The sequence below is a fragment of the Macrobrachium nipponense genome, chromosome 47 (genome assembly GCF_015104395.2).
Source record: "Macrobrachium nipponense isolate FS-2020 chromosome 47, ASM1510439v2, whole genome shotgun sequence".
Lineage (NCBI taxonomy): Eukaryota > Metazoa > Arthropoda > Malacostraca > Decapoda > Palaemonidae > Macrobrachium > Macrobrachium nipponense.
The window spans coordinates 30,551,882-30,623,970 of NC_087222.1; the positions used below are offsets into that span (position 1 = coordinate 30,551,882).

At 38.2% G+C, this 72,089-nt stretch overlaps 2 protein-coding genes across 5 annotated transcripts in view; both read right to left on the bottom strand.

The window, feature by feature from the left end:
* The window catches only part of LOC135204828 (uncharacterized), a 63,301-nt gene extending 55,468 nt beyond the window's left edge, over positions 1–7,833 (bottom strand). For both annotated transcript variants that reach the window (XM_064235027.1, XM_064235025.1), the window contains exon 1: positions 7,295–7,833. The gene's annotated coding sequence lies outside the window, so the exon portion shown is untranslated. The remainder of the gene's footprint in view (positions 1–7,294) is intronic.
* Positions 7,834–21,932: 14,099 nt separating this feature from the next.
* LOC135204829 (hydroxymethylglutaryl-CoA lyase, mitochondrial-like) lies at positions 21,933–52,311 on the bottom strand. 3 transcript variants are annotated; one of them, XM_064235033.1, is made up of 7 exons: positions 51,716–52,263; positions 48,803–48,832; positions 45,263–45,429; positions 42,337–42,460; positions 41,194–41,406; positions 40,076–40,264; positions 21,933–27,792 (listed from the first exon to the last, which is right to left on the bottom strand). In XM_064235033.1, the coding sequence occupies exons 1-7, from the start codon at positions 52,106–52,108 to the stop codon at positions 27,565–27,567; spliced, it is 1,344 nt and encodes a 447-aa protein (XP_064091103.1). In that variant the 5' UTR covers positions 52,109–52,263; the 3' UTR covers positions 21,933–27,564. The 3 variants fall into 3 exon arrangements, with proteins under 3 accessions (XP_064091103.1, XP_064091101.1, XP_064091102.1); XM_064235032.1 differs by lacking the exon at positions 21,933–27,792 and adding an exon at positions 30,234–30,287 and having other exon boundaries at positions 51,716–52,311; XM_064235031.1 differs by lacking the exon at positions 48,803–48,832 and having other exon boundaries at positions 51,716–52,278.
* Positions 52,312–72,089: the final 19,778 nt, after the last annotated feature.

Here is a 72,089-nt window from a genome sequence, read left to right on the forward strand (position 1 = left end):
GAATGTAACTATGTAAAGCCTGGGACGCAGTGTTACCATACACAAACACCACTGGCGGATGGACAGATGGAAAAAAACCGAGTACTATAGTCAGCTATTATGAGGTCAAGTGGCCTGCTGAATTCTGTAACAATGCTTGCTGTCTTATCTTCTCCATGTACTGGTCATCAACCAGATAGGTGCACTGGAAGAATTTTTCTTTCTTCTGAGCGACTTGAAATTTTCAGTCTTCCTGCTATCAAGTGGGTGCTTCCATTGTATCATCGCGGATTGACAAATTTAAAGGCTCTGAAGCCATGCTACATTAGATTTGCATCTTAGCTTGAATAACTTGGAAAAAATAATACGGACCATGGATTCGACTAATCCTCTAAGACTACACAACAAAATAATGCCTGTAGTGAAGATTATACAAAAAGAAAGAAAATTTAAAAAAGAACTAAAGACTATCCTATTCTGCAAGAGCTACGATACTGACGAGAAAACAGTAAAAGACAATTATTAAATATAAGAAGCACCTTATTTTGATTTTAAACATACAATGGCCCACCAGAGAGGGAATCTTTCCTGTGGAGGGCTGTACATACAACCAAACAAAGTGAGCAGACTCACCACTAGCTATCATTTGATTAAGTGTAATTTGGACACACTCCCTCTAATTTTGCAGTTTCAAAAAGCTTTTTGCAATCCTTAACAAAACAGAAAAGTGTAAAAACCTAAAACTTTAACATTTCACAGATGGGGCTCTTGTCATCCAACCCTCACTGCATAAGATGTAATATTCGACTGAAAGCTTAACAAGATTACAAGCATTTTGTAAAATGCTGAGATGTTTGTATGCACACGTCTTTAGGCATGTAAGACCATAATGCATACCATCCAATTACTGTACCACCAAGATGCATACCATGCAATTACTGCACTAATGTAAAATATGAAAAGTTTTTCCTAATTTGCTGGTTTCACCTCAGTGATTCTTGAATAAGCATACAGTGCACTAGGAAGCTATGGGAAAGAGCCATTACGAAGAACCTATAAATAGTATACACGTTAAAAAGTACAGTATATGATAAGGGGACTTACACAGGACTGTCTAACATAACCTTGCCTACTCAACATTATCTTGAACCAGATAATGTAAGTGGCTGGACTTCACACTGAGGAGATAAGTTCTGGGCAGACTCAAACGCCAAAGAACCTGTCTCTCCCGTAATCACCAGCCCCTGCTTGTAAAACCTAACTTCTATAAAGTTGGGAAGAGACAGGTAACAAGAAAACACTACATTCAAGACAATATTTTTTCCTTCATGAACATGTTAGAAACAATTGTCCCTGACCCATGACTGATAGTTTAGAAATTTGCATCCACAGCCATTTGTTTTTTCTGTGAAGACTCAACGCTTATTATCACCTGATGAAGGGATGGCAAGTGTAATTTGGCTTCCCTTATGCTTTTCAATTTTCAAAAAACTTTTCGCAATCCTTTTAAAAGTCGGAGAGGTGCAAAAACCTAAAATTTTAACATTATGTACACAGCTGGTGGTCTTGTCATCCAGCCTTCACTGCATTAAGACATACTATTCAACTGAAAGCTTACCAAAGTTTACTAGCAACCTGTAAAATGCTGAGATTTACTATGTATATGCAATGCCTTTAGATATGTAAGACCTAACTGCATACAGTACCATGCAATTACTGTACAAATGTAAAATATTAAAAGCCTTACACCAGGAAGCTATGGGAGGGGGTCATTACCAAGAGCCTATAAATATACACGCTATAAAGTATATATTATAAGAGGCCTTATGGAATACTGTCTACCCTAACCTGGCCTACTCAACATTATCATGCACCAGGTAATGTAAGTGGTTAGACTTGCACTAAAGAGATCAATTATGGGCAAACCCAAGAACCTGTTTTCCCACAATCACCAGCCCCAGTTGTAAAACCTAACTTCTTTAAAGTTAGGAGGAGACAGGTATTCAGGAACAAGACAATAAAGTTTCCATGACCCGTGGCATAGAAATTTTCATGCCTATAGAGATAAAAATGGAATACAGGTGCTATTGTCTATGAATTTCATGTCATACTGTCTGACTTCAGGAAATATTTTTAGGCTGTTCATACTAGGCAGCTATTACATTGTCATGTGGCCTGAGGAATTCTGGGACAATGGTTGCTGTTTATCCTCTCCCTATACTGATACATGGGTCATCAACCAGACAGGTGCACCAAAGTTACAACGGCCCAGAAAGCTACAACGTCTTCAATTGCTCATTTGTCTCAACAATGTCAGGGGCTGGGGTAAATATAGGTTTCCTGCCTATGCACAGATTCAACCAGCTTGCTAGGCTGCACATACCCTATGTGGCAGTAGGGGCTATGGGTAGGCACCAATTCTGGGGGAAGGATAGGCACAGTACAGGGAAGAGGCAATACTGGATAGTATGTACAACAACAGGCAATTAAATGCAAAATAATGGATATATCTGTTCATGGAATCCCATTAAAAATGGTCTAAAAACAACAAGTTCCTCACCATATCCTATAACCCCCATAAATGCCCACGTAAAAAATTCACAGATTTACGGTATACGTGTTCTTGTACGCCCCATAATTTTTATAATTTTCTCATTGATGTGAACCATAGCCACAGAAGGCTCAATCACTTGATCTTTTAACACATTAAATGTCTTGTTGATCACTATAGTTGTGGTTTGCAGTAGTTTTAAATTGAACTGAACCAATCACACGTATAGGTTGACCTGTGGTATGCCCCAAGCCATATTTTTTAGCTAATAGCAGTAATTTTCTGATATGCCCATGTATTCTAGGTACACATCTTGTAAAATGCTGAGAAGATGCATGTATGTAATGCCTTTAGATGTGTAAGACCCAACTGCATACAGTACCATGCAATTATTGTACAATTGTAAAACATTTTAATTTGTTTTACACCAGGAGGCTATAGGAGAGGGCCATTACCAAGAGTCTATATCTATAGACATGCTATAAAGTATGTATCATAAGGGACCTTACAGAATACTGTCTACCCTAGCCTAGCCTACTCATCATCATCACGCACCAGGGAATGTATGTGACTGGGCTTGCACTAAAGAGATCAATTATGGGCATACCAAAGAACCTCTTTCCCACAATCTCTAGCCTTCTTGCAGAGCAGAGCACTGCATTCCAAGCCTTCTCCCTCTGCCCCTACACTCTGGAGAGGAAGAAGAAAAACCTCTCCAACATCCACACACAAGATAGACGTCCCCCAAAATGACAGCAGCAGGAGCTGTTGCAGTAGCTACATCAGCAGATTCACTGGAGAATCTTGAAGAGAAACAAAAACCAATGCAACGTTTTCTTCAAGCATTGACTCATACAAATTCTCCTACGGCCATCACAAAAAGCTCGAAGAAGGCTGGCCCAGAAAGCTACAATGCCATCAATTGCGCATTTGTTTCAACAATGTCAGGGGCTGGGGTATTGTAGGTTTCCGTACTATGTGGTAGTAGGGGTATGGGTAGACACCAGTTCTCGAAGAAGGATGGGGACACTACAGGGAAGAGGCAATACTGGTTGTATGTACAACAACAAGCAATTAAATGCAGAACAAAGGCTATATCTATTAATGGAATCCTATAAAAAAATGGTATAAAAATAAAAAGTTCCTCAACATATCCTATAACCTCTGTAAATGCCTCAATGAAATATTCACAGATTTACGGTATAAGTTATTCTTGTACGACCTATAATTTTTATGACCTATAATTTTTATAATTTTGTTACTGACGTGAACCATAGCCACAAAAGGCTCAATCACTTGATCCACATTAAATGTCTTGTTGATCCCTATAGTTGTGGTTTGCAGTCGTTTCAAACTGAACCAATCACACACATAGGTTGACCTGTGGCATGCCCCAAGCCATAATTTCAGCTAATACGAGTGTATTCTAGGTATACACTCATACCTTTCAAATTCTGTCACTAAGCAAGCTAAAGTTTGATAACCAATGCCAAGACAAACCAGTTATATTCATTTCTTGTGAACATTTTAGACTCACATGGAACCCCAGGCTGTAGGTAGCTATTTTTCTCCAAGGCTGATAATGATTTTTTTTTCTTTTTATAAAACTTTGGTCTGACTCAAATATAAATCTGTGTATTTAGGAACCACAAGAATTTGAGGACAGCAATTCCTAAAGAGACAAACACTATCTGGTTTTTCTCATGTTAATAGGCACTGTCGGGGAAAAACTCCGTAAGAGCGCGAAACAGTGTGGCACGCCTCATTCTGCCATGCACACTATAACATCTGGGAAGGCACAGCACCCTAGGCTAATATTAGGTTAGGATGTATCACAGGTGGAAAGAATCTTTAAAAATGATTCAGTGTTGACTGGGATGAAAGCCTATAAACAACATTGCTGATTGGCAGATCAAGTTTTGTTTTGAGAAAATATGGAACAAATTGTTGCACTCCATTGCATTTAAGTTAATAAACTGAATGGGAAATAGCAGTGTTGTGGAACATATTTTCTTGCACGATGACAGCATAAAAGGCGACTAAAAGGACAGCTGCGGCCTTGCAGTCTTACTTTTTTTAGTAAAACACTAGGCCCACCGTCAATAACTGTGGAAACTGCTTCCTTGCAGTCTTACTTTTAAGTAAAAGGCTAGGCTAGGCTAGGCCCATCGCCAATAACTGTGGAAACTGCCACCTTGCAGGTGGACTTTTAGTCAAAGGCGAGGCCCACCACCAATAACTGCGGTTGACGAGAGCGAGGGCATGCAGTCATAAAAACCTCTTTGCCAAATAATAAACCATGCCTTATGTTTAAAGGAAAGGCGCATCAAGCAACCAGCCCCTTAGTGCACGGATAATGGTGGGAAAGAAGAAGAATGCTAGCCTACATCATCCAGCTGAAACTAACGCTTTCTCTTATAAGTCTTACTAGACTGGGTCAAATACTAATGAAACTAACGATGTCAGTGGGTTTTGTTCCATTTCCTTTACCAAAAGATACTATGCCATTTGTCCACAAACATATCATGAAACCAGCGTTGTATTACTTTCAAAGTCACTGACAAGACCTTCACCTTCTCACCACCCTCCCCAACTGGGCAAGAGACCAAGGCACAAACACAAAGCAAGTCGAAAGACGGCCTCAACAACAGCCATGATGTAGATCACAAGAACTGGGCGGTCACGGCTAGCTGATGACAAATTTGAAAACCCTGTTACCTAGCTTCAACAACTTGGCTAACTGCACCGAAATTCTTATACATGAAAATTGTTTCTATCTCTACGGCAAAAATGTTAGGATTGGGGAATTTTGTATTAGCCTTTTGCTTTACTCTGAAGGGACGAAAGCACATAGCCTAATCCCATAAGTTACAGTATACATTCTTTCATTTTAGAAAAAGAAAATCTTGATTTTCTAAGAACACACAAAGTATCTTTTCGAGATCAGTTCTGCCCTCAACTACAGTTAAGTAGCAGGGGTCGAGATTGTTGAATCGCTTCCGGCAAGGTTAGTCAAGACATTATTTCCAGTAATTTTATTTGTAGCTCATATTTCTAATTTAATTTCTTCCATTCTTTCTCAAAATCTTGGTATTTCTACAGAAGCAGTCCGCACGGACTGCAAGGAACGTAACCGCGGATACGACATCCACTAGGGATTGGGGCGTCCAATGTATTTCGCCGTGTTTAGTACTGGACCCTTGGGGTTAATTACAGTCGTGCTAATAAATATTACTTAATATGTATTCTTGTTCAGGAAGTAAAACTGCATATAAAAACTGCAACTGCCATAGTCTAGGTCGCCGCGGATAAGTACCCTAGATCTACCAAAATCTTCAGCTGATGAATCCCCCAAGTTCACCGATTGGGTAATTCTCGGCAATAACTCCGCACGGACTGCAAGGAATGTTCCCCCGAATTCAAAAGCCGATAGGGATTGAGGCATCAAATATATTGCGCCGTGCTTACACTAGGCCCTGGTGTTAATCACAGTCGACCCCAGAAAAATAATGGGATATTTCTACAGAAGCAGTCCGCACGGACTGCAAGGAACGTAACCGCAGATACGACATCCACTAGGGATTGGGGGCCGTCCAATGTATTTCGCCGTGTTTAGTACTGGCCCCTGGGGGGTTAATTACAGTCGTCCGAATAAATGTTACTCAAAATTCTTGTTCAGTAGGTAAAACCGTATAAAAACACCGCAACTGCCATAGTCTAGGCCGCCGCAGATAAGTACCCTAGATCCACCAAGTAATGGTCAATTTTTAATAAACAACCCAAATACTATAGGAAACTATCACTTCCAAAGAAATACCTTATGCGAAGAAACTGCCTAACTCCACCGCCAAATATGCAACGCGATCCTCACCTCCTAGGCTAATCGACCTAGGTTAGGTTAGGTTGGTCGGCCAAAGTACCTTCCCTACTGTGACATATTGGCTTAAGAAAGATTATTGCGGCTTATATTATAGATTCCCTAACGGTGAGAAACCACTCCATGACCAGCTGGGTGACATTAACTTAACTTTATACGCTTAGATAAGGATAGGCTAGTACTCAAGTTTCGGTAAGAATCATCAAATGCTATCCTAGGCCTATGCAGAGTTAAATTTGCCTTCCAAAAACCTGTCGGGAAACTTTTAAAAATAAATTTAGATAATTTTAATCATTTTTCCCATTTTTTTAATGGGGTTGGGGTGAGGGGTCCAAAAACCCACTTGATCAATTGCCTAGCGTTCTCGAATGTACCCGTGACAGACGATACATGAAAATTGAATAATTAAAGAAGGAAAATGATATAACTTTATGAAACGACAAAGAAAAATGGCAGATAAATAAATATAAATAGAAAATAGGGGTAGGTCTCACTTTTATGCTGCAAGGGCTACCAACATAAACCCAAAATGACAGTCTGGAATGTAGTAATGGCGTTGAATACACGACGTAAATTGAATATTCATTTAAACGAAAATATGAACGTTAGATAAACGATTACATATATATAATAAAAATGTAGAAATTTTACGCATAAATATAAATTTTATATATAAAAATACATATATCATACGTGACGTACACGGCGAGGTTGGCAGTCCTGCTCCCCCAGATGAATCAGCTGACAGATGAACATTGTAAAATGTCTCTCACACTCACTCACTCACACTTACGCTCTCTCTCTCTTTTATACCCACCTGAGAAGTAATGTCTCTCACACTTACTCACTCACACTCACGCTCTTTCTCTCTTTTAAATACTACTCACCTACGAGATGGCAACAGCAGTAGGAGTTTTCGCGAATCCTTTTTCTACTTCATTTAGATATAAATGGAAATAATCCCAGATAAACGCGCATAGAGAAGAGAGAGAGGGAGACAGAGAGAGAGAGAGAATGATGATGATAATAATGATGATAATGATATCTCCGCTCGTCCCACTAACACCAGCAGGAGGAGGAGAAGGAGGAGGAGGAGAGGAGGAAAGAGGAATGAGGAGGAGGAGGAGGAGGCAGCAGTAGTAGCAGACAAAGAGCTACAGGACCCTCATGGTGACAATGGTGATCCTCTCCCTCTCTCTCTCTCTCTCTCTCTCTCTCTCTCCTGATTCTCCTGCGCCCTTTTTCTCTCGTGTCTCTTCTTCTCCTGCGCCCTCTCTCTCTCTTAGTCCCATCGGTAGGGCGTCTCCTCAGTCACAGACCTCATGTCCGCCTTCACTGCACTAGGGAGGAGGAGTCCTCGACGGTCCTCGGGCGGGGTTTGGGGGAAGATTTCACTGACATTTTCGTCGTCTGTTGGGGCGGGTTTGGGGCGTTTTAATCGGGGGGGGGGGGCGCAATATTATATCGAACGCAGAGGACGAGAGGACTATACTACGAAGTATACGACTACGAGTATACGACCAAAGGCTACGACGAGAAGACCACACTGGTAGGCAAGCGAGTCCGAGGAGCCCTTTACGTGTTGTGTGAGCTGCTGATGGCTGCTGCTCTCTCTCTCTCTCCCTCAGCTCAGCTGATTCCTCTGAGGGGGAGGGAGGAGGAGGCGGAGTTTCTCTCTCGTCCCCAGCTCCTCTCTCCCTCTCTTTTTCTCCCTCTTTCTCCTCCCTCCCTTCACCTCTTAGCAACTCACAAACCCCTTACCGTGTTTACTATTTGGCTGGTAGGCAGGAATGTAAGTTTGGTAGGCAAACTAGTATTAACTTTATAAAACTCTCTCTCTCTCTCTCTCTCTCTCTCTCTCTCTCTCTCTCTCAAACTCCTTGTCGTGTTTACTATTGGCTGGTAGGCAGGAATTTAAGTTTGGTAGGCAAAAAATTAACTTTGTCTCTCTCACAAACCCCTTCCCGTGTTTACTATTGGCTGGTAGGCAGGGATTTTAGTTTGGTAGGCAAAAAATTAACTTTGTCTTTCTGTCTGCGTCTCTCTCACAAACCCCTTCCCGTGTTTACTATTGGCTGGTAGGCAGGAATTGAAGTTTGGTAGACAAAAATTAACTTTAGTTTGTGATATTTTGGCGAGATTAGACTCTCTCTCTCTCTCTCTCTCTCTCTCTCTCTCTCTCTCTCTCTCTCTCTCAACTCACAAACCCCTTAACATGTTTACGATGGTAGGCAGAAATTTTCAACAATTCGCTGGTAGGCCAAAGTGTTAAACAATTCGTTGATAGGCAAAATTGTTAAATAATTCGCTGGTAGGCAAAATTGTTAAACAATTCGTTGGTAGGCAAAAAGTTTAAACTTTTCGCTGGTAGGCAAAATTTGTTTAACGATTCGCTGGTAGGCAAAAATATTAAACGATTCGCTGGTAGGCAAAATATTTTCAACAATATCCTGGTAGGCAAAACATATTTGAGTCTCGGTATTGTGTTATGGGTGTTAAGATATATATATACAACTCTAAAAGATTTAATTTAACGTCTGGGGGCCAGTTTATGCCCCCCCCCCCCCCCCCCAGTACGCTAGAACAGTGAATGTTACCACCATCAGAGCACGTAAAATGGTGAAGGTTTATGTCATCCTCCAAAATTTTTTCCTTGTAGCCCTATTCCAACACCCTCCAGCGGTCCTACTGTCCTGACACCATATATATTTATTCTTAAGAGGACTCAGGACGAAAGGGCGGCTGACGAAATTAAAAAATAAAAGTATAAAAAGAAAGTGGAGGAAGTTGTCTGCCGCTGTGAAATACAAGCAAACATTGATCACGGGCGAAAGCATGCGCCTAGCTAAGAGTTTTTCGTGTGTGTGCATGTGCGTGTGTGTGTCTGTGTGTTTGTATGTGTATATATGACTGTCTGTTATAAAACTACGTAGATGTTCACATACACTTATATACGATCATCTACCACATATATGATGGAATAAATTACTAAAAATGTACATAGTTGAGCGCTGCCTTTGGCAACATCAATGGACCGTTTTCGATGCTTGCCCTTGGCTAGAAATAAAACGGTTTCACTATCATTTTTATATTTACTTATATACTTATTTATTTAGACCGATTATTCCTTATGTGCTTACAGAACTTGCTACAGCTCTTAGGAGTCTGGGAATGGGACAGGTCCTAAAATCAAACCGCGATTGCTATTATTAAAAAAAATTGAAAGAACTAACCCTCCCACGCCCAGAGGTGTCAGTCATGTCTCTACCAAAAGGACAACTTTTTGATCGTTTTTTATTGTAAAATTCCTCAGGTATTTTCCCGCCTAATCCCACTAACAAGAGACAAACAAACGTAACACAAGGGAAACAGAAAAACAAATTCCCTTTGATGGAGATGACAAAGAAGCAGTCGAAATAATTTATTCGACACTAGGCCTATGTAAGCATTCCCTTTGAAGCCTTTTTGTATTTACAGCAGGTAGTAATGCTGGTAACAATAAAGTAAATTCCGTATTATAGAATATAATATATTATAATATATAGTATATATATATATATATATATATATATACATATAGCGTTTTTTTCCTGTTTGATAGCAGACACAAAATGTAAAATGTCGTTACGTTGGTTAAGTTCGAAACACTCTCCGAATATAATAGCTTTCTCAAGTGCCCAAAGTGCCCAGAGAGCACTTACAGTTTCAGGGAGAGAGAGAGAGAGAGCTTCTGGCATGGTCTAAAAGAGAGGAAAAGTCGGTGCTACTTTGGTTGGCTTTGTGATCTACGCTTCACTTCATCCAAGGTGTCTGCTATATATAGTACTATAAACGCACGAAAATAATAATTATCATTTATTAATATAATAATTTGTCGTCGATCACGCAACATAGAAATGGTTGTATATAATTGATCCTCTAGATTTTAATTTTGAGAGAGAGAGAGAGAGAGAGATAGTTCATATACAGAGAGTATGACACCATCTCTCGAACTGCTCTTTTTTCTTTTTTTTCTTTTTTTTTCTTTTTTTTTTACCTTTATAAAATTAGCTTTGGTATCAGAACACATAGGATGATACGTGCCAATAGCCCAGACAAAATCAAGAAAAAAGTATCACTCATTGACGTCGCAATACCACGGTACACCATAGATAGATAGATAGATAGATAGAGAGAGAGAGAGAGAGAGAGAGTCTTTTTGGGCTTTGTTAGATAATGGCTGACCGAGATGAGGAAGGTATATACATCTAAAGGAGGGAAAGATTCCTACGGAATTGATGTTAAGGATGTTTGACTGTTTGTTAAGCAGAGAAACAATTATTTGTTTATATTATATATAAGTGTCTGTACTTATGTTATATAAGTGTTTGTGTGTGTGTGTTTTTTTTAGCATTTCCTGAGAATCCAGGGTTGGGAATATACAAAGGAGAATGTGAAATTCCCACTGACCAAATCCCAGTTTATCATTTAATTCTGTAAAACCTTATCTGTCGTTGCTTGACTAACCTATAAGTAGATAATGTTAATGAACCTTGCCTGGCATTGTGTAATTAATCTAGCATTTACCTAGACTAATCAGCCTTTGTGTAATTAACCTAACATTTACCTAGACTAATCAGCCTTCCTTCAGGTGCTGTAATTAACCGATCATTACCCTAGACTAACCAATCTTCCTTCGAGGGAGAGAATTAACCTTCCTTCAATTACCCTAGGCTAATCAGCCTTACTTGATGTGCTGTAATTAACCTCTCATTACCTAGGCTAATCAGCCTTACTTGATTTTTTGTAATTAACCTCTCATTACCTATACTCTGTTTTTTTCCACCTGTCCATCCGCCTGTGGTGGTCACGCATGGTAACACTGCGTTCCGGGCTTTAAATGGTTACACTATGTGTAAGTTTTAGGTAAATAAAAGGATATCTGGGTGTACATTTGCAACTGAAAATTGTTTTGATAATTTACTGTATGCTAATTACACCGTTAATATTCGAAATAGGATATTATTTTATAGCCCGGGATGCAGTGTTACCATGTGGAAACACCACAGGCGGATGGACAGATGGAAAAAAACAGAGTACCTATAGGTAATGATCGGTTAATTACAAAAAATCATGTAAGGCTGATTAGTCTAGGTAATGATCGGTTAATTACAGAACATTAAGTAAGGCTGATAAGTCTAGGTAAATGCTAGATTAATTACACAATGCCAGGCAAGGTTCATTAACATATCTATTTCTAGGTTAGTCAAGCAACGACAGATAAGGTTTTACAGAATTCAATGATATACATTGGTGGTGGTGGTGGGGGGGGGGGGGGGGGGGAGGCATAGCATCCGCTCTCAGACCGTCTTCAAGGTCTGCCATGAAAGGTGTTTTTTCCCTAGTGTAATTGGCACTTGCCAAAGCCAGTAGTTCCCTTGGGATCCAAGGTCTAAACACACACACACAAACACTTATATAACATAAGTACAGACACTTATATATAATACAAACAAATAATTGTTGTTTCTCTGCTTAACAAATAGTCAAACATCCTTAACATCATTTCCGTAGGAATCTTTCCCTCATTTAGATGTATATATACCTTCCTCATCTCGGTCAGCCAATAAATTTCACCTCTAACAAAGCCCAAAAAGACTCTCTCTCTCTCTCTCTATCTACCTATCTCTCTTTCTCTATCTATCTATCTATGGTGTGCCGTGGTATTGAGACGTCAATGAGTGATACTTTCTTCTTGATTTTGTCTGGGCTATTGGCACGTATCATCCTATGACGTGTTCTGATACCATAGTCTCAGAGGATTATTATTATTATTATTATTATTATATTATTATTATTATTATTATTATTATTATTATTATTATGTGGCCAACGAGATATATCTTAGACCAGAAAAAGAAAACTAAAAAAACTCATCCAAGTCGTCGGAGATAAGTGATGAAAAGACCTTAAAATATACTTTTGAATAACTACAATGACTATTGTAGCTATTTGTAGGTTGTAGGGATAAGGCTTATTAAAACGATTACATAACAAAGGGAATGTTGTACCCAGAAGAGAGAGAGAGAGAGAGAGAGAGAGAGAGAGAGAGAGAGAGAGAGAGAGAGAGAGACACCAATAACTGTCATTGCGTACGAAATGTCAAAGATATATTTGTCTCTGCAACAAAGAAGAATATTTCGGACAACAAAGGACTGATGCAATAGTTAATTATACTACGAGAAGAAGAACGTAGTATTTCTGTCGCAAGAACAGACGTTTATAGAAACGGCGGACTGCGTTAGGTGACGTAAAAGAATACGACAGCGCATTCGAACGGTCGTCCAAACGGAAGGAACGCACCCGCCCGAACCTCGAGCCGTTAATGGAGATCGCCCTCTCTGAAGTCTCCAGTCATTAAGAGAATGTCTTTTACCGTAACACAAAGGTGTAATATGAAGATTAAAATGTCCATAAAACGACATTTGAGCATTGAAATAATATATTTTGATATTTTTCCGTCATTTGTCTTTGTTAGCCTAAAGAGGTTTAAGACTAATGCTACCTTAGGGTACGTTTTCTATATTCTTCTTCTTTGTTTCAGAAAGATATTTTCTTCTTCTTAATTCTGGAACAATAACAAGCTACCATTGATGGTATACGAATCGCAGGGTTTATTAAATTAATTTGGAGAGAGAGAGAGAGAGAGAGAGAGAGAGAGAGAGAGAGAGAGAGAGAGAGAGAGAGAGAGAGAGAGAACAATGGGAAACTTAGACCTATAAAGAGAATTACGATGAACTCGAATCACATATGTTGTGATAAATACGCAAAGCGAAACCGTATGTTTTGTAGCTTACTGCGTACATTGGCAGGCGAACTGTAGATGATGCTGCGTGTTTTTTACATTATACTCCTTCTTTTAATAATAATAATAATAATAATAATAATAATAATAATAATAATAATAATAATAAAACCAACTCCTTTTTATAGGTCAGACATTCTTACCGCGACGCAAACTCCCTATATACTATATATAGATACCTCATACAGGCTATCAGCTGCCCTATTTTCAGAGGGGGGGGATGGTGTGAGCCCAAGGGGCGTCCGTATGTGTATAGGTACGTACCCAACCCAGCACGCTTCCGGGAGGTACGCACGGTACGTTTATATAGCATCATCTGAGGTCTGGGAACACGTGCCACGCGTAAAGAAGATATTCGGATACATTCACGAAGCGAGGGAGGACGCCATTGTTTATAGGGAGCTGGATATGCGACACCACCGTGAGACACAACGTGACACGGTGTGACACACATACACACACACGCACACACAGACAGACAGAGGTACTCGGAGGTACGTGATGGTGCATCTGGCGTTTTGGATCGAGCTGGAACGGTGCCAAGTTGGGTCCAGAGGGACGAGATGGCTAATAACGGTCACGAATTGAAACGAATGATAATGGTAACGATAAAGACGAAGAAGGAATAATAAGATAATAATAATAATAAATTCTATCACGTGACCAACCTCTCTCTCTCTCTCTGCTAATCTATAGGCACTTCTGGGAGACAAAATTTTAGGCTGATAATTATTATACGAATCGAGCATCCGTTCTAGAGGAATAACTCGAGAATTGAGACTTCCAAAATCTGGAATTCTTGCTAAGGAGGTTGGAATTGGAACTGGAATGCAGAATTGAGGCCACAGGCCAAGCGCTGGGACCTATGAGGTATTCCCTCAATATTTCACATGTGATCAAAACATCTCGCTAAAGTATTTGATCGATAATGTTATCTGGAACTGAACATCTCGTTCAAAAATGTGATTTCATCATCTTCACGTCACCTATAATGGTTCATTCTAGTCTATAACATATGCATTGATTGATTGATTTAAGGCTCTCTAGCGCCGTGGAACTAATCAGAAATACACATTAGCGTTTAAAAAGCTAATATTTATATATATATTATATCTTATATATATATATTATATATATTATATATATAATATTATAAATTATAATATATATACATATAAAGACCTGTGTACTAGGTTCAATTATATATCTCTCTCAATAAAAGCACAGCAAGGTTCTACATATTCATATGCATACATATGTACCTATACATATCTATATACATGTTCACCAGACGCATTACAGTAAGTGTTAAATACAAATCAAACAATAATCTCTGTGCTAACGGATCTTGACGATCTCTTGCAGATACTATATTCTGTTTTACACATAGCAACGAAACTCTTACCTTCTTTTTGCGATGCCATAAGGGATCTAAATAACTCTCTCAGCAACCAGTCACTCTCCTGTCTATATCATATATATATATATTTATATATAGATATAATATAATATATATATATATATATATATATATATATGTAAAGCCATCAGGACCTACGAGACAAGTATAGTAGGTTTAAGCCAACATAAGTGACATTATATATCTTAGGACTAAGTAAACCATCCCAAGGTCATACGACTTTGTCCATTCCTGAATAGAGGAGATAAGAAGAAGAGGAGGAGGAGGAGGAGGAGGAAAAGTGGGTGAGGAGGAGGAAGAGGAGGAGGAGGAGAAAGACCCAACCTCACAGAATCCCTCTCACGTCTATAGATGTTATCGAGCACCATTCAATCACAGCCAGAAATGGTTGTCATTTTCCTTTTTCTTCTTCTTTGCTTCTTCTTCTTCTTCAGATAAAAGCAAAAGGCCTATCTATATAAACCTAGTTATGTATACCCCCTCCTCCTCCTCCTCCATTGGGGGCGACTTACCAAAAGACTGAGTCCTGATTGGACGAATTTTTGAGAGGTTGGCTGACATGGCGGAATTTTTCTACGAGATTTATATCCATGTCTGTCACAGGATGCTCTAGAGACATGTTGCTTGTCAGTGGCGTGACTTGTTTTGTCCTTTGTTTTTTTCTGTAATAATAATAATAATAATAATAATAATAATAATAATATATCCGCCAAGACAAAGATTTCCTCTGAACTTGATTATAGTACTAATTATGGTACTAAACTATATATAGTACTATAGTTTATTTAGGATAAAAACGAGTTGTTATAACTGAAACTTTCTATATTTATTAAGTTTTTACGTCATTCCAACAGATCTCGTCATTATATTTCACAAAAGGGATGTTAATTCTAACAAATTCTTTTTTACTTCTTCAAAAAGCACACCATTGAGTCATTTTTTTTCTATGTTTGCAAGATTCCAATGCATGTTTAGTTATTTATTTATTTTTTACTTTAAGCCTGTTTAGTTTACTTCAAACTCGTTCTAAATACACACACACACACACAACTCGCTCCTGTTGAAAAATTAGAAAAATAAATAATTGCTATTTAGACCTATATATCTCCTTCTCAGAAAAAAAATAAACAAGAAAGATTTAGTTGATATAAAATAGTTTATCTTTTGTAACTTATCTACGCCCGTAGCAATTACCGCTTACAACAGACCTCCTGCGACGTACTGTAGACACTAATCATTATTATCTAAGCTGTTCAATATTTCGAACATCGTTCCAGCTGACACACCATTTTATTCTATTTCTAAAGGAAGACATAAAGTAGGACTAGGGATCACCATTGCGTAATGGTGGTGGTAGCACAGGGTGTCCATAAAGTCCCAGTAACATTCTGAGCAACAAATACTCGTAATGGTACTGGGACTTTATGGACACCCTGTACCACTTTTTGAAAATGTGCGTCTCATCTGTTGCGTGTTTTAAGCAACACAGAAGGACTAAACCCCCTTTTTTTTCTCTATTACATATGAGTTTGGGCGATGCACATTTGCGTAAGAGTCCTACGCAGTTCACACTCATACGCAGACGGTATATATGGTGATTCACAAATAAAAATGGAAGGATTTACTTTAATTTTAGTTTGCGCCATGATGCCTTAGATCAGATCAAAGCCAAAACCAAATAAAAAGTATGGCTCGTTTGCATACGACCATAGACTGTCAATAATGTGCTACGCAGTAGACAGACGAGAGAGAGAGAGAGAGAGAGAGAGAGAGAGAGAGAGAGAGAGAGAGAGAGAGAGAGAGAGAGAGAGAGACCTCCTTTTTGGCGAAGTGGAACGTGTATCTTTAGGCCTATTTTATGCCTCGATCCTATATAACTCCAGGAAATGCAGACGTGGGAAAAGGTGTGTCATGTCGACACACAGACGCATCATTGGTGACATGACACCGAGCGACACTGCGCCCAATATACGCAACATTTATTATTCCCAGCCATTGAACGGTGAAGGGAGAGGAGGAGGAATAGTCCAATGGAAAAGGCAACATTGCCACCTGTCGAGACCAGCTTGGGACGAGAGTGATTATCAGCTGGCCTGCCCAAACATTTACCCCCCTCCGCCCCCGTTCCCCGTCGCCCCCTAGGGCCCGATACCAGCCCCCCCCTGCCTCAAGGGGGGTCCCAATGACCCCCCGGACAACAGGCCCTCGGGATAGTATGTCAATGACGTGAACGTTCGATATAGAAAACGGGTTTCATCGTAGGACGAACTTTAGAAAAACGCTTCACATCCTTATTTTACCAATTGTATACACCCTTAAAAATGCATTCAGCGATCCCCAGCCGCGTCATTAACACCCGTAAACGTTACATGAATAACTAATTGTCGTTAAGATGAAAAAAGTGGCCGTCATATTCAGAGAGATAAGATAATACACCCCACTATCTGGGCACGTTCCTAGTCGCATGGCCGTGATCTTGTTTGTCCAACGATATACCCTGACACACTCATCGTTAAATCGGTAACTTCTCGAGAATTTTGAGTGTCTGTACAGCTGCTACTTGTCAGCCGTTGGTATATTAAATGACAATTAGTTGGCTAGAGGCTTTCATCCTCTCCCCCCACAAAAAAAAAAAAAAAAAAAAAAAAAAAAAAAAAAAAAAACGATGTAAGGGACATTAAAACTAGATATAACAGCATTCGTACGTTATTTTACCCTTATCTCCAATATCTCTCAAGGAAATCTCAAACGACAATAGATGCTTGCAAGGTCTGGCACATATAATGCAAGGTAATAGTACGCTCCGAGGTTCAAGAGTCTCGTCTATTGATTATTTGCAGAGTATGACCCCAATTTGATACGATGTACTACAGGTTAGCGTGCCTTTATAGGCAAGATCTAGAGAGTATACTCTCTAGACCTTGTATTTTAAATGCTTTGTCTTTCCTTCAAGCGTGGGTGTCAAAGGCAGTTTGTGGTCCCTGTTTTACAGGAAAATGAATTTTCAAGTTGTCAGATGATTCTGGGAGAAGTTTTCATTCTCATATTTGTATGTGAAGTCTATTATATACAACAAAATACCGCCTGAAGTGAAGATCATACAAGGAGGCAAATTTGAAAAAAAAAAAAAAATTCTCTCCTATTCTGCAGGAGCTATGATACTGACGAGAAAACACTATATGGCCAACTCAGATATTGTCTCACTAAGCACCCAGCAGATGTGACTTTCATCTGGGGACCCTTGCAGCTGACAATCAGCTGGTGGATTGCTACCTGTGGTAAGGTGAATGTTTGACCACATCAATGTGCCCCGTCTTTGGAATGTGGCTCCTAAGTTCCAGTGGCTTCCTGCCAGATACTTGAAGGGATTGGTCTGGAACAGGATGACAATGGCTGCTTTTGGTGGTAATCTTAGTGTAGTTGGATCTGGAAGTATCCCTACATTAGTTCAAACTTGAAGATTTTTTCCCCCATTGGAAGATGGAGGTGATGTCTATCATGTTCATTAGTGGGTATTGGTTGACCTTTGTTTGGAGACTGAAGTGCCCGTGGTCTTCGCAGGGGAACTAAGAACCATCCGTTTTCTTCGTCATTACAGAAGTAGTTTATTTTGGGGCAAGCACCCAAACTTGGAGTAAATGGACATTGGGACACCTGCTGTCTTGATGTGATGATAAATGCTATCCTTTGCAGGGTTGGAAGTAGTCTGTCTTGAATTCTGGATGTAGGATATCAGGGAACTCCTGCAGGAGAGGGTGTAGATCTGCAGGTCCTACCAAAAAATATAGGCAGTTGCTTGAGCCCTGAGGTCAGTGGGGTCATCTAGTAGCGATACAAATCTTTCATTACATATAATTACCCTTTTGTGATATTGCCGAGGTAGAGCTAACTAGATATCAAACAACCTTTGCAGCTTAATGTTTGCATATATAAAAATGTCACAGTACAGAATTGAACTGAATATAAAATTTAGGCCAAAGGCCCAGCACTGGGACCTATGAGGGCATTCAGCATTCAGAGCCAAATCAGAAATTTACAGCAAAAAGATTTGAAAGCTACCACGCAATAGCTGCACTATGAATCAACTGTTAGGAGGGTGGAAAGTAAGATGATAAAGAGAATACGAAAGGAGGTACAGTAAAAGGTACGAAAGGGGTTGCAGCTAGGGGAGGGAATGCTGAAAAGAACCTTGAGTAATGCCTACAATGCACTGCACGAGGTGCACTGATGACACGGCGTACCCCTCTACGGGAAGCGTCACAGTATACGTGATCAAAATTCAGAAATAGCTACATGTTTCAAACTTACTCGCTGGTTGTCATGCTGGAGGTGAATTGATATCAATTTTAAGTACAAAAACCTACATTCGACAGGTTTATATACAGCAGAATCAGCATCAGCTTATAACTCAATTGACAGCCGAATGGCTACAGTCCCTGTGGTTATCTGTTCAGACTGTCCGGTGCTTGTATCTCACAGGGGCAGAATCGTTTATCACTCATAATTCCTCTTCAGTGATATTCCCGAGGCAGAGCGAATTGGATATCAAAAGACATTTGTAGCTAAATGTGTGTGCTTTTAGTGGTAAAACTCTAGGGCACATACATACATAAACAAACAAACATGAAGTTTTGTAACAATTGTAACAATCTAGGCCAGGGTTTCAAATTATGATTAAGAAACCTTGACACACACTAGCACAATTCCCTTCCCACCCTCATAACCAATATAAAACCGATTGTAAGAAGCTCCTCACATTGGAACATCCAGTTGAGAACATACATGCATATACCTTAAAGTCAATCCACAGCGAATAAACGAATTCGCTTCCAGTGAATGTATGAATACGTACATGAGTAAAGACTTCTTGTGGTATAAAAAGAATACTTGAAGTACGTAGCCACCTGATAAAGGCCACTTATGTTTGCTTGAGGACAAGGCAGTTATCAGAATGATAAAAAAATGTACAATTCTTAACCTTTGTTATCGTGAGAAACTGTCTGTTGTCAAGAGAGATAAGTATACGTATATTTTATATATATGTGTACGTATATATGTATCTAACAGGACGTCATGGAAACTGCATGGTACCAAATGGAGATATTTATAAAAAAAAAGTTACAGGCTTTCCTGGACTAACAGTTCTCATTGTCAAGTATCAGTGGATACAATATATTTCCACGGATACTTGACAATGAGGACTGTTAGTCCAGAATAGCTTGTAGTAACTTTTTTTAATGAATATCTCCATTTGATACCATCCAGTTTCCATGAGGTAATGTTAGTAATTGTATTAATGCACATGATAATTGTGCAAGTGATAAAATTAACGTATATACACTACTCCTGACCTTCCCCTAACAGGTTCCTATGAAACCCTCTTCCCTCCTTACTCATCCTTACCACATGCCCATACCATCTCAGTCTCAACTCTCTTATCTCAGTCATCTCTATCATCCTGGAACTTCTAATTTTTTCATTTTCCTGCCCAAAGGGACGTCAAGCGCTTTGGATTAATACACATATGAAAATAGCAAAATTAACACTTCCAGGTGGGCCTCACAAGGGGTAGGTCATTATTGCTTTTAGACAAGCAACTGCCCTGGATTCTTACCTTAAAGTATACCTTACTCTGTGTACTAATGACATGGAATGGAATGAGGTATTTGGGCCACATGACAAATCACTGGGACCCATGAGGTCATTCAGCGCCGCAATGAATGATGATGAATACCTACATATACATTTATGCAGGCTCACACACCGTCATTGAATACATTTACAGGTTTACATACGTATATACAATATATAAAAAATTTACACAAATACTAATAAAAATTAAAATCTGAAGGAATTAGTTTAAATAAGATTATGTAAATTACAACTTAAAAAAATCATCAAATTTCTTATGTACATATACAGCAATTGTCATCTAAATTTTGAAAAAGTTTTTCGCTTTGCAGCTGATGTCTGCAGTGGCTTGAACAATAATAAAACTTTACAAGTGTGGACATGTGTGCTCGGAGCATTAATGGTCGTCAGTCTGTCGAGATTTTCCCAAGCTCTGTGGCAAGGTTTGACATCATTTTTCCCATCGGTAATTCCTGTCAAGTACTACTCCAGTTTTACAGGTGGAGAGACATGTTGTCTTCTTCCCCAGGTCAAGGAATAGTTCCTATGGCAAGAGGAGGTCCTGCTCCCATTGGAAGTTGGGGCAAGATATTCAGAGCATACTGTCAGGTTGCCCCCATAGGGGCTACAAAAAGAGATTCCAGAGCACCGTTGAACAAGTCTTCTTCCTGCTCTGCTCCCTGAAACTCAGAACATTGAGACTCCCTCCCACAGCTCTGACTAGGTCTTAAGATTTCATTGTTGTGGATGCTTTCAGAGTTCCACCCTGCCAACTGGCTGGTGATCCTGACAATGCCAAATGGATCTCATGTTTCAAGCAGCTGGTGGAATCAATCCTGGAGGTACAACAATCATTTCATCTCTCCATTGGAGCAAGGTCTTATCACCAAGTTGGATGACCTGGTGACAGGACCAGAGAACTTCTTGGGTACATAATATTTCAGTTGGTGGGGAAGCAAGAAGAGTAAGAGGCATGGCCAGGAAGATGATGATGTTGCAGATTCTGTCCTTAATCTCTTCTTGATAGGCAAGGAATCTTGTTACTTCACACCTCTCGCTGGTGCTCTTGAGGGGGACAACTCTTCTGATGGAATTAGGTTCCGGTGCCAATAACCAGGAATTGAAGCTGCCTGTCTCCAAGTGGACAAGCTAAGTGGTCTGAAGTCATGTATGAACACAGACCTATATGACAAGATTTTTTTTTTTTTTTTTTGTCAGTGACAGCCGAAGAGTGCCTTATGCGAGAAACTCCATTTATGAAAGCAAAAGTTTGTATCCCTGTAAAAATAATTGCCTTGAAAATTTGTAATTTTTCAATAAACCACATCATTTTAGTCTGTTTTGATAGAAAAAGGAAAGAAAAATGGAATAGTTACTACGAGAAATAAAAGGCCTGACTACAATTTGTTGGGTCAGCAGACGAAGTGCAAGGCTGGAAGTTTTTATGTCTAAGATCAAAACACTGGGATATTGCTTCTCAGCTGACATTCTCTAGAGATGACAACAGGTTACGGATATGGAACTGAGATGGAATATTAAATTTAAGCAACAGGCCAAGTGCTGGGACCTACGAGGTCAATTCAGCTCGAAAAGGGAAACTGAGAGTAAATGAAAAGAAGGAAACAAAAAGTCTTTGAAACTTTTATTAGATGAATATATTAATCTATTTCTACATCTCCTTTCAATAAAACTTTACTATATTATCGAAAATATGTGGCAAACATTTTCCTTTAAACAAAGCATTGCACTATCCAATGACTGTCACTGTTAAAGAAACATATACAGGCAGTTCCCGGGTTACGATGGTCTCGGCTTATGACATTCCGAGGTTACGACGCTTTTCAATTATATTCATCAGACATTATTTCCAGAGTTACGACGCCTACAAACGCTGATCTGGCAGATGAAATATGACACCAAAAATGCAAAATAATCACTATTTAAAGGTTTTTTTTATGAAAAATGCAATAAAAATGCAGTTTACAAAGTTTTGAATGCACCCAAAGCATTAATAGCAAAGTTTTCTTAGGATTTTTGACGATGTTCCGGCTTACGACGATTTTTGGCTCACGACGCATCTCAAGAACGGAACCCCCGTCGTAACCCGGGGACTGCCTGTACTGTGACAATCAACACTAGCTCCATAAGGCAATGCTGTCTATGGTCTGCAAACAAGGGTTTCCAAAACCCATACACTATTCTGATGCCAAAATCAAAAACTACAGTTTAAACTTTCTGGCTGTATGAAGAGATAGGAGTACTAACTGCCTTACAATAACGAAACTTTACAAGAAATTATTTCAATGTCAAAAAATGACCTTGTCTTCTAAAACCAAGTCGCAGTTACGAACCTTACTTGTGTCTCTCCAAACAGCCATACAATCAAACACAATCACCAACTGAGATCTAAAAGCTACCATGTAAAATGTAATTAGAGAAATCAATTCAATGAAACAAACGTACTGCAATAAATAAAATAAGATAGTCTGTGGCAAAGTATAAGACTTTTGCAACTTCTTGTAACCAAAATTAAATTTAGCCTATTTCACAGCTCTCCCTTAAAAACTGAAAAATATGTATCTGAAACTGTTATATAATTTGTAAAAACTAGTCATTTAATACATTAAACTAATTTAACTCCTGAGATGAATTTTGTTATGGGCTAAATCAAGCTGAATTTTGTAAATGCCAAAAGTGTTGCGATGATGATTTCAACAGAAATGGGTTATACCTGTTTTTGTTATTTCTTAATGAAGATCATTTGATGTTACCAAATTCTGGAGGAACCCCTATTTCATATAACCAAATGTCACTCTTTATATGGAAACAACTTGATTCCCTTTAGTTCGAAGTGTAGCAATACATACTTTGTTTTCTTTCTTTTTTTTTAACCAGCAACATTCTAAAAAATCATCTTCATGCTTGTTTCACTCAGACATTCAGTTTACTAACAAGTTTCTAAAACATTCAGAATCTTGCAGTTTAAATTATGAGAGAACTACCGAGATATCATAATAACCTTCCTTGCTAATGAAAGCAACTATCAAGCTATCAAGTAACTTTTCAACTATGCCCACAATGCTCAAGTATAAAACCTGGCACTATTTAAACATGAGCCCTGATCAATCTCATATCAATATGACTACCTACTACCAATTAGAAAGCTTTAACCATTTCAACATTACAAAATTCCAGTATCACAGAACATCATAGCTATTAGGTAGTTTAACCTCGCCAATGAGTCAAAGAATGACACAAAAGCCTCTAGGAGCTGATGAAATAACTTGACTGAATTCCAGCAGGCTCTCTTAAAGCTGACTGTGTTAAATGTTAGCGTGCTTTTCTGAGTACAGGGCAAATACATAACATTCGGCATAAGTGTGTAACACCACACATACACTAGCATTACCGTTCTTACTGATCTCCAATAAATTTCAGCTTCATATATTTATTGGGTGACATAAAGTGCCTACAAATAAGTTAAAATGGGAGTAAACATATTTTGTCTTTAAATAAAAATTTCACAATATCCAAGGAAGACGAAATTTCTTAAATATATATGAGAGGGAATATATATAACTGCAGGAAAAGCTGTATAATATAGTATGTCATTTTTTTGACAAGGTAACTTCTGGGAAGAACAACCTAGGCTATACAAAGTCTTTTATAAACTGCAACTCAAACTACAAAAGGAATTTTGTACATACAAAATATATTTGTTATTACATTTGGTACTGCTTACTGCATTTAAGCTTAATATACAATTACAAGTATATATTCTTCAATGGTCAGTCAAGCATATATAATTGATTTGTTCGGTGAAATTGCTAAACACTACAGTACTGTACACTACTGTTTCTTATGAGTACCACAGAATTTGAGATAAAATTGCTTTTTGGTTATCTTGCTATAATTTCCTACTATAAATGACTCACAGTGCTGTTACATTTGTGCTAAACAAGTTTTTAATGACACTAAACCTTAATCCTCATCTACTGAAGAACAATATGGTGCAGACACTTTCTATATCAACAAACTGCATCTGGAAAAGATTTGCTGTCCATCATATGTTAAATTATTTGCATATTATAATGAGTGTTAAAGATCAATATAACTAAATTTCAGTCTTACAGAAAGAAAGATGGGCAGTGTCATTGCAATGAATCTATACATTCTTCAATTTCTCAACAGAACCCAGCAGATCTAGCAACCTGACTACTACTGCTATTGAGCACAAACAAAAAACAAAGGTTTTAGTTGTATTTCTGAATACAGAAAAGTATTTGCAAAGATAGGACAACCATTTTACCAGGAGGAAAAGCTAATGTCAAGGAAGAACATTCAGCATTATTATAAAACCCTTCTCATGTGGCATACTTCCCAGTCAGCAGGATACACACACACACACACTTACATTGTTGTAAGTGACTGGTATCAGCGACAACCTTTGACTGGTATCAACGATAACCTTTATTTGAATCACAATACTAAACAAGTGCCGTCCAACACCAATAAAACTTGGGATTAGTTAATGACACCTTAGCTGCTCCAGACAAATTGGGATGATTAGGTCCATCAGTAAGGGCATAAAAAACTCAAAAACGGGCTACCACAATAAGATAAAAGTTCCTCAAATCCAATAGTGTATGTACCACCCAGAATCCCTTGGCAAGTCTTGGACATGAACAGTCTCCAGGAAGGATATACAGTACATTACAATAATGGATGGTCTGTGAATGGCCCAGTAGTTTAAAAGTGTCGGGAGGTATTGAAATGTTCGCCAGAACACTACACGTAGCATAAATTTGGGCATTAAGAAGTCAAGAATCTAAGTAATTTGCAATGACATTGGAAAATGCAAAAATCTAATATATAGCAGAAGTTATTAGAGAAGACAAAATAGGGGTAGAATACAGATGAAAGAGTAGATGATTCCCTAAAAAATTAATGAACAAATAAAGAATAAATAGGATTAAATTTTCTTCATCAAGAAACTCAGGCAATTGTACTCTGTACAGCCAATGCAAACTGGGAAAATACACAAAAAACAATACCAGTATATCAGTAAGATCAGTCCTAAATAAGCTGATAGGAAAAGGCCCAAGTTAACTCTATGATTGTTAAAAGAAAATAAAATTTTTGAAAGACAAAACCACTTGAGAAAAGTAGTTCTGGATTTCTGCTAGAGCTAAGACAGCTATCAAGAGGCTACACTTCAGTTCTATGAATTTTTATGTCACGCACTGAGCCAGCAAGTTCTATGCTCATGCAAAAGACAGGCAGAAAACCAATGGCACATGTTCTTGGCACTCTAGATTACACCCCAGGGATTAAGTAAAACATTGCGTCAGCAAGCAGTTGCAATCACATTGCGATTCTCCAAAAGAGGGATGATCACCTTCCTGTAGTATTTTTGTTGCTTATATATCATTGAACTTTTAAAATTTCTGTTCTAAAAAAACTTTGAAGACATAAATCTTATGAGAAAAATGAGCTCAACTTTTTAAAACAAGTCACAATACTTGTAAATAAAATAACGAAAAGGGGTAAAATTTAGATTCTGATCTCCGATATAGTTAAAAAAAGCATACCACTAACAATCACTACAACTAAAAGCCTGCATTCCTTCTAAAATGAGAAACATACATAAAACACTTTGTACCATTAAAGACAAAAACAAACTTTCACTACCTATCAAACACCTGAGACAACTTATCCTCGAGTAGCAAAATCAGAAATCTACAAATTCTACTTGTTGCAAATCACACAAAATATACATCGACAAAAATATAATCACACATCATAGTCATTTCCTCTGAGTGAAACAAACCCAATACCCCAGGAAATAATACATTAAGCAATAATGTTTTGCCAAGGTACTACATAAATCAAGTACGTACTCTAATCTAACTTATAAAGTTTGCATGACCACTTTCTCAATACATCACTTTTTATGTGACTCGAGCCCTACCTACCTATGTCTTTTGAGATTAATAAAACAAGCCTGAGGCTTGGAAAATAGTAACAATGAACCATCTATGTTCTGAAAGTAAAACCAGTAAATACCTGATACAGTACTGTACTTTGAGTGTCTTATTAGCTCTAGGAAATGCAAATGCTGTACCTGAAGACTTTTTAACATGTCAGCTAAGTGAAATAAAGACATTAACTCTCTATTCTTAATATCTGGTAGTCTTCAGTACATTCAAAATAATTACCATTTAATTTGACAAGAAACTCGTGTCAATCTCACAAAAATTAAAGCATTCTACTAGACATGTGAATCCCATATAATTTGGAACATTTTAAATTCCACGCATTCAATCTCACACGATTTAAGATATAAATCAATTTCACATGAAACGTTCTAAAAGACAAATGTACGGAAGCAAACATTTGACTGAACAATGATTTCAATCCTTCAAATGATTCCGTTTAAATAATTAAAGTAGCTAAATATCTGCAGCTACAAAGAACATTTCACTAATACCCAAATAGGAGAGGGCGATGATGGTCATTTTTCAGATTGACATTGATTCAAAATCTAAGAGTCCCTCTTTCACTGGTACTGACATAAAATCTCCTTCATCAGTAACACAAAAATGTTTTATTTGTCAAAAATATTATGAGGATTCATAATCCAATTTGACATTTCCATTTATTTACAAAAATAAAATCCTACATGAGCAAGCTTCAACAATATGAAATTACACTTTCCATTAGTTCTCGAATAAAAGCGTTGACAGAACAGTCTTCACCTTAGAGAAAGCTTTCTCAAGTCTTGATAAAAAATTACACTTCAAATTCTACGATAAATAGAAAATAAAAAAAAGGTCGCCGATATTACTTCAGAGAAACCTTTCTCAATAAGTCTTAATTGTATCAAATTAAACTGCAACCATTTCAAACAATGAGGCTGATTTTCCTTAACCCAGTAGTATGAACATCAACCATTTTTGGTGCTTGAAAAGACTATGGAACTGAACTCATAAATGTTCAAGCACCAAGAAATAACATTCTGACTTTACTTCTTCTTACTCTGGTTTCCTCCATCAACATGTAGGCATAAAATGTATTCCTACATGTTCTAAATGAGAAAATATACATTGCCATATGACCCTGTCATATGATTCCAAATCTGCAACAAGAGTCAACCTAAGTAATCAGACAAACTAAAATCATCTACTAAATATATAAGGTATCACAATTTACAATAACCTCGGCTCTATGCACGCGTCAAAAACACCTCTCAACTAGACTGACTAGCATCTTGTTTTTGCTCGACTCACTTTGCTTTGGTTCGGTCTGTTGATGGCTTTGCAGATGAAGTTTCCTGCGTCAATGAGCTTCTCCAGGTCAACCCCAGTTTCAATCTGGAGACCGTTCAGCATATACACGACGTCTTCGGTTGCTACGTTTCCCGAAGCTCCGTGGGCATATGGGCAGCCACCCAGGCCTGCCACAGATGCATCAACCACACTTATCCCCATCTGCAAGACGAGTAACTGGGGATTATCTAGCATCATGCTGCAGTCATATGGTGCGTAACGTAACACCGCAATGAACATTAGATACACTACACTCTCTTCCCTACTTGGGGCATCTGCGACTTACAGAAATCTGTGTGTGATAAGCTGTGTGCCATATGACAGTTGGCTGTCAGAGATCATGAAAGCACCAACATTTTACAACTCCAACAAAATCCACTTCAGTTCCTCAGACAGTGTGAATGAACCGTATTTACAGAACTAATACAATGGACCCCATGTATTCGTGGGGTATGGGTACCACATACCCACCGTGATAGCTAAAATTCACAAATACTTAAAACTCCTCTAAAAATACTTAGAACTGCCTACTTTGATAACTGAAACACACACACAAAAAAAACTAAAAATGCTTATACCTGAGTATTCTAAGTTTGATCACAAAAAGTGCTGTTAGTCACAAAAACAATATAAAAACATGCACAGTAATTTGTGAATATTTGTAAGTGAAAAAAAACTGCACATAGGAAAATTTTCCACCAATAATAGTATATACGGTCCACAGAAAAATTTGCAAATAGGCGAGTCTGTGAATAGCAAGGGTCAACTGTATTTGTCCTGGAAATTCTATTTCGAAACAAATGAATAAAGTGATGGTGAACTACCAACATTGAAGATGTCACAGTTTTATTATGAGTTTAACACTGACAAGGATTTTCCAAGATAAACAAGTCCAATGAAAACAAATTTTGTTCAACTAATCAGTGGCAAACATTTGTAATTCATCACAGCCAATTTGCAGTTTATATTTTATCTCTATCTTTATGTCCACTACAGAATAAAATAATGAAAATGGTATTAAGAGCAACGGTAATCTACATATGTTAATACTACTATAAACAACTCAATATATAATTGCACAAAAAAGATATATAATTGATACATTCTTCAACCTAAAATGATGCGCAAACTTTTAGATAAAACAGAGTCATCTGATCTGCAGTAGAAGTCCATGTGTACATGCATTGCTGATGTTTTAATTCAACTTATAAAATAATCTACCTTTAAATTACCAGCCCGAGAAGAGTCTACTTGAGACTCAGAGGTCTGGAAAAACTAACCCCTATTAATAATAATAATTTCATTCAGAATTAATTTTCTATACATTAAATACTTTATTTACACATATATATTATTCACTGATTATATATTACTTCTTAACATATAAAATACATATGTTTTTAAATAAAAATTATAATTACGTACACTAATTAAAATTGCATAACTTTATAAAAACACCACGCTGAGGCTGAATATTTTACCATAATTAGAATGAAGCTATACAAAAGTGACGTAACATACTGCTAAGTTGCCTACATTGTTAATGGAGTACTAATGTGAGAGAAAATGTTTCTTACCTACGTCACTTAAATATAGCGTACACAGAAACTTTACTGGCAATAGTATTGAACCAGTGGGACGCCCTACAGGCGATAACTCGCCAAGCTCAATGTTAAGACCATCGAAGGGTTAACTAAGTATCTCAGAATTATACATGAATTTATGATATTCAAAGATAAATCTTATACGGGATGAAATTTAAACATGTAAGGTTTTATCTGCCAAAAGATTTTTTCTTTTATTGTTAATACTTTTGGAGATAGCATTTGAACAGCATTAGGGCCGAGCCAGGCTGCCAGTAATGAATTCGATTTGCTCGTAGTACTGCGCTGATGAATGGGAATAGCAAAGATTAAGAGAATTATAACTAATGGGTTTACTATATACCCTCAATTGAAGATTTGAGACAATCCACAACTTGCCTCCCTCCCTCACACTCCTCCAAACCAATTTTTGTCAATTCCATTAGCGTTTTGGCAAAACAAATTTGGAGGAATGTGGATAAAGAAAATTTTCAATTTACTTAAACTGTATGGAACTGGAATATAAAAGGCTAAGCTCTGGGACCTACGAAGTCATTCAGCACTGAAAGGGAAATTTTAAGTGGAAAATTTTTAATAGTCCAATAGGAGGAAAACCTCGCCATCGCCTACGAAGCACTTGTTTAGGGAAGGTAGAAAATATGGTGGAAGAAAAAGAATATGAACAGTGGTACAGTAAAAACAACGCAAGTGGTTGCAGCTATGGGTCAAAGGATGCTGGCTGAAAAGAACCTTATGTAATGCCTACAGTGCACCATATGAGTTGCAGATGGCACTAACCCGTGGACTCAACCACATGAAACCCAATAATGAAAAAGTCCCGTGTGCTTTTGAGAATTATGTACTTGTTTCATTGTCACAGAGACAGTACAGCTTATTTGATTTTGTGATCTATTCTGCAACATCTCATCCAAGATCTGGTGATTTAAAACTGTTATTCCCTGAAATCACAAACTTTAACAGGGGGACCTTGGAGATTACTTACTGCTACTTAAATTTCAATTCTTATACAGCCGACTACATGAGTTGCACTGGAAGGTTGTTCGGTGCCACCAGCTAAAAAGAATGAAATGAAGTGAAAGGTGGCGACCTCTAGTAGGAAAAAGGTACAAGAGACAGCAGAGGGGTTGTGTGTGATTACACAACACCTCTAAATAAAACCTATTATGTATACTAAAAAAAAATGCCTGAAATTATGGGATAATGAACATGGGTGCAATAAATTAATATAGATTGTGACCAATTCAGGAATATAGAATTCACTAGGAATATGGAATTCATCAAAAGGAGTGGCCAGTCTTAGAACGTTACTCCTTTGACCCAAGGTTATACGATGACTAGCCCACATGATCCAGTCCATATAATATGTGCAGACAATCAAAACAAATAAGTTGAAGAAGTTTTGTCACATTTTCCATCGCTTATGGATGTCTTTGAAATTATGCAATTTACACAGCACATCCACAAATCTTGCATGCTTGTTTTATTTACTAGTGCCAATTTTCCTTGGGCATGCTTATAATTAATTTTGCTTGTTAGAGAGCTACTATTTGCATATCATTTAGTAATCTCTGGTCTCTCTCCTAAATGATATAAGTTTCTTGTCTCACCAAGGAACCACTGATCTCCGGGGCTTATCCGAGTTTAGGTGTTACATCACTAGCGCTCCATATAATTTTGTCAGACAAGTATAGTTGTAAAAGGATAGAGATTTGCTATCTATTTGAATAACTTGAGTGAATTTGCACCCATCAGCATCTTTTGCCTTTCACTCTGGAGTGGACAATTCAGAAGAATTAACTGATGATTTCAGATGAATTGGCCAATGAAATGGCCAAAAACTGGCCATATATAGTGAATGCTAGTGTATGGTGAGGAAACAGTCCGACTGATAACAGATAATGTCTCAAAACCTTAATTCACCAAGGAGAGCTGCTTAGAATCAAGGAAGCTTTCTGTGAGTCCTGCCTCTTCTGTCTGTAAGTTTCTTCCAAGAGTGTTATTGGGGTTGAAGCTTCACAAGAGAAAAGTTGAAAATGACCAGTAAAATTTAGTTGTGTTGCATATAACTTTTTATAAACATTCAGCCACATCTATACCTCTTTCACTGACGAGTGCATAGGTTAGTCATAGATGCGATTATGTACTTAATTATTTCCTGCAAAGACATAATACCAGGATTATAACTGCACGACAGTACCTTAAGAGTTGCAGATCAAAGTCTGGGACCTCTGCAATGTCATACCCTCTGAAGCAGAAAGTTCCATCCAGTGTAGGGATATGGGATTTCCCTGGCATACTGAAGTACTAATCTTACCTATAACATTAACTGAATGTGAATGGTCCAAGCCTTGATTATCTAAATTTCTTGGTGCTCTTCACAGTACAGCATTCACCCCCTGTATGCACAGCGGATAGGTGATTATATATTGTATAATTGTTATTGGTATTTTATGCATTGTAAGTTGTGTTGTGACGTCATAGGCTGTGACATCATAGAGAAGATTACGGCGGTGTCGGTGGGATGTAAACAATAACACGGAGCAGAAGGAGACGCGTGCACGTGGTGTTTGGTTGGTAGGGGAGAGCTCTCTGTTTGGTAGGAGTTTTTGGGACGTAAGTCTTGTTGTGCTGTTGATCTAAGGTGATTTCTGGAGTATACTGGAGTTGGAGAACGCATACATGTAAAGAAAGTTAGGCTAGGCTAAAATTCAAACTGGTAGCAGAGCGTGGTTGATCAAAGATGCCTGGATCTGACAGTGAACAAAGGGAGACTAGATGGAGAAGAGAATGTCCCTGGTTTAGCGGGATACAAGAAGAATACAAAGAATGGAAAAGGTCAAGTCAAAGATTGGCTATTGTTGTATGGAGAAGATACAGATACCGGCGATAGAAATGAGAATGAGCTTAAAAGGGAAAGCCCGAGAACTAGTGGAAGGATTAGAATGCGATAACTTACAGGTACAGAGGGTCCAAAAGATAATCCTAGACAAACTAGATTAAAGCCTATCTAAAAGTCTCGGTAATGGAGAATTACAGCAGAATAAAAAGATACATTCTAATAACAAGAGAACCTAGTGAAAAGATGGCGGACTATTTAATTAGATACGAGAAGGCACCATCCGAGTGTGAAAGAACAATGGGGAAAGGCGCGCTTGAAGGGGAAGTCAAGGGTTATCATGTAATAGAGCAAGCAAATCTTACAGTAAAATAAAAAACAAATGGTATTATCGGCTAGTGGGCAAGAAAAGAGTACGAAACAGTGTCGCAAACAATGAAAAGACTATTTGGGGATTGGGGACTAAAGAGGAATGGGAATAGTGGGGGTCGTCAGAAGGCAACGCCAGTTCTGGGAGAGGGAGGGAAAACCAGAGATATCGGGGAAGATGGAACCGAGGTAGGGGTGGAAGAAATCCTATAAACAAAGAAGGGAAGGTAACAGTGTGTGCAATATGCAGCTCGGAATAGCATTGGGCTAGGGATTGTCCTCAGAATTTTCATAATAGGAAGAAAATTGAAACAAGACTAGAAGAAAATAAGCTGAAAACAGAAACTGGGGCAGAAGAAGAATAGGTTTATGTAGGAGAAGTTAAGAAAATAGTGGAAGAGTCTTGGGAGGTGGTTGATGCAATTTTGGACACATGGTGTAAATCAACAGTTTGCGGGGAATTGTGATTAGAATGCATTGTCATGGAATTGAGTCAGGAAGAGTTGAGGAAAATGAGGGACACTAGGAGTCTAATAGTGTTTAAATTTGGTGAGACATCCTATTAGTCGAAAGGAATAACAGAAATACCTGTGATACTAAAAAACAGGAAAATGGGTGTGACCCTAAATTTGAAAGAAAATTGTGTCATATTAGAAGTATTAGGGGGAATGAAAGTAGAGCGAAGAGAAGATGAACAGGGTCATTTAAGAGTACCTATAAGATGGAGGAAGGTAGAAGAATTATTACTGGAGGGTTGGAAGGGAAAGAATCTGAGGGAAATTAAGAACACAATGAAGAAATTACATTTACAGTTTAGTCACGGAAGTGGAGATAAAATATGGAAGCTAACAGAGGAAGCAAAATGGAGTAAAGGGTTAATCGAAAAAGAAAAAGAGGAAATAAGAAATTTACTAACGGAACTGATTGAAAATTGTGAGGTTTGTAAAAGATACAAAAGAAATCCTGCCAAACCAGTAGTAAGCTTTTCTTGGAGTAAAATGTTTAATGAAGTTGTAGCGATGGATGTGGGAGAGATAGAAGAGAGAAAGTTCTTGGTAATAGTGGATATGGCCTGTTGGATAAAAAATAAGAAACCAGAAACTATAATAAAGACATTTTTTGAGTGCTGGTTTGCCATATTTGGAGCGCCCTCCATAATATTGTCAGACAATGGGGGAGAATTTCAAAACTAAAAAGTAAGGAGGATGGCAAAAAGATGGTATATTAAAGTATTAGCCACAGCATCGAAATCTCCGTGGAGCAACGGATTATGTGAAAAGACCGTAGGCATGATCAAGGGAAGTGTAAGAAAGATGATGGAGGAGGAGGAAGTAGGTTGGTCCATAGCGTTGAAATGGGTAGTGAGTGCTAGGAACTGCTTAATGAATAATGGAGGTTTCTCTCCCAACCAATTAGTATTTGGAAAAAACCCTTTATTGCCTAACCTAATGGGAGAAGAATGTTCAAGTCCTGCAAGCAGAGAAAATGGGATGGAAGAGGGTATGGTAAGGGACGCACTGAATGCAATGCATAAGGCCAGAGAATCATTTATAAAATATGAGTCATGTAATAAAATAAGAATAGCGTTAAACAAAAACATCAGAGAACATAAATTTGAAGAAGCAGTGGTAGGAGATGAGATACGTATTCTATAAGAGGGAAAATGAAAATGAATAGAGAGGACCTGCTCAGGTAGTGGGAATATTGGGGAAAACAATAATAGTCAAACATGGGGATTCTTTAAGAGAAGTAGCTAGGATACATGTGACTAGGATTCAACAACGATCACCAGATACAGAAGAGATATCCACTAGAATAGATAAATCCCATGGTGTGAAAGGTAGATCAGATGGCCCAAATGAAGGGAATGTAGATTGGCAAGGAGAGAAGATAATAGTAGGTGGGAGAAGGAATGCAGACACAGAAGAGGCTATAGAAAGAGATGTGGTAGAGGAAAAAGTGGAAGATAACGGGGAAAGTGGGTCAATAGAAGGCAAGTTAATGGAAGAGATACCAAAATTCAAAAAGGGAAATAGAGTTAGAGCTATAAATGATGATACAGGACAAGTAGAAGAATGGACTATATTAGGTCTTGCAGGAAAAAGATCAAGCCAAGCATGGGCTGATTTGTACAACTCACAGTCAGGGGACAAAGGGTGGGTTAACTTCAGGGATTATAGTCAGGTAGAAAAAATTTAGGATGAAGAGGAGGTGTTGCTGGGATTTGAAAATAGAAGCATAATGGAAGCTAAAGAAAAAGAACTTCAAAGTTGGAGAGATAACCAGGTACTATATGAGGAGGTAAATGATGTTGGACAAAAAGCTATATCTACAAGATGGATAGTAACTGAAAAGATAAAAGGGGGGTGTCATGGTAATCACTTTATAGCAAGGAATTATATATTAAAGGAAAGGAAAACGCATTTTCTTTGAGAAGTTCTGCAGCGAGGAGGCATTCACGCACATGTTGGAGGCGCCTGTTCTCATGATTGTTCTAGAATTGCCAGGCATGTTGTGGAACACAACACGCGCCAACGTGTCGCCGCATATTATGATGTAACTATTCGCCTGGATCCTTCTAAAACGTTCCTGTCGTCTCGGGAGTCTGTGACATTCGCTGGTAGGCCCCGCCCCCAGATCTCCGTATATATACGACTGACAAAGTAGGAGAGATCAGCAGAGATCATCAGTGAGAGATCATCAGAGAGAGATAAGAGAAGAAGGAACAGATGAAGGATAAGAGAGGAAGAAGGCACATAAGAGTTTGATCTGATTCGAGTCAAGTCGTCCAGTTAGAGAGAGAACGACAGAGGTATTCGACGTTGAGCAAGCCTTCAGAGAAGAAACGTCCTACAAGTTGGTTTTGAGGAGTATCCTGCCCTTCGAGTATCAGGAATAGACATTGTTTTCTGCACTGCGGAGTCAAGAAGACGTCTATAGTTCTACAAGCTCTCCTTTGTGAAGCTATCGCTTCGAGCATTGATTTTCGACAGCTGCAAAACTGACTAGCAAGTATTTCATTACCTCTGTTTCCCCAGTTCATGCATTGTATGATTTTTCTTTTGTTATGTAAATAGGAGAAACCATTCTGCATTTATCTTTGTTAGTAAGCTTGTATATAAACCTTTGTTCTGTTTGTGTTTCTTTCTATATTCATACCCCCAGTTTCAACTGTTGTTGTTGAATCCTTTTTGTTTATTATAATATCAAACCTGTATCGGACCTCGCGGTCTGTAATAGGGGGGGGAAAGGATATGTAAAGCAAGATTGGTAGCTAGAGGGTTTGAAGAAGAGATGGCAGAGTGGGAAAAGGACGCTCCCACATCCAATGCTGAAATTTTAAAATTCTGTCTAACCATTGTAAGGTGAAAAATTGGAATTATTATGCACTGGATGTCAAAACTGCATATTTACATGGTGATGAGATACAACGAGAAGTGTATTTAAAGCCACCTAGGGAAGATGGTTGGAAGGGATTATGTTAGTTGAAGAAAACCGTATATGGGCTCAAAAGCATGGTATTGTAAAGTGGTGAAAGTAGTGAAGGAGCTTCAAGGTGAGAGAAGTAGACTAGAACCTAATAATATTCTTTTGGAAAAAGGACAATAAATTGCATGGCATTTTGTGTACACACGTGGATGATTTTTGCTACGGAGGAACTGAAGGATTCTTAAAGGAAACGATTGGGAAATTGAAAGGGAAATTGCAAGTAGGAGAACAAGAGAGTAAAAGGTTCAAGTATATAGGAGTAGTAACAGAGCAGAAAGAGAATAGATTTTCCCTTAATCAGTGGCCGTATATAAATTCTATTAGAGAACCAGAGGCTAGAAGATATACGGGGAATAGATTGCTAGAACAAAAGGAATTAACTGAGTATAGGTCAGTGGTAGGGCAGCTGAATTGGGTATCACTACATACCATGCCACAAATATCATATGATGTTAGCGAATTAAGTAAAGCATTTAATGAAGGAACAACTCAGGATATGAAGAAGCTTGTTAAAATTGTGAGAAAAACTAGGAGCATGATGGGTGAAGTTACAATAAGTGAGATGGAAGAAGAAAGGATTTATTGGGAAGCCTATGCAGATGCTACATTTGGAAACATAGAAGGCCACACTCAACTGGGTTATATTATTTCATTGACAGATGGGAAGAGGAGAAGTCCCATATGGTGGGAGTCTAGGAAATCCAGGAGAGTGGCAAAATCCACCATTGAGGTTGAAGCCCTGAGTGTTGGGGAAGCTATAGAAGGATTGATACATTTCAAGCATTTGTGGAAAAAGGTAGTAGGAGGGAGAAATTTAGAAGCTTTGGTTAACACTGATAGTAAAACACTAATGACCGCCATCAAATCGAGCACTGGTGTAAGTAGTGAGAGATTAAAAATAGATATTGCAGCAATAAGGGAAATCACAGAATAGGGGGAAATAAAGGAGGTGAGATGGATACAAGGAAAGGAGCAAGTGGCTAATGTATTAACTAAAGCAGGAGTTTCAGGGGAATGTAGTATTAGAAATTATGTAGAGGGTAAAGAGTTGGAGGATGAAGGAAATTAAGAGGGGACTAGGTTAGGAAATAGTCGGAGGGGAGGGAGAAAGAGATAAGTGTGATTATATATTGTATAATTGTTATTGGTATTTTATGCATTGTTGAATATGGTGGGTGTCCTATATATGGACAGCATATGATTCTAGAAGGTGTCTGTTGATGTATTGAAGTTGTGTTGTGACGTCATAGGCTGTGACATCATAGACAAGATGGCGGCAGCGGCGGTGGGATGTTAACAATAACACGGGGCAGAAGGAGACACATGCGTGTGATGTTTCGTTGGTAGGGGAGAGCTCTCTGTCTGGTAGGAGTTGTTGGTTCGTAAGTCTTGTTGTGCTGTTGATCTAAAGTGATTTCTGGAGTATACTGGAGTTGGAGAATGCGTACAGGTGGGAAGATTATTCATTTGTGTAAAGAAAGTTAGGCTAGGCTAAAATTCAAAATAGGTATCAGACCCCTTGCAGATAGCTAGAACCATGAATAGTTGAAGCCCCTATAAAAATGCTTAAAACTTCCTATTTTGTTAATTAAAACTCAAGAAAACCCATTAAAAATGTTTATACCTGGTTTTTAAACAAATATTTTATCATAAAAAGTGCATTTATGATGAAATTAATAAAAAAACTAGGAATCTGTGGATATTTCTCATGGGAAAATATTGCGAATAGGCAAATTTTCTGTGAATAATGGGGATATATGTTCTAGAGAGAAATAGGCGAATACAAGAGTTAATTAATTTCAGACTTTCCTTTTTGCTGGAGAGGAGTCCTCACTGAAGATAGCATAAGGATTTGGGAAACACTGGATCTGCCTTTTTGTTCCTATCTAGTAAGCAAAAACAAGCTCTGTCAACTGAGGAATTAATGGTTTGGTTTCTGAGATGGTTTTGAATTTGAAGCGGATTCATTTGAAGAGTCTTGAGACGATTCATCTATTCTTGGTATCACTGGTGTTTGATAGAGTGGACCTTTGATTATTAGGCTTCACAGAAGCATGCATATATATTTACAAGATGCAAACTGAATTACTACTGCATTTGCAGACAATTCAGATACTAAAGGTACTGGAGTAGCAGATGAGGAGATTCAACTGATTTTATATGGGAGAAGCAGCAAGAATTACTGATGTTGCAGAGGTCTTAATCATTCAAGTTTCTGCTACAGTAATAAAATTTTATAAATTATGATAACCAAGGGAAACTGCAGATTACTAATTCCCATTTGCATGAGAATTTTTGCATAAGAGGATTCGGAAAATTTGTTAGCACCTTTAAGCTTAGCACTTGCTCTCCCGTAACCAATACATTCATTGTATGCCATTTCAAGCATGTATCTCTCAAATCAGAATGAGGGACAGAGTTGAGACTCAGGTGTGTGGTTCCTTTCACACTGGAAGAGCATCTATTCGTACAACTGACAGAATGCCATGAATCCTATCCCCAAAATCCAGCCAACCCCTGGAATCTACAGGCCAGTTCTAAAAGATATTCCGGTACCTAAGAGATCAATATAACTACAGACTGATCTCTTTCAGATCCAAATACTATTGGCTGGTTGACAATATGATTTGAAGGTGAATTCCAACATCAGTAATGGTAGCTATCTAATTTTTGTCATGAAGACATTGAAGAGAAGTTAAAATGGCTTGACAAAAATGTTAGAAAAAGCTAATCAAATGTGAAAGACATTAAGACATTAAAAGTAATCATAAAAGAGAGAGAGAGTGCTGACTAACATTTGGATTTACATTGGGAGGGGAAAAATGTTCCACAGTGAGATTGATTTAAGAGCCCTTCCGCCAATAAGCGTGCTATTCTTGAACGATAATAAAAGTTCTGAAACCTTCATTTCTACGTTCCCAAGCTTTCGTACTTTCGACCAATTTTCTTTCTTTTCCTCACAAGCAAATACTTTACAGAAAAGTATATGTTAGATTACAAGCTGTTGGACCACCATACAGCAGCTTCATTGGTTAGTTAACCACCACTTATTTAATTTCAGAAATCAGCCTTCCCACTGATATTTGTAAAGACAGACAATGGTTTGTGTTTCTCATCAAGAAAAATTCAAACAGGCAGTTCCTGGTTATTGGCAGACTTGGTTAATGGCAATCCAGTTTTATGGCTCTAGATAACAGGCCAAGTTTCAGTTACTGGGGCCATAAGGTGCCGATAATAGAGTTAAGGCTCCATTAACCAGTTATCAGTAAATAGCCAAGTTGCGGTTAATGGCAGTTTTTGCTTATCAGCTCCCCACCGGGAACGGAACCGCGCTGATAACTGGGGACTGCTTGTACAGGCAGCCCCCGGGTTACGAAGGGTTCGGCTTATGACGTTCCGGGGTTAAGGCGCTTCTCAATTATATTCATCAGACATTATTTCCAGGGTTACGACGCCTACAACAGTCATCTGGCAGAAGAAATATGACACCAAAAATGCAAAATAATCAATATTTGAAGGTTTTTTTGATGAAAAATGCAATAACAATGCAATTTGCATAGTTTTCAATGCACCCAAAGCATCAAAAGTAAGGTTTTCTTAGGATTTTTGACGATGTTCCGGCTTACAACGCGTCTCAAGAATGGAACCCGTCGTAACCCGGGGACTGCCTGTATATGTAAATAAATTTGCAAACCAGACGAAACTAAGCAGAAACTATTGCTCACAATTTTTACTTAAGGAGAGATGTTGAGCACAGCACTATATTTAAAAGATGATTTTTCTTGGTTTATTTTACTATACTCTGTTTTTTTAATCTGTCCATCCGCCTGTGGTGTTTTCATATGGTAACACTGCGTCCTGGGCTTTAGATAGTTCTGCTATGTGTAAGTTTTAGGTAAATAAAAGGATATCTGGGTGTACATTTGCAACTTAAAAGTGTTTTAAGATTTACTGTATGCGAATTACACTGTTAATATTCGAAATAGGATATTGTTATTAATGTTAAGTGTAAGTTGAATGTAACTATCTAAAGCCCGGGACGCAGTGTTACCATATGCAAACACCACAGGCGGATGGACATATGGAAAAAACAGAGTATAATTTTACCATCAACATCACTGGTAAAAGAAAATAAGACAATACTCACCTGAAGTGCTGTCAAAATATTGGGGAGAGCCTGGCCATATGTATCATGGCAATGGACAGCCAGGACGTCCGCAGGAAGAATGGTCAACACTTCTTCCAGCATCTTCCGCATGCAACCTGGGGTTCCTACACCAATTGTATCACCCAGTGAGATTTCATAACAACCCATTTCATACATTTCCAGTGCAACCTGCAAGCAGAATATTTGATGCTAATGAAACAGAAATTTAGCCAAAATATTTCTTAATAAATTGAATACATTAGATACAGGATAAAATAATCAACTGTTTTAAATGACTGCATAATGAATACACTTACTGGAGAAATTATAATAATAAGACACTGCCTTATTACTATCATGATGTTTATAAATCTCAACTCTACTTGGGTTGACCCAAATAGCTTGTTTTGATTTATGTCTTCACAGAAACATATGTCTGCAGGCAGTCCTGTTACGCATCCTTCTTCTGCTGAGTTAACCGTCTACCCTAATGATCTCTCTTAGATTCTGTCTGAATTTCCTACATCCTGTATTACTGACTTTAAAGTAGACGAAAAATGTCACACTGCAGACATACACATCATCATTTTAAAACGAAATATCCTTGAGATTCATTTCAAGGATGCTGCTTTCACAAGAACAGCTGAAGCAAGAATGGGCGACTTAATCGTTCAAACAAGAAATGACATAACACAGTTAATACATTTTGTATTTTCTAGAATTAAATAGCTTTCTTACATCCTGGGTGACTAGGGTAGTCTCATTCCAACAGCAGATGAATGAAAGAACACGCAGCCATGCTCTTCTATTTAGCAACAGAAGGAAGACGATGCTGTTGCCTCATTGATAATGGCAGCCTCTCAAGAGTCTTCTACTCACATTATGCACTGCTAGGTATTAAACTTACAGAGCCATCCACACACGCACGAAAATTAATTATACCACTGTACTTGGAAGACGTAAAGTTCACGGTAGTCTCTAAGTCAACCCTGTTCAGGTTTCCTCCGTATGCTTCACAATCTTTTCTATCTAACATTCTTCTTTTCATCTAACATTCTCCCTGGCAAAGTATACTACTAGAAACTGTTAGATATCTATTGTATTAAAATCCACCTCACCTGCGCCACAACCTTGGGATTAACCGGACCCTCGTAAGGACAGCCGCAAACACAAGACACGTAGCCTCTCACTTTCACTCCTGCTTTCTTAGCTGCCTCTGTCACCACTTTGAAACGTTCTAGCGACTCTGCTATGGAACAGTTTATGTTCTTTTGACTAAATGATTCTGAAGCTGCACCAAAGATAGCAACCTCATCACACTGGACGGCAACCTGGAAGGAAGAAAGAAATTACATACACTTGGAACCAAATATGTTCATACTTATAGGAGACGAATCTTTGGCAAAAATCTGAATCTGGAATTACTGATCATTGGTGAAAAAAATATAACTGAAACTTAACCTGATAATATCTCAATTGTTATTACATCAGTTCCTGTTTTCCTTTCCGCTACTGCTTGCAAAGAATCTGCTTTAAGTTTTGCAGTACTGGATTTTCCTGTCATGGTCACTCAAGTAATACTATCAACCAAGTCTAGCGCAGAGGTGAAACAAGACAGAATTAATGCTTCTTAAAGCCTGGGACCATATGGATGATTTATCAAATTCATTCACGAGTCATGATAAGCACTCCAAAGAGACAAGCCACTCTTAACACAAAAAGAAATACATGAGATTCTTGATGATGATAATTCGAGTGACTGTGATGATTTCAGTTACACTACATAACAAAACTCACTATTAAAGCAACAGCAATGGTGACAACACCATCACCTTGCTAGGTGAACGGTCTGTCACTGTTGCAGAAGAAATCTCGTTTTTACTGATGTTACTGGCGAGAAATTTATAGTTCAGAACAAAGAAGATAATACAGAATATCTTGAGTAGTCTTTTGTGAATGAATGTAAAAAAAATTGCCAAGCAATATTTGGAGGAAAACAAAGATGCTCTACCTCAAAAAAATTGTGTGGGACTCATGAATGAAATGTGTCTATTAGCTTACTTTATTGCTTATAGTACTAGTGGGGGGTGCAAAGTATAAAAAATAGTATGATGATTCTCCCTTGTCATCTACAATTGTTTCCAGATGAATGGATCCTCTTTTTTTACTAAAAGACTACTTTTGTATTGACAGCTTTCTACGCCCTCAATATTTTGTCTTTTAACATTTTTCTAAGTTTTAACGACATAAGATGAACTTACCGCAGCCTGGAAGCCTTTTAAATTGGGTGTTAATACGGGGTAAGACACGCCTTTCACACGCTGGATTCCTTTCATTACCTCTGTGTGGTCGGCCATTTGTGGCACCCACTTTGGGGATACAAAACTGAAACAAGAGATGATCATAAGCTCAAGTAATCATAAGTATATATAAATCTTAAATTTTCCAGCAATATGTAGGACTGATGTTCTGCTACACAAAAGGCAGAATGATATTTCAAGAACTAAAACTCTTCCCAAACTTGAAAATTGAGAATAATCAAAGAGTTCACCTTTCATAAAAAAAAACCGCTGCCTTCCACATGTCCAAAAATACAATTAAAAAAAAAACTTTAACCCTAGGGGAAAAGAGATTCTGCCCCCCCAACCCCTGAGTGAACGCCATATTCTTTGGAAGCTTGAATTTCAAGTCAATGGCCCCTTTGGTGGGCTTGTCCCTTATGAATTGGTTTTGTATCATCTTCAGAAAACTGTGTTCATACAGCAGGCAAAGTAGTACATATTACCTTACACAAAATAATCTCGCACTGATAGGAGGACTGAAGTAGAGGGAAGCTCTCACATTACACCGATTTCATCAAGCACAAAAAGGGACTTCATCTGAATCTAAGAATCTTGCTGAAACCCTTAATCTTCAGATCTCCTAAAGAAAACCTGTTTGGAACTCTTAAGGCAAGGCAAGGTTGCTTTATATAACTTTGACACTTAACACTCACAAGTATGACGTCCCCCTCCCTGGTACCTGTCACCCTAAGCAACTTCTTATGATATCATCTCTTAGCTCGTGGAAATAAATAAGATTCTAATGATGGTAACTCGGATACATAGAGTTAAAAAATTCCTGGGTTTTCAAGATGAAGTATTTTTTCCTGAGCTTTGTATATTCCATCCTTTTTGCATTCCAAATACCTGTCATATTTTTCAGATAAGCAAAAAATTAGGCATTTTGTACCTGCTCATATGGGTGGTACAAATCTTGACTACAACATTTACACAACAACAACCATCATTACACTGCTCTTCAACCTTGCTAAAGAAATAATTTTCTAGTCATAGTCCAGTTGCAATACTGCTACTTGCATCCATACATACTAACTCTCTTGAAATCCTCAGCTGAAAACCCTATAGAAAGAATCAACAGACTACAAACCCAAGAAGGCTTCAAAGGGAAATCCGCCTAATGGAAAAGGTGATAAATATGAGAGAATGGAAAATAAAACCAATAAACCTGAAATTCAAGAGATGTCAGCAGACAGCAGGAATGAATTAGCTCCTGCTTAATTATTAGGAGATCAGAAGATTCCACATTGTAGCCAAGATAAAATGTCCGGCAAATTGGTAGTACTAAACCTAGTGGTAGAGAACAACAAGATATCCGCAACAGCAGCCTGCCAACAAAAACTAGGTTAGTGTTCCTTTTTAGATCTTGACTAGTTACATACAAGACTATTTTAATTAATACAAGTCCACACTTCTCCATTTTGATTTTTTTGTGCTGTTTTTGACTCGATCAGCCATAGAGCTCTCATGGAGACTACATACTTGATCTCACCCACAGTTTTTAAAGGTTATTGCTGATGGTATCCTCACAGTATCTAGACATTGCATTGTGTTCTAGAACAGTTTCTGTTTTCAGTCTTCACTGATGATGACCTGACATTTGACCTATTACAAAAGATGACACAGTACTATGTAGATTATGTAACTCTCATACCAATTACTTGCTCCCCGAATTCCAAACTAAAGTTATTGCTAGCCCTGGTACAGATCTGGGACAGACATATACAATGCCCTGAACATCTGACTTTGCAGACCATAAGAATTAGCGTATATGTCTGAAGTACTGTAGGTTTAAAATGAACGGCTGACTAAGACTGGTAGCAACCAACAGATGCTATCAAAGGAAAAAGTAAATTTGCAACACTTTTTCTAAAGTCTCTCAAATAATATTCATGCAGAGCATACATACCTATAAATAAGCTTACTACAACCATAAAATCTATGCAAGTTGTACATCTTCATTACAAAGACAAAGCTCTTTTTTTTAATTTAAAGCCCCAATGGATTTCAAAGTTCAAATGACTGGACATTAGAACTAGCAAACACCTTGCAGTCAAGATGACCAATATGACTAGGGTTGAGCAGGTACTAGGAACCTTTTATTTGTGGCTGTCCCATTCTCACATAGCAAAGGGATGTTTCCCCCTCTATCTTGGTAAATCGTTGCATTCCCATGGGTGAGACTGTTTGGTGACTTCCAAAATCTGATATAATTATTAACATGAGCCCATGAGACTTGCCAAACAATTTTTTTTTTTTATGATAGAGAATGTGTCCCTCAGTGGCAGAGGGGCAATATTTACTAATGGCATTTAAAACTTTTGCAAAGCTTTCTGCCCTTTCACTGCACAAATTTGCTTATTCCCAGCAAATATCAACACCCCTTCGATACAAGTTTAACCATTTGAGATTCTCTGGGGCATCCAAAAGCTCACGCGGAGGATCACATACTGACTGCTCATGGTCAAAAGGAATTTCTTTTATTTTATTCCTTGATGTCAATTGTTTTTTCATGGTACAATGCTGGCTATGGTGTTATTTTGAACCGAAGTAAAACATGAAAACTGATGTGCTACAATTATCAAAAGATTTTCTAAGGACGATGATATTTGAAGTCAGTGTCGATAATGTGTATAATAGCGATGATGTCATCAGACTTCAATGGGCAATAAAAATAGTAATCGTCAGATTTCAACGGGCAATGAAAATAGTCGTCAGATTTCAATGGGCAATGAAAATTGTCATCATCAGATTTCAACGGGCAATGAAAATTGTCAAACAGTAATCTCACTAACACTGCTACTGGTTGCTTTATTTTAAAACTTCCTACGGATTCCAGAGCACTTACCTTGTTGCTTCTACGGCCTTATGCCCTGCATGAGACAATCTATTGATGAATTCTATCTTCACATCTGTAGGAACTAAGGCCTTCTCATTCTGAAGGCCATCTCTAGGCCCAACCTCCACGATCTTCACCTGCCTCGGGTATTCATGACGCAATGCTGAACTGCGAATCTGCAAAATTGAATTGTCACTGGGTTTGTAATAAAACTAACAGTCATTTAACATGACTGAAGATATTTTGGGAACCTATCAATAAATATAGTATCACAAACTTCTAAAAATGAATCCTTGCAAATCTTCTTGTTCCATTCTCTCACAAATGTCAATGAAAATGTTTCTGCCTGAGCTTTTCCCTGTATGTGGTCAGATGTGAAATGGGTTCTCCATCAAAAACCCCATTTAGGATACAGGAGATGTTCCAGCAAGGAAAATGACTTTGCAAAAGGCTGAAAGAGTGAAAAAATGACAAATTTTCTAAGACAATTTTTATTTTTCATAGCTACAAACCTGAGGTCTTAACAATAGGATAATTTCTAACGCCTAGCTGCGTCCAACCACAACTTTCCTCCAGGCGGTTTTAAGAAAGACTGACGCTGTGGCGTGTTCCCTGACAAACTCTTCACCCGGCATACGCACGCGTTGCCAGATCTCACAAGATTCCTGGCTTTTGTCAGCGATTTAACCGGACCCAGGTAGGTGCTAGAAATTATCCTATTGTTAAGACCGGAGGTTTGTTCGCGCATGAACAATAGATTATTACTGGTTAATATAAGAATCTCACTAGTAAAGTGAACAATAATTATCTGTCACACATTTACGAAGCCTGTACACCACCTTTCAACCAGAAATTTATGTCAGTGTACACTAGAAAGATTGCAAATGAGGATGTTGCTAGATGTGTAGCCCAAAGGAATGAAAACAAACTAATATCTGAATGCAATGGAATGGGAAGAGGATGCAAAATGTACAGTATGTATTGTGCCTCTTCAAGAACCTTGTCCATCAAAAACTCCAACAGCAGCACAGTCCACAGTCATCTAATTCTGACCCTTGAACACATGCAAGCTAAAAACTATACCAATGTCTTGGAAACAAAGCACACATCCTTCAGGTTCTTCACCCTGAAGAAATCAAGGTGAAAGGAAGTCGGAATAACATCTTCTTTCCAGTGTAGGATCAATCTCTCAACCACAGGCAACATTAACAGGAAGACACCATACCTGGTAATACGTCTGATCTTTTCACCTTTGGGAGTGCGTAGTACTATATATGTAAAATACAAATGTTTGCAAAAACTAAGAATGCTTATTCTGCTTCAATACTTTCTCCAAAGCCCCTAGCTATACAATGTTACTTCAGAACAGTTAGTACAGATTGAGCAGTCATCTTTGTCAAAGCACTCACCCAAATAGGAGCAAAACTGGACCCATTTCGATCAAAGACCTGAAAATGGCAAAAAAAAAAGCAACACTGCAACAGAAGTGTGTGCACCAGGAAAAAGTAGCCAGTGAGCTAACACTCCTATAAAAGGCCAATCATACCATGTGAGGAGTTTTAAAGCTTCAGCATGATTTCTGTAGACTTGGCAACACCACCAATTACTACTTAACCGGAGCAACTGATGTTTTAGCGAGGAAACTCTCTAGCCTTTCTAGGCAAACTTGAAGTCTAGAAATAGATTAGTTTTAAATGTTTCTGAGTTTGCCTCCATGGCAACAAATAGTACAATATTTTTGCTAGCACTTGCTCAAGGCAGTGATAAGGACAAAGAATAAAGATCATAGAATAGAGAATAAAATATAAAATTTAGGCCAGAGGTCAAGAACTGGGACCTATGAGGTTAGTCAGTGCTGAAAAGGAAGTTGACAGTAAGAAAGTTTGGAAGGTGTATCTGGAAGACAGAAAACCTTGCAGTTGCTGTATTAAAAAACTGTTAAAGAGGGTGGAAAGTCTGACGAAAGAAAGGGAATATGAACACAGTAAAATGAATAAAAGTAGCCGCACGAGATGCTCATAGGCACGAAGACATGTATCCAAATGCCACTTATAAACCTGTCTGAAGGAAATGTATCGAGAGGAAGCACGTTGCCACCTCCGCAGGAGATAAATTTGCAGTGTATTTTATTCATGAAGGTAGAGTTGAACTGCAGGATAAACTGAAATGATGTGAAGAGTATAAACTTAGAAATTCAATAAAAAGTATAGATAAGTTAGCTATAATTTCAGGTAGTTCCTTCCAACAATTTCCTTTACTATTTTGTCATAATCATTTGAACTAATGTCTCCATTTTGATGGGTGGCCAGGCAAACCCACGTTGTCCATATGAACAGATAATAGTAAACACGTGTATCTTGAACTGCACGGATACCGCACGGTTGCAAGGGGAAACTCACACCGTGCAGATGCCACGGCAGTTAACAAATCTGCATGGTTGTGTGTGTACACCCCCGTGTTCTCTCACTGATTTTGCATCTGCATGGACAGAACCGTGCGGATGCAACCGCCATGTGTGAAAAAGATCTTAATTTAGAATCTAAAGTACCATCACTTGACAAGCCAATAATCTATTTTTTAGAGCACTGTATCATTTATTTTCTTCAGTGAGTCTGGGCTAGATACTGGGCCTTTATATCATTCATTTAGATGACTAGGAACTAAATCATTCTTATTTTACCCCAATATCAAAACAGTTTGAGGTATGATTTCAATTCTTCCCTAACTACAGATTTTTTTTTTTTTTTTAACTGATACTCATCCTTTACTCGTCATCAAATTTCAGGTCTTACTCTCGTTTTACATGTTCACGAGATACATAGAACAAGTGTTTAACTCTTTACCCTTTCTGACCTGGTACGAGGAAGACATGGCAACCTGCTTACCACATCTACATGATCTATCAACTTAGGTCTAGGTTTCATGAATCAAATTTGGGAAAAGTGGCAATGTCCAAAGCGCACGACACATTCGTAGTCATTTTGGTTTTACTATACAGTAGTAATGTTTCTTTGGCATCACGTACAGCACACTACACATTCGTAGTCATTTTAGTTTGGCTACGGTAATGTTTCTCCATCATAAAACTAGATATAATGAAGAGTAGAAGGTGTATCAGAATAATTTGAGGTACAAGTTGATGTCCATTAAGAAACAGCACTCACCCATTTGTTGTTTACCATAATAATGGAAAAAGCTAGACAGGATTGCAGCAGAGGAGGATCACAGGAGCTGTTTCTTGTGGACAGCTTAATATCGCAGCAGAATTTGAGGAGGAGGAAATATTGAAAATTTGGAAGAATGGACAGGACTGGAAATCACTGTGAGGGAATTAAAGCTTAAGGAGACCAGAAAATAAGCAAGGGGAAAATTACCATCCAGAATGTGGCTGTGTTGCTGTGGGGAAGGTGCTGTCACAAGAGGTCCTCATGCTTACAAAAGATACACAGAGTACAAGTGCTTTATGCCCCAAAAAGGCATTAACTATAAAAATGAAGATAATATACCTCTCCATCAGAACATTTTGTAAAATATACCTAAATTACTTACCTCTTCGTACTGGGAAGGTCCAAATGATAGCTTGGAACAAAATAATTAAAACTGTTAACAATATAAGCAACATATCGTTTGCTAACATTCTAACTTCAAGAATATCCATATTTTTTTATTTAAATACTATATGCAGTCCAGTGGAGTATAATTGCATTCAATCTTATCATAAAATTCTTACTAGATTTTTTTACTAGGTTAAATTTAAAAAAATATATACAAATGTTTATCTTAAAGCTTAATCTCAGGAGTGGTACTTATTTTGTAATATGGTACTTGTATTATTGTAGTCCCATCTGAGCCTGGGGCACACCCGCTAGCTTTACTCAGGTGTAAAGATAGGAAATGGATGGCTGATGCTGCAAGAAAGACCCCTCTTGCACATCCGCCTCACCCAGGACCGAAAGGGTACAATTTTAATTCACAAATTCAAACTGAGAGGTTATTTCTTGGCCTGTGAGCTAATGAGAGACGCTGGTAATCTTACACATGCAATCAACAGATCATTTCAGAAGAATGGGCTACTGTTCCTTGTTGAAAAAGACAGTACGTATTTAGTCCCCAAAAACAACATTCTTGTTGTTATCATAAGTTCTGTAATAAATGGAACAGAAGCAAGATAACTCAAAATGTCATGGTTTTGGGAAGATTGTTGAACTTGATGTTTTCACTCTATGTCTCATAACTGACTGATATCATCTTGCACTATTATGTTCACTTAATAAGATCCATAAAAAAAAAGACTCAAGACAAAGGTCTTGGAAATCAAGAACTTCATAATTATCAAAGGATGAAAAAAAATTCCTCAACTTTTCTAACATCCTGATGAGAGTTGTGGAACTTTGGATTTTAATCAATCAGACCTATACAGGCAGTCTCCAGTTATTGATGGGGGTTCAGTTGCAAAGGCTTGATGATGAGCGGAGATTGCTGATAACCAAAAATCGGCACGTTATAGGGCCCAAAATCATCAATTTTTGGATCGCCAATAACTGAGTTCTCCGATAACTGGGAACTGCCTATATACTGATGCTTCTACTTTTTCTCGATAGCCAAACATTGTCAATCGTTACGGTTAGTTAGCATTAATTTTGACTTAATCCCATTAATCTATGATGGCCTTCCATTTACACGATGCATTCCTTAATGAACATAATAAATAGACTCTTGTAGATCACAAACAAAACTAATAGAAATTCACATATTCTACTAAGATTTCATCATTACTGACATAAAAGTTCTTTTTGTGGCTGGATATAATATAAGTTCTCTCTTTTAAAATTTATGAATAAAAATGTAACACTAGACTATCCTTTATTTATTTATATAAAGTCTGTCTTTGAGTTTCTTGTAATAGCAATATTCTTTAAGAGGATGTTAAGAAAAGTAGGACTTTACAAAAATATGCACTCTGGACTTTTGTCAACACAGTGAGGGTGTTTACCACAACAAAAGGAAAGCATAACAATAAGTGACTGGTAAAACTGAATCAATAGATGGCAACAATACAAGCTTCTGGACGTTACTAAATGATAAGTCCAGTGAACACCTTGTATGAGCGCACTCCGGATTCGCGGCTTTCTCTCTGGAACATATACCGCCACTATTCGCAAAAAATTTGCCTATTCGTGACATTTTTCTATGAGAATATCCACAATTTCCTGTTTTATAAAATCAGTTTTATCATAAAATGCACTTTTTGTATCAAAATTATTGAAAAACCAGGTATAAATGTTTATAGTGGGTTTTTCTTGAGTTTTACCAGACAAAATAGGCCACTTTAAGCATTTTAATAAGAGTTTCAACTTTTTGCGGATTGTAGCTTTTTGTAGGGGGGGGGGGGGGGGTTGTCTGGTGCGCACCCCCTCTGTATGTATATCGTATAGGCACACGGCACCAACCACCAAAATTAGGCTAGGTGTTGAAAGCTGCAGGAAATCCAGTTATCGCCTCTGACAATTATCTTACAGGATGCATTAAATCCGGTGTCTCTCCCTGCCGTAAAAGTTTCGGTCGTAAATCTCCCTGCCATAAAGGTTTAATTCCTGAATCCCCCAGCCTCAAAGGTTTAATCACTGAATGTCTCTAGTGTAAAAGTTTAATTCGTAAATCTTCCTGACATAATGGTTCAATTCCTGAATCTCCCTGCTGTAAAGGTTTAATTCCAGAGAATCTTCCTGCCAGAAAGGTTTAATTCCTGGGAATCTCCCTGCTGTAAAGGTTTAATTCCTGAGTGTCCCTGCCATAAAGGTTTAATTCCTGAGTGTCCCTGCCATAAAGGTTTAGCTAATTCCTGAATCTCCCTGACATAAAGTTTATAATTCTTAAATTCCTGGTAGTCAAGGTTTAATTCCTGAGAATCTCCCAGCCATAAGGTTTACTTCCTTAATTCTCAGTTGTCAAGGTTTAATTCCTGAGAATCTTCCTGCCATCAAGGTTTAATTCCTGAGAATCTTCCTGCCATCAAGGTTTAATTCGTAAATTCCCAGTTGTCAAGGTTTAATTCCTAAATCTCCCAGCCATAAAAATTCAACTTCTAAATTCCCAGTTGTCAAGGTTTAATTCCTAAATTCCCAGTCATAAAGATTCAACTCCTAAATTCCCAGTTGTCAAGGTTTAATTCCTAAATTCCCAGTTGTCAAGGTTTAATTCCTAAATTCACAGTTGTCAAGGTTTAATTCCTAAATTCCCAGTTGTCAAGGTTTAGGTAGGTAACTCATGATAATCCCCCAACCGTTAAGGGTGAAATTCCCACTAATAAAATAATGGGGCAGATCTACCTACTACAGGAGTCTTTTGGTCCCACCACACGAAACTTTGGAGGTCCCTTCCCCCTCCATCCGAACACCCCGCCCCCCAAAACGGGCCACATTCCGAAAGATCTTGTCAAAAGGGTTACTTATTTATACTCACCGCGGAGACGCCGTACCTCCTGCAGAAGGTCTTCAACGCCCCTATGACGTTGGCACGGCAGGTCAACGTACCCATGGGTATCCCCGTGGACGTACCACGATGCCCCGACACCAAGAAAATGGAGCGACTTGGTCCCTCGATGTCGAGACGGTCTGAAGAGCAGCCTCTTTCTTCGGCCTTGTTGTTGTTGTTGTCATTAGGGCCGCTTCTTCTTCTTCCCTTTTCCCCTTCGTCTCCCTGGTCCCCTGGAGGGACGCTACCCCCGAAGAACAACGCTAAAATCCACACGAATATGGACCCGAGGCCCCTCAGAGCGGACATCCTAGCGAGGGGGAGACTTTCCTTCATTTTCCCCCAGGGAAAGAAGGGGCGCCATTGGCGATCACGAAGCATGGCGCGGTCGCAAGGGAAAGCGAGCCAGTCTAAGGATGGTGGCGCTATAGTAGTAGTTGTAGTAGTTGCATGCGGAAAGGGAGGGCCCTTACAACGGCTCTTCTCAATGTTGCGTAACCGTCCGTCGCCAACGGCGTCCGGCACTGGAGTGGCGTGATGTTGGTGGTACGATCTCCCTAAACGAAGGACAACCACTCCTACAAATAGATTCGGTCAAAAGGAGCCACACGAGGGTCCGTCTAGCCCGCCCCAACCGCACGACGAATTTTGGGTAGATGAGTTTTTCGCGGGGCGGCGGTTAGCTAGCTACCGAGAGACAGAGAGAGAGAGAGAGAGGCAGACAGCAATGGCCCCAGGGCAACTTGCTTTTCGTAGAGCAGTCTTTCCTGCCACGTTCTACAAGGAAAGTTCGACAGTCCAGGGAAGTAGGAAGCTAAATTTCACTCGTGAAAGCGAGTATCGAAATCCAGGTGGCATTTGACATTTTGTTTACAGGCCTAATATCTCTCGATTAGATGAACCATGGTTGATAATTATGCTTATCACGCCGTTGCTACTACAAACACTAAACCTGAAGGTTAATTCTCTGCCTTGGAGGTTAATCATTCTGAATTGCAACAGGGAGACATATTGCAATTTTCTTGACAAATCGATACGTAATGATAAAATATATATGTTCACGATTCTCATGAATAGTCAATTGGCTACGTGAGTCTACCAACAAGTGAAAATGTGGGAACTGCAAGATATTTTGATAACATTCGTATAATTCAGTAAAAAGTTCTTTTCATGATTTATATTTATATAATCATCTCTTTGTTTTACTTTGATGTTTGTGAACCACCCACAGACAACGATCTTTAGAAATTATTTTCACAGAGGAAGCATTGTTAAAAACATAACAAAAGAAAGAATATGTCGATAAATGACTAATGATTTTTTATTCAGTCGCAACACGGCCTTGATGTTTTATGCAGCTCTACTTACCAACTGATATCAATGAAAAAAAAGTTTAATGGATAGATTATAAAGAGTAAATAATACAAAGACATTTTTGAAACTCATCGACTCAGACTAAGAACAAAAGACACTAATACCTGAATCTATGCTAATTCAGCGCTACAATGCAAACTATTATTTCTACTTTGTCAAAGTATCAATCAAGAATAGGTCAGTGAAGGTATTTAGTATTCTTTTTCTTCCTAAATTGTACTTTTTAACCTGTCAAGCTTCATATCCAAGTATCTTTTTACACATATCCTTTTGGTCAGTGTCCCCACCGGGCTACTATAGTGCGACAGATCTAAACTGAGAGATTGTTTTCGTTTTTGGGTAAGAACCTGCTGCCACATCTACCAGTATCCAGTTTTTAATACCTTACTTTATAACACATGAATCAATAAATCGGGAGTTTAAAGATTTTAGCATGTTTTTCTGAACTTAAGTGTTCACATACTGTGATTATAATTTTATTTGTAAATAAAATGAGAAATCGCATTTATAAACGTGACAACTGTTTCGAAAGACGTTGCCACTTTTCCTGTTATCTTTGACAGGCGATATGCAGATGGGCCAAGCCTATTAAACCATGAAGTTTAAAGGAATTATCTCTTAAGCTACCGTTTGGATAAGCCCCACTGCCCGGTCTAGCTGAGAACACTAGCGCCAAAAAGAATGACTTCTTGCTTTAGGTTACCGAGAACAATAGTCAGTAGGGAAATTAATTCATTCTTTTTGCTGTGAAACGGACAAATGCAGTTCAGCATTCCGAAAACTTGCAAACAGCGATGCTGCAAAGGATATCTGTTATTGAACTAAGATCATCTGACGACAAAGATTCTTCGTAATGTACATTTTGTATAGAACCATATCATTACAATTCCTGTGGTAATTATTGTAAATAAATTATTCTCTCCCAATGATGAGTTTATGTACAACAACCTTATGAAAAGTCAGAATTGTTACACGCATTAGTTTTATGAGTTATAACACGGTCCAGACCGTGAGTTATAATAAATCTTTATTTACTCTAATATGTTTTCATATCTGTATGTCATATATTTTTCAGAAGAAATGTCATAAGAAATAATGAATGGTAATGCCAGATTTTTTTTTTACTTTAAATAAAAATTATTTTCAAATAAAATGCAAAACTTAAAAGGTATAAATTATAAAAACATAAAGAGAATATTACAGCCTTAAAAGAGAGAATAAGGCAGAATACTCTGTGGTTTTAAAGACAAAATATACTATGAAAAAGGAAATGAAATCTAAGTAAATCATAACTTGAATGAAAATGAGAGGAATACCTAAATTGAAGAGCAATGAAATGCAAAATATTACAAACTTGTTTAGGAAATGGATAGTATGGCAGACGGAAAATTCAAATAATAAAAAAGAATGAATAGAAGTAATCTACTGGCAAGATTATAAGAAAATGTCATAAGACATATATACTGAATGGTAATTACCGATTTTTATTACTTTTAATGAAAAAGATCATCAAATAAAATATGTAATATAATATGCAAAATTTAAGGGTATACGTCATAACAAATGTAACAATAAATCGTCTTAAAGGTAATAACAAATAGAATAGGGATCGAGTTTACGGATTAGGCTTTATACGGTCATTTTCATCAAGTACTGTCCCAAATATTGCCTCGTCGGGAGATGGCTGAGGACTTAAGAAGGGGACGATTTAAAGGTTAAGAGAGAGCAGGGTTTTTCTCAAGGAGGTAAACAATCTGTCAGTTTAGATCTGTCGTACTATAGATGATACAAAACTCCCTACAGATCTCAGGTACTGTGTATCACCTGGCAGGCAGCCAAATCCCATACTTGGTACTTAAACGCATACCCTCATTTTTTTATCAATGCTTTGGACCTTTCTTCCTGCTTTTGTTCCCTTCACAATCCTACGGCCATCACTCCCGCAAGAGACGTGACAGTTTCCCCTAATTCTTCCACTTTCCCCCACCCCTCCTTGGTCTAGCACAAATAGGGCCTCGAGTAGCCCGTTCCGACGGACTCCAAATAAGACAAGGCCCTACCAGATCGAGCAAGGTTACTTCCTCTATCTGAATGAGCAGCCGTCCTGGTACTTCTACCCTGCTGTCTCTAAGTGGCCAATACAACCCTCCCCCTCCCGTTTTTTTGCAACATGCTGCTAAGGTCGACTGGTTCCCAAGCCACGACAGTTAATCGAATTTTTTTAAATATCTACTCGAGATGATCTACACCAGCTTAGTGTCTGTGAGTCCAAATCTCTGCTTTTGTTGTGAGTCTTCCGAATTCATGATTCTGTCACTTGGCTTTCCAGAAATGAGGCGCTTTCGTTTTTAAAGAGACTTTTTCATTTCTTTCATCCATTTCCATCGTTATTTAATTTTTTCCCTTTTTTACTCCTCTAGTTAATCTAGATTTTCTTTTCGATTTGAAGCTCATGGGGGAAAATGTATGCCAGCACGGGCTCTTGCTTGTAAAGCAGCCTGTAACTAGAGGTCAGTTGGGTCGGTGTAATAATAATAATAATAATAATAATAATAATAATAATAATAATAATAATAATGTAATAATAATAATCTAATAATAATAATAATAATAATAATAATAATAATAATAATAATAATAATAATAATAATAATAATAATCTTTGGAAGCTTGAATTTGGTGGGTTTGTTCCATATGAATAGGTTTCATCTACTGGTTAATAATAATAATAATAATAATAATAATAATAATAATAATAATAATAATAATAATAATAATAATAATAATCAGTCAATGGCCCCTTTGGTGGGCTTGTTCCACATGAATAGGTTTCATCAACTGGTTAATAATAATAATAATAATAAATAATAATAATAATAATAATAATAATAATAATAATAATAATAATAATAATAATAATAATAATAATAATAATCTTGAATTTAAAAGTAATATACAATAATATCCTATCTTTTAACTTCACTGGAAACCTTGAATTTTCGGGAGAGAAAAATGAAGAAAGTTTTTGCTTCTCAAATAGGTTTCAGGACCCACACTGGTAAGGTTAAAATGGGGTCCAATGTTACCCCGTCACATCATCGATTTCATTTTGCTATTGGGTTCGAAGCCACCATCCTGAGAAGAAGAATTTCTTCATTCGTTTCCTACGTTGGAATTCAAGGCTTTCATGCAACGTGTAGACAAAAATATTAGCAGACAGATATATGAGATTGGCAGTAACTTTCATACTACAGCGTACGACAGGGTCAAGATTGTGCGCTTAAACATTGGGCTACTGGTGGAAGAGGCTGGCCACGGACTGGACGACGGTAAGTGTAAATATATAGCGCTATCAGTAAGCATTTGTTGTTACACACAGGAGACATGTATGTATAGAGTTTCCAACTTGGATTTCAAAAAATGCACGATCAACTCGTGTATTTTTCTTACTCGAAACTTTAATAATAATAATAATCATAATAATAATAATAATAATAATAATTTGAAGACATCTGATATCTTAAATTCTAAGCTTGATATTCTCTGTTCTTGTAACGCAAGTTATAACCTGTAATAACTACAGGATCTCAGAATACGTACATATATACAGTGATATACATATAGATGGACAGCATGACAACAGAGAACAGGCAGTCGTGCTTTTATACATACATACACACTCATTTATATTTATATATATATATATATATTATATTTTATATATATATAATATATATATATATATATATATATATATATATATACACATATGTACAAAAGGGGCGTCACTCGTCAGTCAATGTAAAGTTCATTTAGAAGCACCAATAAAGTCCTAAGCGTTGCATAATATGCAAATCAGCATATCTTACGGTAATGGCACAAGACGTAACCAGTTATCCTTGACTCTACTACCAAGCTTAGTCTAACTTTAGCTCTGCGCACCCAAAAATTGCACTTGAAGGTGCCTGGCTTTTTGGTTTCGATCATGCGATTGATTGTCATCTTTTGCATCTCTCTTCTTTGATGGACAGATAAGCTACGATAAAACACATTTCTTATATCCACACAGGGCGGGAACTTGCCTGTGAACTCAGTCCTTACTGGGATACATATTTTCAGGGCAAGAGGTTGCAAGTAAACTCAACCTTGAGTTACAGGGAAATATATTTGTATACAGGGCGGGAGTTTAAGACCAAGCTGAACGCGCTGATGGTGACTCTCATTTGTTTCGGTATGCCAAGTGGCGGGTGTTTTAAAAGCATTCCACAAAAGATGTTCAGTCTTTGTCCGGCGGTTGAATGGCGTATACGTACATCTGTGAGCATTTTCTGGTATTTCAGTCGAGCCACCCGTTATCGGAGGGGGAATGAATATGTTTGCATGTATGTATGTATATAATCCCCAGTGCTTTATCAGCTCACAGGAATGATAGATATAACCACTCCAATTTTGCTATGCATTGCTAATCTTGATTGATAGAGGAATTACTCTCCAATAAATAACAAAGTTCATTGGAAAAAAAATGATAGAACAATAACAGTCGGCGACTAAATTTTAAACGTTTGAAAATTCAACGCAAATGCCATTTTTTTTAATGATTGACACAATCCTGAAGCCAGAGTGGAATTTTGAAGGCTGATCATTTTTCAAGAACTACGAAATTTGTGGTTAATTTTCGAATTAGAAAAAATAAATTAGTTTGCTGCACTCCACTTATGCGTTAGAATTTAATTCCTTTCTGAATCAGTCTGGAATGTAAAATGACCCAAAAGAAAAACAAGTAAACAGAACATTTGTCAGCTCAGGAGGACTAAATAGATACAACAGTAGTGCAGTGTTTATTTTGTTTTGGCCTTCCTGAACACACACACACACAAAAAAAACTACTGGAGATTTTTGAAGTTTTGCCAGTGGATTGTAGACGCCACGAGTTCAGAAAAGACTGCCTCATTATATAATAATAATAATAATAATAATAATAATAATAATAATAATAATAATAATAATAATAATAATAATAATAATAATAATAATAAGAAGAAGAAGAAGAAGAAGAAGAAGAAGAAGAAGAAGAAGAAGAAGAAGAAAAAGAAGAAGATGGATGCTGGGTACCAACTCAAGAAAAGAGGCAACAGAATTAACCATCTGATGTTCATGGACGACATCAAGCTGTATGGTAAGAGCATCAAGGAAATAGATACCCTAATCCAGACTGTAAGGACTGTATCTGGGGACATCAGGATGGAGTTTGGAATAGAAAAATGTGCCTTAGTCAACATACAAAAGGGCAAAGTAACAAGGACTGAAGGGCTAAAGCTGCCAGATTGGAACAACATCAAACAAATAGATGAGACGGGATACAAATACCTGGGAATAATGGAAGGAGGGGATATAAAACACCAAGAGATGAAGAGACTCAAGGCGATACTCAAGTCAAAACTCAACGCCGGAAATATGATAAAAGCCATAAACACATGGGCAGTGCCAGTAATCAGATACAGCGCAGGAATAGTGGAATGGACGAAGGCAGAACTTCGCAGCATAGACCAGAAAACGAGGAAACATATGACAATACACAAAGCACTACACCCAAGAGCAGAAAGAAAGGAGGGAGGGGACTACTAAGCATAGAGGACTGCGTCAACATCGAAAACAGAGCACTGCGGCAATATATGAAAACCAGTGAAGACGAGTGACTCAAGAGTGCATGGGAAGAAGGACTAATAAAAGTAGACGAAGACCCACAAATATACAGAGACAGGAGAATGACAGACAGAACAGAGGAATGGCACAACAAACCAATGCACGGACAGTACATGAGACAGACTAAAGAACTAGCCAGCGATGACACGTGGCAATGGCTACAGAGGGGAGAGCTAAAGAAGGAAACTGAAGGAATGATAACAGCGGCACAAGATCAGGCCCTAAGAACCAGATATGTCAAAGAACGATATATGGAAATAACATCTCTCCCATATGTAGGAAGTGCAATACGAAAAATGAAACCATAAACCACATAGCAAGCGAATGTCCGGCACTTGCACAGAACCAGTACAAAAAGAGGCATGATTCAGTGGCAAAAGCCCTCCACTGGAGCCTGCGCAAGAAACACCAGCTACCTTGCAGTAATAAGTTGTACGAACACCAACCTGGAGGAGTGATAGAAAACGATCAGGCAAAAATCTTCTGGGACTATGGTATCAGAACAGATAGGGTGATACGTGCAAATAGACGTTGATTGACAAAATCAAGAAGAAAGTATCACTCATTGATGTCGCAATACCATGGGACACCAGAGTTGAAGAGAAAGAAAGAGGGTGGATAAGTATCAAGACCTGAAAATAGAAAAAAGAAGGATATGGGATATGCCAGTGGAAATTGTACCCATAATCATAGGAGCACTAGGCACGATCCCAAGATCCCTGAAAAGGAATCTGGAAAAACTAGAGGCCGAAGTAGCTCCAGGACTCATGCAGAAGAGTGTGATCCTAGAAACGGCGCATTAGAGTAAGAGAAGTGATGGACTCCTAAGGGGAGCAGGATGCAACACCCGGAACCCCACACTATAAATACCACCCAGTCGAAATTGGAGGACTGTGAAATGATAATAATTAATATAATAATAATAATAATAATAATAATAATATAATAATAATAATATGTTATTATGTTTTGGTATAGTCTCTATGATAACAATTCAGTAGTTTCGTGCAATTATATATATATATATATATATATATATATATATATATATATATATTACTATATATATATATATATATATGATATATATATGAATATTATAATATGAAAGACATGAACTCCACATCTAGATTTGCCGTCATCCAACCCGGGCTTACTAACTTACGAAAAATGAGTGTGGAAGTTGGTAAGAGCTCATATAGCAAATATTCAAATAGCTTTAATGACATTCAGTTTCTCATTATAAGGGATAGAATCGAGGAAAATTAGTCTCATAAATCATCCTTTCGCAATTTGCATCTCATTTGGGGTTAATAACATCTCGAGGAGTGTGTGTGAATGTTCTGTATAAGTGTATCATATCTACAACAACTACACCTTCACGAAACACTCAAATTTCAAAAAAAAAAAAAAAAATTTTTTCAAAAAAAAAAAAAATCAATCAAATGTCAAACAACGAATGAATGATCCACATATATCGAGCATTATAAGAAAATCAGAGCCATTTCACTATATTTTCTGTATATTCAATTCTTTGAAACATGATTTTTCCAACGATATTTCGATCGGTAACGGAAAAACAACCATTTTCCAAAAAAAGAGAGAGAAACATTACTCATTTTCAAACGTATTTTCGACTCAACGCGGAAAACCGAGAACCACACAAAAATATACGAACGGCGTCGAATCGGACTATACTATACACAACCTCGCGGTCAGATGTCTCGACGTATATTAACTGATCCAGTCGGTCTAGGGCTAAGTACACACACACATACATACTACACACACGCGCACACACGCACAGCTGCTCTAAGCTTCCACTCTCGTAGATATAGTTTTTATTTTTTCTAATTTATACTTTCTCCTTGACTCGTCTCTACTGATCTAAATTACCAAAGATTTGAAGGTTGAAATAGTTTTATTGTTACGTTGTTTCGTTTGAGAAATGATGGATAGGTTAAAAGGATATATATATAATATTATATATATATAATATATATATATATATATATATATATATTGTTCTGAACTGCTCTTTCACTCCTAGAAAATGTAGTTTAACACTAAAAAATTTGGCCTTAAATGGAGGAACGAGAGGCCACAACAAAGAAAAGAGAAAAAAAAAAAACTATGGTAGAAGGCCAATATTACTGATGTAGGAGGAATTTACATAAAAGCTGGACTTACGTTTTAAATGCACTATATTTACATTAATTTACATAGATCCAGGAACTAATAAGGTGGTTGATTGTCGATCCTCCGGAAACATGTGGCTGGGGGCAACCAGACACAACGTTCAGAATTTTGCTCAAATGGGTTATTGAAAATGCAAGGCTTACTCCAAAGGAGTCCCAAGTTCTACCACAATCAGGCACGGTGTTTGTCTGCAAAGAGATGGTATACTTTCTTTCAATTAAAAGTTTACAGGCCACTCAGGGGGGATGAAAATGACTGGGAATTTACACCGAGAGAATTATTTAGTTGCTGGAATTTACTAGGGGATGTTTACTAATATCAGAAGGGGAGTAATCACAGCATGGAACCAAGATGGGGGAGTGAGAAGCTAAACAAAGGAGGGGGGAAGTTGCCTTGGAAGAATGGAAATGAAATACAGACAAAAGGCAAAACAATTCCCTGGCTGAACTGAAATTTACTCTCACAGTACCTGAAAATCCTGGGCTTGGTCGTCTTCTTATCTGCTGAAATTTCTGCACACTATGGACGTATAAAAATACTTGGGATTTCCCTAGAGGAGGCAGTGGGAGCAGAAAGGGGTGAAGTGTTCTCTGCAGGGCGAGATAGCAGGAGCTTCTGACCTCTACTAGGTCTAAGGATCTTCTGAGAGCGAACTGCTGGGTTCCTGCCCTTTTAAGACTTCTCCTGGTAAGCAACGCCCAGTTCCCGTGGGGGGTAAATTCCAAAGAGCCAATGGGAGAAGAGATAGCTTTCTAAAGAATGGATGCTTTCAGTCCAAAGGGGCAACTTGCATATAGACAAGGATGACTGAATCTTGTTATAAGAGATCTTAACTTTCCTTGGTTCTGGCTTAAAATCTTGAACACCTCCCTATTCTAGAGGACATTTCAACCCTAGACGGGTTGGAATGGACAAGACAAGCCAGAAACAAGGACCAATGGCAAATATAAATTACTGAGCCTTCCATTCTCCTTGGAGTAGACTTATAATATAAGCAATATTCAAACTTTGCCGATGATAATATTCATGAAGTCTTACTCGACAGGAAGAGGATTAATGATTAATGAAAAAAATAGTGTGACGTGACTAAAGACTAACAACTTGCTATATTCCAATAAAGAATACTCTTAAAATATAATTTCACACTGAGAATAATAATGAATAGCAAATAATGATTAGATAAAACTTAACCCAAAGGGTAAATTATATCATAGATAATACTGCTAGCTTAATTGTTTACTGTAACACATACTATCAGTTTACCCCGATGGGGCGATATGACTCATTCAGTGTTAATAGCCCTACGATTTTGTTAAGTGACTTTGTCTCGTAACAGGAAGACGCCTAACAGTATTAATTACATCATAGTAGACATTAGTGCAAACTAACAAGGGTAGAATTAATGAAGTAATTCTCTGTAGAGACTAAATAAGATTACACAAAAACGTAAATTTCACCAAAGACATTGGCAATTTCACAATATATAAAGACTAGGGAATAACACTAAATCAGAAATCAAATCAAAACAATGTATAAACGACCCAGGCTTCGAAAATATCTCAAAACCTATAGCAATGGTTGCTGGCTAAAATTTTCCCAAGTTAAATGGGATTCTAAGTGCTTAGAATAGGGTACTGTGCCAATTGTGGCACTTTTATGACAGTAGTTCATAATGAAGTACTAATTTATATAAGGCCAGAATAGCTGGCAGGTTTGGCTCTGCTTAAGCAGAACATACAATATACAATAAATGCCTAAAGGCAGTAAAGAAGCGGAAAGGAAAACAAGGAAGAGAAGATATAGACAGTACAAAAAAAACACAGATAGAAAGTTACAAAAGGATAAGAAGGAAGTAGAAGTAGCAGAATCTGTCACTCTCCGTTGGATGGAGAGGGTCAGAATCCCCTATAAGAGGGTGGTGCTGTGCCAGGCACTAGTGCGGAGAGACTATTGGTTCTCGTAAGGTTTCGGAAAATCTCGATGCCCTTTTCCCTTCTTCCTTCGACCTCTCCGAGGTCGGTTTGACGATGCCATTGGGGGGGCCTGGAATGATTCAAGCCCTTTGAAGATTCTGCAGGGGCATCGGCTCTGGCTGCTGCCACAATAGGGGCCTTGGCACTCGTTCCCGTGCCTAATGCTGCGTGGTTCGGTTCCCTGAGTTCTTCGGCCAAATAGGATTCGGCAGAATCATTACTACGGGACTGGTTAGCTGCTGACGGAGGGGGACTGGATGAGGTAATGGTATTTGGGATGGGCTTACCCGTTGGGAGAACCAACTCTGGGGCGGTCTGCGAGGCCGCACCATTGGTAGAGTGTCCACTATGGTCATGGGTGTCCTGGAGGATTCCTATTAGAATTGGCTCTTCCTTGACTGCCGGCATTGGTAGTGGAGCCAAGCCAGCGGAGGGAGAGTGACCAGGACTTAGAGTTCCAGGAGGGAGACTCGAGTCTTGCCTTGGCACTGGCACTGAGGCCGTTCCTGGATTAGTGGAAGGACTCGAACATGGCTCAACATCCATGAGGGACGGAGCCTGGTACTGCCTGGCACTGCCTGACACCTTCAAGTGTGCAGAGGTAGTTCTTGGAGGCCTGTGGAATGGGTCTGATACGGTACAAAGGTAGGAGGAGACCTAAAATCTTGTCCTAGCAAGACATCATACCCTCCTGGAATATAGGTTGATACTGCCATGGTACATATCTTAGAACGGTGAGGTCGTGTGATTCTCAACCGGACAGTAGGTAAGAACATCTTGACGTGGTTGAGGCTCTCTATCGTAATGAATTGATGCCTATCAACCTGAGCTCCGTAAGGAATTTTATCTTCTCGGGTGGTGGATACTTGCGCACCAGTGTCCTCGAAATCTCGTACCTGGTGGGCAGGATAGCGACAAATATGGGGTCCTGAGCAGGAGGGCCTAGAGCTGACGGATTCGTTATGGCCATAGCAATGGCAGAAACAGGAGCTTTCTTGGGGCATCCCGCCCAGGCAGCAGTGTACCCATGCACTTTGCATGAGTCACAGAAACTCTTGCTAAATTCAGGCCTGGGCCTGTTGTTTCTGTGGCAATAGCTGTTTTCTTGTTATTATAATGATTGGGTATTCCATTCGGAGGAGTGGTGGCAGCTTGCTGAGGGGGATCCACCTTTGAGATGCACTGCTCCGTGGTGTGACCTGGCTTAATGCAACGCCCACACTGGTTTCCGTGGAGGATTACTGGGGCGCTGGGTAGGCTGAGAGTTGGCAGCAGGAGTGAGGGGGAGAGCAGGGCGTATTTTCTTCTTTAAAGAACTCTGCATTGGATGGTGGGTGTCATAGGCATCTGCCCATTTACAGCACTCCAAAATAGTCTTAGGGGCCTTGTCCACCAAGTGGGTGGGAAGATCGGGGCGGGGACGGGTAGGAAAGGAAGCCTCTAATTGAAAGAGTTCTAAGACCTCCTCAACGTATGTTGCATTGGAGGCCTTCGTCCGCCTATGGAGCGCCGGTGTCTTCTTGACTGCCCTCTCTGTCCAGGTCTGCTTAGCCTCCTTGGGCATAATCCTCCATTTCTGCCTCCACTGGTCTGAGGTTCACTCGTAAACCCCAAGGACTGCCTTTTGGATGAGTGCGAGATCTTGTCGTTCATTCAGGGGAAGGGTCTCGAATGCAGTCCGCCCTTTGCCAGCGAGATGCTTGCCAAAGAAGAGGGCCACTTCCTGAGGGGTTAGATTGAAGTTCTCGAACACCTGCTTGACATGATCGAGCCAGGTGTCGGGTTCGTTATCGTCCCAAGTCCTAATGAGGACGCCCATGCTGTGGAGGTGAGAGTGTGAAGGAGGGGGTGCCAGAGTGGCACTCTGGACTACCATAGCCAGTTGATGGGCTCTTTCTGCAGCTTCTCTTTCTTTCTCCCTTTCGGCTGCTTGGAATGCTCTTTCAGCTGCTTCTCTTTTCTCTTGTGCCTCTCTCTCCTTCCCTCTTTCGGCTTTCCAATTGATCAGTTTTGTGCCTTCCAGTCCCATGACTCTTCCAGCTTCAGTAAAACGCTAGTAGTCTAGCCTGAGAATAATTTGATGGAAGGCAGTTGCAAAACTGCAAATGTAGCCAGGGGTATGTGGAATACTCAATGCAGATACTTGGCAAGATGACCGTAAAATCCCTGCAAATACAGTTACTACTGGCGCGTAGCGCGGCGGAAACCTCACGCCATAAAATCTCTGTAATTTACAGTTCGGCGGAGAACTCGACGCCGATAATGGATTTGGCAATAAATTTCGTACACGCAGGGCCTCAATGCGAGTACAGATTTGTAAATAAAAAGGAAGAATTTGGTCACGAATTTCACGGAAATTCAACGTGAAAACGTGGCAAATGAATGTTGTAGAGGCGGAAACTCAACGCAAATACGGCTTTGCAAACAAAAAGAGCGAATCTGATCACGAATTTCACGGAAACTTAATGTGAAAACGTGGCAAATGAATGTCGTAAAGGCAAAAACTCAACACGAATACTGCTTTGAGTATTCCAAAAAGGCAAAAATCTGGTCACGAATCTCACAGAAACTCAACATGAAAAAGCATAGCCCATGCAGTTGATATTATAAAATGTATATGGGGTCTCCCTTTTTTTTTATATATCGTCTCGAGGACGAAAACAAGAAGTGGATAAAAATTATTTTTCCTTTTTCTACCAATGTAAATCCCTGGTCTATCTTACCCTTTCAACCTAGCTATGCTCGGAATTCGTTTTTTAAACGCTAGTTCGTATACATTAAAGGGAAGAGGAAGAACCAGGATAAAGATCTCTCACGCTGCATAAATATTCCGTCTTCGCACAAACCCCTAACCTGTCCCCTTTTTCACCCTAGCTCTCGCGAACCTAAGACCCTCGATTCCGCCAATTTAAAACCCCGGAGAATTAGGCCTGCACACGGGTCGGCTAGACAGGAGGAATGAATCACGAGAGTTTCAAGGCCACGGTGGAGAAAGTTCAGCTAAGGGTAACATGTGCCCTTGTTTGTAAAGCAAAAGTATTTGCCCTTGTTATTACTCTCTACCCAGAAAATAAAAGAACGTTTACCTTTGATTTTTCTTATCCTAGCGTTAAGAATTTTACGCTAACACTTGGTTTTCTTTTTTTTTATTGACATCTATTCCTTTGTTAATAAACAGGGGAATGGATGGGGTTGAAGTAGACACGTGGCCAGGGATTTAAATCCTATCCTGTTTAGACCTGCAAGCGAGAGAGAGAGAGAGAGAGAATGAGAGAGAGCGTTCGACAATGACCAGTGCGTTGATTCACATACAAAAAGGAAACATCTTTACAACGCGGGATTCGCAATTAACTTGCAATTCACGAAAAAAGGTACTTATTTTCATTTTGAATTTTACTCCCTAACCACCTCTATGCTTTATGCAATGCCACATAAAAGAAGCTTAAGTTAGAATTTTTCTCTCGAGCTCTAGTCTATTGGCAAACACGTGATCTATATCCTATTGCTATGATGGCAGTCAGATTTTATATACCCCTAATTAGAATACCTAGTTCTACACAAATAACTAGAAAATAAAATTTACCTTTTTCCTGTTGTGGAGAATTGGGAACCTTGCTTTCACTTGCTCTTAAAAATATTAAAGGAATTCAGATTTCTTTCTCTTGTAATACCAGTTTTAATGATCAAGTGAACACGATTCTAGCAAGAGATCGACATTTTTGTTCTGAACTGCTCATTCACTCCCAGAAAATGTAGTTCAACACTAAAACATTTGGCCTTGAATGGAGGAACAAGAGGCCACAACAAAGAAAAGAGAAAAAAAAAACTATGGCAGAAGGCTGATATTAATGTTGAAGGAGGAATTTACATAAAAGCTGGACTTTAGTTTTAGATGCACTATATTTACATTAATTTAAACAGGTTCAGGAACTAATAAGGTGGTTGATTGTCGATCCACCGGAAACATGTGGCTGGGGGCAACCAGACACGGCATTCAGAATTTTGTGCAAATGGGTTACTGAAAATGCAAGGCTTACTCCAAAGGAGTCCCAAGTTCTACCACAATCAGGCACGGTGTTTGTCTGCAAAGAGATGGTATACTTTCTTTCAATGAAAAGTTTACAGGCCACTCAGGGGGGATGAAAATGACTGGGATTTTACACCGAGAGAATTATTTCATTGCTGAAATTTACTAGGGGATGTTTACTAATATCAGAAGGGGAGTAATCACAGCATTGAACCAAGATGGGGGAGTGAGAAGCTAAACAAAGGAGGGGGGAAGTCGCCTTGGAAGAATGGAAATGAAATACAGACAAAAGGCAAAACAATTCCCAGGCTGAACTGAAAATTACTCTCACAGTACCTGGAAATCCTGGGCTTGGTTGTCTTGTTATCTGCTGAAATTTCTGCACACTATGGACGAATAAAAATACTTGGGATTTCCCCAGAGGAGGCAGGGGGAACAGAAAGGGGTGAAGGGTTGTCTGCAGGGCGAGATAGCAGGAGCTTCTGACCTCTCCTAGGTCTAAGGATCTTCTGAGAGCAAACTGCTGGGTTCCTGCCCTTTTAAGACTTCTCCCGGTAAGCAATGCCCAGTTCCTGTGGGATGTAAATTCCGGAGAGCCAATGAAAGAAGAGAAGATAGCTTTCTAGAGAATGGAGGCTTCAATTCAAAGGGGCCAACTTGCATATAGACAAGCATGACTGAATCTTGTTATAAGAGATCTTAACTTTCCTTGGTTCTGGCTTAAAATCTTGAACAATATAATATATATATATAATATATATATATATATATATATATATATATATATATATATATATATATATATTATAAGCGTCTTTATAGCTCTTTGGAAGTGTACACTGTATACTTGTATAAAGTAATGATATTCCATGTCATAGTCAGTAGTAAATGGTGATAAAATACTTGACTAATAATAATAATAATAATAATAATAATAATAATAATAATAATAATAATAATAATAATCATTAACACTGTTATGTAAAGTTTAGTAGTATATTTTCGTATAAAAACATATTTATATCTATATATATATCTATATATATATATATATATATATATATATATATTATGTATGTATATATATAAAGGTATAAGCCACGAAAGAAAAAATAAACAACGGAGTTTCTGCAAGATCTTTCGACGATCAACGTCCTTTACTCAGCAGATAAACTGACTTACATGAGGAATCGACAGTACAGGAAAGCTCGTATAACTGACAGATAGGGATTATAAAGAGATTAGTACCTAGAATCCGACACACCTGGAGAAAGAGTAACCTTTCCAAACAAGCATAAACATGGGTACAATACATATGTATTGTGAATAAGTTTTTGTTTCCCAAAGTTCTGAATGGCCGTCCACCCTATATTATCCTTTAATTGTTTTGCCCTTGTGTCTGAGCAGATTGACTTAATCTTTTGTTTTTTAAATTGTACCCATGTTTATGCTTGTTTGGAAAGGTTACTCTTTCTCCAGGTATGCCGGATTCTAGGTACTAATCCCTTTATAATCCCTGTCTGTCAGTTATACGCGCTTTCCTGTTCAATTCCTCATGTAAGTCAGTTTATCTGCTGAGTAAAGGACGTTGAACGTCGAAAGATCTTGCAGAAACTCCGTTATTTATTTTTCCTTCGTGGTTTATACCTTTATTTATGGATTTATCACGTTCCAAACTTTCGTGATTGAGTTATATATAATATATGTATATATATATATATATATATATATATATTATATATATATATAGTATATATATATATATATAATTCTTAAGGGTCATAAATCTAGTATTCAAAGGCGGGGCGTTACAAAGCTTACACATTCCCATTACTACTACTACTGATACCACAACGTCTCCCAAGTCAATTCATAACTTACTTAGGCGCTGAAACCGAACAGTATTCGATTAATAATATGCTAATGAGATGAATTATATAGATTTTCCTAAAGTGGTTTTAACTAGGGATGTGGAAACAGGACGAGGAAGATTAAATACGAATTGGTTTATTTCCCCCGAAAACTGATCAGAAGGAAGTCCGCCCGTCCGGCTCTATTTAAGCAGGATGGGGCGCGATTAATGGAAGGGTAGGGGCTTGTAGGGGGTGGAGGTAGCGGGTGTTGTTGAGGAGAGAGAGGGGTGGGATATCTAAAAATGAATGGTTTCATCCTGGTCGACCCTTCGACATTACACGAAGATGATGGTATTATAGATTTTGGCGGGGAAATGATCGCCTCTCTCTCTCTCTCTTTCTCTTTCACGCCTCATTCAAAGCTCGATCACAAATTCACAGTAGCCAGAGAGAGAGAGAGAGAGAGAGAGAGAGAGAGAGAGAGAGAGAGAGACCGCTACAGTCACTGTGGTCAGCGCTACCAACGTTTCCGGTGTGGACGAATTCTTCAGCGTCGCCAACAACGTTTCCGGCCGTTTACGAACTTCTATACTAACTTCAATTATAAATAGTTCGCCTGTATAAGCATTTATATTTAATTAACACTATATATATATATATATATATATATATATATATATATATATCTATATATATATCCTATATATATATATATATATAGGTTAAAATAAAAAATTTAAAATAAATCTTTTCCCCTTTGCACGTCAAACCAAGGACATCAGAAAACTCACGCATCTTGATTAGCTATCAATTAATCCTCGACTTTCTATTAAGAGTTGATAGCACTCTTGGTTTGTAAGTGTCGATAGCACTCGTAATTTGTAAGTTCCGATAACACTTTTGGTTTGTAAGTGTTGATAGCACCTTTCACTTTAAAGTGTTGGAAGAACACTTAATTTGTAAGCGTTGATAGCACTCGTAATTTGTAAGTGTCGATAGCACTCTTGTTTTTTAAGTGTTGATAGCACTCTTGGTTTCTAAGTGTCGATAGCACCCTTCACTTTTAAGTGTCGATAGCACACTTCACTTTTAAGTGTCGATAGCACACTTAATTTTGTAAGAGTTGATAGTACTCTTAAATTAAAAGTAATGACAGCACTCTTGGTTTGTAAGTGTCGATAGCACCCTTCACTTTTAAGTGTTGATAGCACTCTTACACTATAAGTAATGATGACAGCACTCTTGGTTTACAAGCGTCGAAGGCACAGTTAATTCGTAAGTGTTGATAGCACTCTTAAATTAAAAGTAATGATAGCACTCTTAGCTTGTAATTGTCGATAGCACCCTTCACTTTTAAGTGTTGATAGCACACTTGATTTGTAAGTGTCGATAGCACTCTTGGTTTGTAAGTGTCGACAGCACTACACTAGACTCTGAAGTGTCGATAGCACTCTTAAATTATAAGGAAAGGCAGAACTTTTGGTTCGCAAGTGTTGACAGCACACGGGACTTGGAAGTGTTGATAGCACAGTTAATTTGCAAGTGTTGATAGCACTCCTTGACAACACTTTGACACCCCCCTGCCGAGCCACGCTCCCTCACGAAGCACAATTCGCGGCTTAAACGCTAATTGGCAACACTGCGCACTTCTTGGCACCTGACGGGAGATTCTCGGTCTCTGATTAACGTAATGTAAACATCGCTTTGTTTATTTCGCCATAGTTTTTTCCCCCTGTTTAAACGTAATTGTTTATATACATAGATTTTTTTAAGGTGTATACAGAGACTCGTTACTCAGAGACTAAGAGGTGTATCACCATCATACTGGCATTATTGTAATGTAATGATTGGTGTACTTGAATAATGACACAGCGCTTCGATCATGACATTGGCTTGGTAAGTGATCAATCCAAATGGCTGACGCAGCTGTTCTCGGTTAATCCGAGTGTACTCAGTCCCATTAGCTTTCAAATTAATTTGTTTTCGTTTTGTGTTTACTACCCTTCTTTTATTCCTTTTATTCCTGGTTTAATTCGTAGTTGTTTATTGTTTTATACTTTCATTTATTTTAAATTGTACATTTGGTTTTGTCAAAGTCTGTAACTGTGTCATTTTGCTTCTTTTCAATTTATTTTAATTTTTTTGTATCTTTCTACTCTTCTCTCATTCATCTATTTACCAATTTTCACTTTTGTTTATCTCCATCCATTTTTATGCTTTAATTTATCTTGTATTTCAATTACAATTCTAATTTTATTATTAGTTGTTCATATTTCAACTTCATGCTATTTGCATTTCACCTTTATAATGCACTAAAAATGTTTGGTATTTAAGGTACCTATAATCACCTAGGCTAGTCTATAAAGAGTGTATCATATGCAATTCATTTTGGATGACTTTCGTGGGGTTTAAGTATTGCGTTCTGAGTGAGACGTACCGCCAAATATACGAACTTTTAACAGTCACGAATATAATTAAACGAACTGATTCGGTTTCGAGGTATATATATATGTATATAAATATATATATATATATATATATATATATATATATAGTTATAGAGAGATGAGAGAGAGAGACGAGAGAGAGAGAGAGAGAGTTGGTGGGATAATATTGCCTCTAAACTTTTGCGACCGAAACTAGACCAGGTGAATTATGTATTTGTGACGCTAAGTTAAAAAAAAAAAAAAAAAAAAAAAAAAAGCTACTCATACCATGGACATGGTCTCCCTGGTATAAATATAAGGTAAGATAGACCAAGATGTATTCGACAGAACAACAGACAACCAGGCATATAGATTGCAATGGTCAAGCTGGTTCGGATCCCACAATAAGCAGTAGGTCCCGTTGCTAGGTAACCAATCGGCTCCTAGCCACGTAGGAATATATCTAATCCTTCCTAGGACTAGCCCGAGGAGAGCTGTTCATCAGCTCAGTGGTCTGTTTAGACTAGGATATACTTTACTAATTTTGAGGTCACAGTTTGTAAACCTAATTTGAATGAAACGTGACAAGTAGTTCGTAACCTTATTACCTGGTGATTATTATTACTATTATTATTATTATTATTTTGTAAATATTCTATCTTGATCTTCGTTCAGGGTCACAGGTCACTTCGGGTTTTTGGCAATGCTAAAAAGGCCTGTTCATCCACAGCTCAAATCAGACTTGTCAGTCGTATAGCCAACTCAATAACTGACTCATTATATTGTAGAATATAATGTTTATTATTT

Coding starts and splice junctions, on each gene's coding strand:
- LOC135204829 (XM_064235033.1), bottom strand. CDS start 52,108: ATGCTTCGTGATCGCCAATGGCGCCCCTTCTTTCCCTGGGGGAAAATG. Junction 41,407..42,336: donor TAAAAGGCTTCCAGGCTGCG/GTAAGTTCATCT, acceptor TCTTCCTTCCAG/GTTGCCGTCCAGTGTGATGA. Junction 40,265..41,193: donor ATCCCAAGGTTGTGGCGCAG/GTGAGGTGGATT, acceptor TTCTGCTTGCAG/GTTGCACTGGAAATGTATGA.